This window comes from Zingiber officinale, chromosome 5A (genome assembly GCF_018446385.1).
Source record: "Zingiber officinale cultivar Zhangliang chromosome 5A, Zo_v1.1, whole genome shotgun sequence".
In the NCBI taxonomy this organism is placed as follows: domain Eukaryota; kingdom Viridiplantae; phylum Streptophyta; class Magnoliopsida; order Zingiberales; family Zingiberaceae; genus Zingiber; species Zingiber officinale.
Window position 1 is genome coordinate 113,801,444 of NC_055994.1, and position 72,089 is coordinate 113,873,532.

Here is a 72,089-nt window from a genome sequence, read left to right on the forward strand (position 1 = left end):
TCTTTGGCTGTCTCAGAGGCTGCCACATACTCAGCTTCCATGGTGGAGTCTGAAACGCATTTCTGCTTAACACTCCCCCATGCCATGGATCCACCTCTCAAAGTAAACACAAACCCCGAGGTTGACTTACTATTGTCCCTATCTGATTGGAAGTCCGAATCCGTGTAACCCACAGGGAGCAAATCATCTGCCTAGTAAATTAGCATATAATCTCTAGTCCTACTCAGGTACTTTAATATATACTTTACGGCAGTCCAATGTTCCTATCCTGGGTTACTTTGATATCTGCTAATCCATGCCCACGGCAAAACAGATATTCGGTCTCGTACATAGTATTACATATATTAAGCTTCCTACAGCCGAAGCATAAGGAACTGTCTTCATGTCCTCTATCTCCTTTGATGTCTTAGGAGACATCATTTTAGATAAAGGTACTCCATGCTGAAAATGTAAGAAACCTTTCTTGGAGTTTTGCATGCTAAAACGAGCACGAATTGTATCAATGTATGAAGCTTGGGATAAGCATAACATCTTTTTCTTGCGATCCCTAATTACTTTGATCCCAAGAATATGTCAGCATTATCCCAAGTCCTTCATATCGAATTGCTTGGACAACCATACCCTTACATCTGATAACATTTTGGCATTGTTGCCAATTAACAAAATGTCATCTACGTATAATACAAGAAATATTACCACATTTTCATCACCTTTCTTGTATACACAAGACTCATTTGGATAATGAATGAATCCATAAGAATGGATTACTTCATTAAACCAGATGTTCCAAGATCTCGAAGCTTGCTTCAATCCATAAATGGACCATTTGAGCTTACAAACAAGATCCTCTTTGCCCTTTGCAATGAACCCCTCTAGTTGCATCATATGAATATTTTCTTCAAGACTTCTATTAAGGAAAGATGTCTTGACATCCATTTGCCAAATCTCATAATCCATATGAGCGGCAATAGATAAAAGAATCTGGATAGACTTAAGCATGGCTACCGGTAAAAAGGTTTCCTCATAATCGATTCTCTCTTTCTGAGTATACCCTTTTGCAACAAGCCTTGCTTTGAAGGTTTCCACCTTCCTGTCCGTCCCTCTTTTTCTTTTGTAGACCCATTTATATCCAATGGCTTTTATACCATTTGGTGATTCTACGAGCTCCCAGACTTGATTAGAATAATTAGATTCTATTTCAGAGTTCATTACACTTTACCAAGATGCTTCATCTTTATCTTGGAGTGCCTCATCATATGTCCGGGGATCAGGTTCATGTTTACCAGGGGTCAGGTCTGAAGACTCTCCCAAAAACATGAATCTATCAGGTTGCCTAACAACCCTCCCACTACGACGAGACACTACTTGTAATTATGCATCATTTGTGACACGTGTTGCAGTTTCTTGTGGTATCTCATCTTGTACAGTTGGTACTAAATTAGACGTGTCTTCTCTAATTTCCTCAAAAACAATTTTACTCATGGGCTTGTAGTTTATTACATAGTCCTTTTCTAAAAATCGGACATTGGTGCTAACAATGACCTTCTGATCTTTTAGGACTATAAAATAAATCTTCTTTCGTTTCTCTAGGATAACTCACAAACAAGTGAACTTCTGTATGTGATTCCAACTTTATCAGTATCTCCCTTCAGCACATGTGCTAGACTACCCCAAATCTGAATATGTTTCAGACTAAGCTTACGCCTATTCCATAATTCTAGAGGAGTAGAGGGTACTGACTTTAGAAGGTACCAAATTCAGAATGTACACTGTCATTTTCAGAGCATATCCCTAAAATGAATTTGTTATATTGTAGGAGTTATTGAATTTAGAGTATACAAATTGTCAACCAATGTACCAGAACAGATAACTACTCTATTTTCTTTACCAAAAGAAATAGCATATCCATCCATAATTTTAGAAATTAAAATCAAATTCTTTCTAAAACTTGGTATATAAAGACAATTTCTCAAAATCAATATTTTATTCCTATCTAAAGATAGATAAACATCTCTCACTGTAATAGCTGCCACTTTCATAGCATTGCCCATGTAGACGGTAATCTCCCCTTCATGTAGTCATCGAGTTTCCTGAAACCCCTGCAATGAATTACAGACATGATCAGTGGCTCCCGTATCTACACACCAAGTATCGATAGATAATACCACTAAACATGTTTCAACAACTAATGAATAAGATACACCTTTATTGTTCTCATGCCTGTTAGCCCGATCAGGCATGCTAGGATAGTCCTTAAAAGACACGAATTTTAAGACAATGTCCAAGTTTCGTTTCTAATCAATGTAATTGGGACTAGTAAATTTATTCTCTTTCAATACAAGAGGATTGAAAGACATTTGAAATCCTAAGAATCACAATATATGGTCAAGACTTTAGAATTTAAAATAATATTGAGTCCTCAAACAATATTATTTAAATTCACCAACACCTCAAAACACCGTGAATTCTGTATGCCACGTTAGTGTGGACTGTGGACGTATATAAATTCAAATATTTATAAGAGGAGGGTTTTACCCATTAATTATCTTGTCAACCTAACTTTATGACAAATAAAATTACCTCAAACACCGTAAATTTTGTATGTCACGTTAGTGTGGACATATACAAATTCAAATATTTGTAAGAGGGGGGTTTACCCATAAATTTTATTATCTTGTCATCCCAACTTTATGACAAATAAAATTAACTCAAACACCGTGAATTATGTATGCCACGATAGTGTGGGCGTATACAAATTCAAACATTTATAAGAGGGGGTTTTATCCATTAATTTTATTATCTTGTCATCCTAACTTTATGACAAATAAAATTACCTCAAACACCGTGAATTATGTATGCCACGATAGTGTGGACGTATACAAATTCAAACATTTGTAAGAGGGGATTTTATCCATTAATTTTATTATCTTGTCAACCTAACTTTATGCCAAATTAATAGTTGATTTTTTTCAGTCACACAAATAATAACAGTGACTCCGATGGGGAGGATACTATTAAATGCGCCTAAGTGTATACCATTACTTGATACTTAGTCCATTAAATAGGATAGTGCCCCTTCAGATGGAGAAGATCACACAAACCTAAATAATTTCCTATAACCATCCATAAAGGAAGTTTGATCTAGTGATCCGCAAACAAACTCATCCAATATGGAGGAAGGCACTCAGAGCCAACGCGTAAGTTTGTTTGCATCACTTACAAACCAGTAATAGAGACCGTGGAATTTAAATAATTTCTCTCCCACTTAGTTATTTAGAGATGAGGAATTTTAACATACACACAAGCACAAGCACACATAGGATAAAAGGCAATAAATAAGAAAAATAATTTCCCAACTATTATGACCTCATCCAATGTTGTCCTCCGTATGGCACCAACCCTAGCTGCCGCCAAAGGGTTTACGTCGTTGCGTCCATTATGCTTCCTTTTCCACTGCACCTCTGGTCCTCCAATAGTACCACGCCTCGCAAGGATACAATCCGCAACAAAAATAAAATTTTACATTTATCGATCCTATATTCCACGAAGGAATGTACATGTAATCTAGATCGAACAAAATGTAAAATCCTAATAACTAATACAACTCCTGCTGTATTTTTGTTAGAGTGTATACTAAAAGCCTAGCTTTTGGTATAAACATTTATCTAGAAATAAGAATCACATTGGTCAAATGTCTACATTTATGATAAATGTAGTTGCTCAATTAATTTATATTGTAGATAACATGGTGTGTGGTGTCACACACAGAAGATCATGTTATCAGTTCCTTATAAATTATAAACAGTAGCTCACGACAAAGATGGAAAGGAACAAACCATTGGAAGGTCGTAGTGTAATTAGGTATTAGTTTATCTTAACTATATAATTACACTAGTACACTTAGAGTGTATTGAGTAGGACCATTTGAGGTCGTTCCTTTTATACTGACTTTATGAAGGAACAAAGGCCTCAGTTATTATGGAAGTGTGTGCTCTTAATCCTAATATAATAACAAACACATATATTTGATATTTATTTCTTTAATTTATCAATGGGTGAGATTTAGTTCGATAAATCAATAAGCCCGATAAGTTGGGAAATGATATCACTTATAGTGTGTGTTGTTGATTATAGAAGGAAACTGTGTCCTAGTGATCTAGGTTGAGAATGTCCCCAATAGGAGCTCATAAGGATTGTCATGTTAAACCCTGCAGGTGGACTTAGTCCGACATGACGATGAAGTTGAGTGGTACTACTTTTGGAGCTAGATATTAATTAAGTGAGTTGTCAGTAACTTACTTAATTAGTGGACATTTGTTATCTTAAACATAGGGAGACTAACACACTCATAATAAGGAGCCCAAAATGTAATTTGGGATTGGTGCGGTAGTTTAATAATAGTTATTTAGTGGAATGAATTATTATTGATGAAATTAAGTTGTGTGTTCGGGGCGAACACGGGATGCTTATTTTCATCGGGAGACCAAAACCAATTCCTCCTCTCGGTCCCTATCGTAGCCTCTAGTATATAGAGATTTATACCCACCGCATACCCATCTTCTTACCCATCCAATAGGGCCGGCCAAGCTAGCTTGGAACCCAAGCTAGGGCCGGCCAAGACCAAGTGGATGAGCCATGTAGGTGGCCGGCCAAAGCATGGGTCCCAAGCTTAGGTGGCCGGCCACTAGAATATTAAAGAGGATTTTAAATTTTAAGAAAACTTTCCTTTTTAACCATGTTTATGATTTAAAAGAGAGTTTAAAATTAAATATTCTCTTTTATAAGTTTCTACAAAAGATTAAGAAAAGATTTGATATCTTTCCTTATTTGTAGATTAAAAGATATTTTAATTTTTAGAGATAACTTTCTTTTTATCCACATGTTAAAAGAAAGATTTTAATTTATTAAATTTCCTTTTTATAAACCAATCATGAAGGGATAAAATTATTGGAGAAATTTTATAAATTTCTGGAAGCAAATAAGGAAGTTTTAATTGGTGTTTAAAATTTTATTTGCTTGGAAGTTTATTGTTGTGGCCGGCCATTGAAATTTGAAAAGAAAAAATTGTTTTAATTAAATAAATTTTCCTTTTCATTGGCAAAAGAATTAAGGAAGTTTTTATTAAATTTTTCTTATTTGCCAAGACCAAGGATTATAAAAGAGGGGGTAGAGGAGGCTTCAAGCTGAACGACTCTATTATTTTTCTCCCTCTTTTCTTCCTTGGGTGTGGCCGGCCCTTTCTTTCCTCTCCTCTCCTTTGTGTGGCCGAAACCTTCTCATGGTGGAGATAGCTTTGGTGGCCGGATCTAAGAAGGAGAAGAAGGAGAGAAAAGAAGCCTCTTTTCTAGCATCCCTTGGAGCATGGTGGTGGTGGCCGAACCTCTTCATCCTAGGAGAAGTTTTGATGGCCGAAACTTGCAAGGAAGAAGAAGGTGCTTGGTGGTTCTCATCTCGGAAGATCGTTGCCCACACAACGTCCGAGGTTAGAAGAGGAATACGGTAGAAGATCAAGAGGTCTTTCTAAAAGGTATAACTAGTAATTTTTCTTTCCGCATCATACTAGTTATTTTTGGAAATAATACCAAATACAAGAGGCATACGATTCTAGAGTTTCGAATTTGTTTTCGATATAGTGTTCTTTTGTTTTTCTTTTCCTTGTGATTTGATTGTTCTTTTCGGTTAACCTAAAGTTATTTTAGGAAATTAAATATTAGCTTCCATAAAAGGTTTTGTCTAGTCGGTGGTGGTTGCTCCCATATCCAAGAAGGCCATGTGCCTCGCCACGTCAGTACTGGGAACCAATTATGGAAATTAATATTTAATGGAATTAATAACTTAAGGTGATTTGGGTCGAACGTGTTAAGTTCCGCAGGAGACCCAAGTCAAAACCTAAAAGAACGAATAGATTAAGTTTTGGATCAAACGTGTTAAGTTCCGCAGACGATTCAAAATTTAATTTAAAAGAACACATGGTAGCTAGGAAAAGGTTCAGACCTTTGTACAAAATTTTTGTACAGTGGAACCTCTAGGTTTTCCGAGTAGCAACCAACAATTTTATAATTTCAATCATGCACATACATAAAATGCCCTCGATATGTCCGAGGGTCCAATCACACACAAAACACAAGAGGCGATAATAGTTGGATCTAGGATGCCTGCAACCATAGAGTTAATCTATTTGCACATCCTACTATTATCTTGCCCAAATTTATGTATGAAAAGTGCATAATTAAACTTAAAACCAAACACACAGAGGCAATAACCTAACTCTGATACCAATTGTTGGGATCGAAAAGAATTTAGATATATCCACAATGGCATGATATTATCCACTTTGGGCCTAAGCCCTCATGGCTTTGCTCTTGGGCTCTATCCAAAAGGCCTCATGCCAATGGAGATATCTTTCTCTTATAAATCCATGATCTTTCCCATGTGTTTTCAATGTGGGACTATGTTTGCAATCTTGCAACACCAACAGGATATTCCATTATTCTTATTATCCTAAGTTATCTGAGTCAGGGACCTTTTTGTTCTAAGCTCGAGTAGGCTCTATCTTTTTTGAAAAAATGTCATCCTCCAATAAGCACTGGAGGGAGCATTATTTTTTTATTCGTTTTCCCGATCGACCCAACTTCCTGACCAGCTGGCAGATGGAAGTGATGAAGCCTCCGCCACACAGTAGATATCGCAGCTGATTGGACTATCTCTAAGTAGCTTCCAGCCTGACCGGTTAGAAGTATATTATCCATCGATTGCTGTTGGAGAGTGTCTTATATGTGTTTGAGCTGAGCCCCATCCGAACACGGCTGCCTCCATCACCCTAGGTATGCTCTTTCTTTTCTCAATCTTTGAATCTAACTAATTTTACCTCCTTTTTTGCCGCTCAAATCATGTTGAGGGCACATCTAAACGACAAGAGCAAGCTCATCGAAGTGGAGATTAACACCATTGGCATTTCTGAGTTGCAGAGTCGTGGCCTACAGCCAATCGACCAATCCGATGATCCTACCGGCGAAGTGGGAGGGAGTCACATGGCGGCTAGTGAGGACAGAGCGAGTCACACAACGACTAGTGATGCGACGGCTACCACAGTTGACCTTCCACCTGATCGGCCTTTAATGTTACCGATCGCACTGCCCTCGGAGTCATCCACCTCAGGCAAGCCCATAATATAGCGACGCAAGAGGCACCGCAGGGAAGCTTCATCCCGTTCGGCCACCTCTGCATTGTAGACCCCCGCTTGTACTGGCTCGCATCCTTCCTCCGAGCAGGGTGGAACTTCATCACCCGCCTTTCCCCAGTAGGGGACCGTCACGATTCCTACTTCCCTATCATCTGATCGGACACCTTCGCTATCTGGGTTGCCATAGGGTACCGTATGCACCCCGCCCGTCACATATATGCTTCCACACTCTTCCTTGCCAGCCGCCTAGGTATCCATTATCTGGTCTTCCTTGTGCTCAAGTCCACAGGCCAAGCGACCTCCGAGCCTTTTGGTCTGAGCGGCCAGAGACATATAACGACCATTATCCACTTGCCAACTGATGAGTGGCACTACCCAGATGACGTCGAGCCCTGCTCCCCTGAACACCAGATTAGGATTCAAGGACAGCTTGCACAAGTTTGGTTCGATACTTGGGCTCGTGCGACGACCATTTCACTGGAGGAGCTCGCGGACGGCCATACCCAGAAGGCCACTAGGGTACGAATATTACCTTAGCTTTATGTTTACTTGCTTATTTCTCAATCAGCACTTACTAGCTTATTTTTTCTGTAGTTCTGGTTCAAGAGCATGACCATGTACCAAAGGCTGGCCTTTTTAGATCATGAAGTCCAACAGTTGCACACTTCGAGTGGTCCCTCCGAGGCCTCTTGGGCTCATTTTGAATAGTTGACTGCAGAGGTGACTCAATTGAAGGCCAACCTGGAAAGGAGCTCCAAGCAGCTCAGTACGGAGAGAAGCAAGAATGCCGAGCAGGCCTCACAACTTGAGCGACTTACTAAGAAGGCCAATTCCTTTGAGGTGAAGATCAACTCTGCCAACGCCAACAAGCTCCGATCCATCGAAGATTTGGATATCAAGAACAAAGAGGCTCGGGTTTTGGCCAAAATCTGAAGGAGGCGGAAGTCGCTCTTGTGACCGAACTGGAGAGCCGATCGAAGGAGGAAGTGGCTACTAAGCTTTAGCTTGATGCTAAGGATGTCGAGCTGACTTCTTTGAAGACCGAGTTAGAGGCATCCCAAGCGGCCTTCAGAGCTTACTAAGAGGAAGAGCCTTGCCGGTTTAAAGTTTTCAAATGCGATTATCTCCATTAGAACCCCTTCAACGACCGGTTCACGGATTGGGCGCTTCGCCTCTTTAACTTCGACTTCCATGAGGCTATCCGACATTTTAACCATCTTCTTATGCTATGTGAAAATTTTCTATGTATGAATCCTTACGCTTCCATTCGTCTATGTAATTATTCGCTGAGACATTTGATTGTTCATTTTAGCATATGCCAAACGACCTTTATGCCTTTGTAATTGAAAATCTCTTACTTGCCAATCGATAGTAGAATCAGTGTTATAGTAGTTGCTCGACTCTTTATTAACTTCATTCTCAAGTTTATAACCGCCACTCACCTTTGGTTGTTGACTCTGAGGTTTATAGTCGTCGCTCGACTCTTGATGACGTAGACTCAAGGGTTTATAGTCATTGCTTGACTGTTGATGTCGTCGACTCAAGGGTTTATAGTCGTCGTTCGATTGTTGATGGTGTAGGCTCAAGGGTTTATAGTCGCCGCTCAACTGTTGATGGCCTAGACTCAAGTGTTTATAATCGCCACTCAACTGTTGATGTCGCCGACTCAAGGGTTTATAGTTGTAGCTCGACTGTTGATTTAGTGACTCAAGGGTTTATAGTTGCCGCTCGACTGTTGATGTCGTCGACTCAAGGGTTCATAGTCGCTACTCGACTATTGATTTTGTCTACTTAAGGATTTATAATCACCACTCGACTGTTGATTTCGTCGACTCAAGGGTTTATAGTCGTCGCTCGACTGTTGATTTCATCAACTCAAGGGTTTATAGTTGTCGCTTGATTGTTGATTTTTTTCTCCAATAATTTCATAACAAGGGTTTATAGTTGTCACTCGACTTTTAACTTAGCCAATTGACTCAAGAGTCTGGGACACTTATAATTTTTTATTTATCGTTCCCCTGTAATTATAAGATATATGTTTATACAAGTGTATCTAAATTTAACCACGTACCTCTCACTCGACCCTATAGGGCTAGAGGTGGTTTACGCTCCAGTGCCGCTCAAGCTTTCTCCCATCTTCTTCCTACAAATAATAACTCCCGATCGGAGCTTTTGAATGACTTTGTAGGGTCCTTCTCATGAGGCTTCTAGCTTGGTGACATCGCCGACCCACTTCACTCTCTTCTAGACCAAGTTATCGACCTGGAATGACCTAGAGATTATCCTCCGATTATAGTTCTGCTTCATGCGCTGCCGGTATGCCATTAACCAAACCGTAGCCTTTTCTCTCACCTTATTTATCAAGTCGAGCTCCATGAGCCTCCAATCAGTATTTCAATTGTCATAAAGCTGCACCCAGTCAGACTCTACTCTAACTTCCACTAGAACAATTGCTTCACCCCTGTACACCAGGTGGAATAGGGTTATGTCGGTTGCCTCTCTTGGTATGGTGCGATGAGCCCATAATACGTTGGGGAGTTCATCGACCAGCTGCCTCCAACAAGGTCAAGCCGAGCCCGGAGTCCTCTTAGGATCTTCTTGTTGGTGACTTACGTCTAACCATTACTTTACGAATAAGCCACTGAGGTGAAAACTTGTGCAATGTCATAGCCTTCACATCATTCCTTGAGCCTTTGTCCTGCTAACTGTCTTTCATTGTCTGAGACGAGCTGACGAGGGATGCCAATCCGACACAGGATGTTTTGCCATATAAATTTGATAACTATATGCTCGATTATCTTGGCTAGTAGCTCGGCTTTCACCCACTTTGAGAAATAATCTACTGCGACGAGTAGAAATCTTTATTGACCAATTGTCATAGGAAAGGGTCCAACTATGTCCATGCCCCACTGGTCGAACGGGTAGGACACCGTGGATGCTTTCATCTCCTTGGTGGATCGATGCGGGATGTTTTGATACTTCTTACATGACAAGAAGGTGGCCACCATTCAAGCGGCGGCGTCTTGCAATGCGGGCCAAAAGTACCCCGCCAATAGGATTTTTGGGGCTAGTGATCTGTCGCCCGGATGACTGCCGCAAGAGCCTTAATAAACCTCTTGCAAGACGTACTCAATGTCCTCCATTCTGATGCACTTGAGCAGCGGCCTTGAGAAAACTCTTTTATACAACTGGTCTCCAATAAGAGTGAACCGCTCGACCCTCTTTTCCAACAAACGAGCTTCCTCCTGATCGGCTGGTGTGATGCCCGATCGGAGGAAATCTATCAGTGGTGTCCTCCAGTCGCTCGGGAAGGTTATTCTGTCCGTCTTGTCGATGTGTGATACCAGTGAGACTTGTTCGACCGGCTTATCAATGATGATCAGTGATAATGAACTGGATAACTTAGCTAGCTTATCAGAGCCTGGTTGTCCTACTGGGGGATCTTCTATATAACCACTTCTTGGAAACTTGCCTTAAACTTCTTAAAAATTTCGACGTATAGCTTGAGCTGGACGTTACTTATCTCGAACGTACCCAATAGTTGCTGAGCTTCCAATTGAGAATCTAAGTGGATGAGGACTCCTGTGGCTCCTATATATCGAGTTGCCTGTAAGCCATCTATCATGGCCTCATATTCGGGTTCATTGTTTGTATCACGATAATCCAGCCGTACAGACAATTGCATCATGCCCTCCCGTAGTGATATTAAGAGGATGCCAATCCCACTACCATACCGAGTGGATGAACCATCTACATATACCTTCTAAGTCATGTCCGGTTCGGTGTTCTAGACCTCGTTGATAAAATCAGCTAAGGCCTAGGCCTTGATCGCCATCCGCGGTTGGTATTGTATGTCAAACTCGCTCAGCTCGGTGGTCTATTTGATTAGCCATCAGGACGCTTTTGGATTAAGGAGAACTCTTTCCAGTGTGTTGTTGGTCATGACCACGATCCTATGTGAGAGAAAATATGGACAAAGTCTTCAAGGGCGAGTACTAGCGCGTACGTAAATTTTTTGAGACTGTTGTAGCGGGATTCTGCGTCTTTTAATATATGACTTAGAAAATACACTGCTATTGCTTAGAGCCGTTCTGCCACACCAACGCTGAGCCAACCTCTTCCTCCATGGATGAAAAATAAATCTAGAGTGGCTCGCCGATGTTGGGTTTTGCCAATACAGGTAGAGAGGTAAGGTACTCCTTAAGCTACTCCAGTGCCTTGTCGCACTCTACGTTCAACTGGAATTTCGTCGCACAACGTAGTACCTTGAAGAATGGGTGACTTTGGTCGGATAATTTGGATATAAATCTTGATAGTGCTGTGATCCGTCCGGTCAGCCGTTGGGCCTCCTTTAAGTTATAAGGCGAGGGCTTGTCCTGCAGGACCTTCACCTTGCTCGGATTCACCTTGATCCCCTGTTCGACGATGATATAGCCCAAGAAGTAGCCACTCCTTGCTTCAAATATGCACTTGTTCAGATTCAGCTTGATTCCATATGGCCTAAGAGTTCGACAGGTTTCTTATATATATGCACAAAGGTCAACGGCTCGGAGAGATTTTATCAAGATGCCATCGACATATACCTCCATGTTACAACCAATTTACCGTCAAAACACCTTGTTCATCAATCTTTACTAAGTGGCACTGGTGTTCTTCAGTCTAAATGACATGAGGTTGTAGCAGTAGGTCTCGTCAGTCATAATGAAACTGACCTTCTTTTGATCTTCACTGATGAACGACACTTGGTGGTAACCCTGGAAAGCATCAAGCATGTAGATTAGCTCATAACCCGCCGTGGAGTCCACCATTTGATTTATCCGGGTAGGGGATAGAAGTCTTTCGGGTCAGCTTTGTTTAGATTACGAAAGTCGATGCAGACTCGCCACTTGTTGCTTGGCTTGAAGACCAGTACGATGTTGGCCAACCAGCTTAGAAATTGTACCTCACGAATGTAACGAGCTTCCAGCAACTTTTCTCACTCCGCTCGAATAATCTGATTCTGGTCCAAGATGAAATCTCTCTTCCTCTGTTTCACTGGCCAAGCCTCCGATCAGACGTGAAGCTCGTGCTGAGCCACATTTGGCAAGATCTGAGAGCTCGTGTGTCATGAACACATCATGGTTTCACCTAAGGCAGGTGACCAACTCTGCCTTCTTCTCCTTTGTCAAGTCAGCAGCGACAAATGTAGTAGCTTTCGACTGACTGGGATAGATCTGAACCTCCTCCTTTTCATCATAGATCAGTGCAGGAAGTTCCTTTATGATGGTGTTCACTTCCAAACGCTAGATCTTCCGTGCGACCCTTGCCTCCAATTTGACCATCTTGACATAGCATCGCCGAGCAGACAACTGGTCACCTTTAACTTTCCCCATCTCATTAACCATCAAAAACTTTATTTTCTAGTAGAAAGTAGACACCACAGCTCGAAACTCATTAAGGGCCAATCGACCCAATATGACATTGTAGGCAGACGACACATCTACCACAATGAAATTTGTGGTCCTAGTCCTCTTGAGAGGTTTCTCTTCGAGCGATATGGCCAGCCAAGACTGGCCGATTGGTAATACTTCATTTCCTATGAACCGATGCAGCGGAGTTGTCATGGGCTGCAACTCGCTCCGATCGATATGCAGCTAGTCGGACGCCTTCTTAAATATTATATTCACCGAGTTACTTGTATCAACAAAACTTCAATAAATAGTATAGTTAGTTATTACCACCTAGATGATAAAAGTATTATCGTGAGGGATCTCTACTCCTTCTAGGTTTTTAGGGCTGAAACTGATCTCTAGTCTCTCAACCTTCTCTTTGCTGCATCCTACCGCATGTATCTCTAATCGCTAGGCATGCGACTTCCTTGCTTGGTTGGAATCACCGTTGGTTGGCCCACCGACGATCATTCCGATTTCACCTCGAGCGGTGTTGCTTCAGTTTTCCTCCTCCCGAGCAGAGGGTCTGTTTCACTCAGCAGAAGCTTGGGTGGGACTTGTGCTATTTCTCTGTTGAGGTTGACTATGGAGTTGTTCCTCCACTAGTCTGTCTTCCTCTCACCACCCGTCCAACTGGTGTCGATGTCGTCATTTGGGAGTCGATGAGCAATGACGGTATCCTAGAGGAGCCGGTCGGCTAGAAATCGACCTCAAGTCATAGTAGTCCCAAGTGTTGTGCGTCGTCGATTGATGGAACGAGTAAAACAATGACATCCAAGTCTTGCCTTTTGTATCTTTAGGTTAACCTGCTACTACATGCTATACGACATGTGTTCTTGGCTCCTGGTGTGACTGTGCCACTCCCAATTGGGGGCCTTTTGGTGGTTGATGATTGGTGGTCGGAAGTCATTCAGGGGGAGTATTATGCTCTGCACGCACTTCCCTCCTTCGTACCACTTAGGTTTCCTCCACGTTTATGTATTCGGTGGCATGCCTGAGCAAGTGGTCGAAGTCTTTTGGTGCACTCCGGATGAGTGAGCGGAAGAATTCCCCCTCGATAATCCCCTGGGAGAAGGCACTTACCAATATCTCTGAGGAGACCGATGGAATATCCATGGCCACCTGATTGAACCGCTTGATGTATGCTCTTAATACCTTCTTGGGCCCCTGTTTCACAGTGAACAGATTAACACTTGTCTTCTGGTAGCGGTGACTGCTAGCGAAGTGGTACAAAAACACCGCTCGGAAGTCTTTGAAGTTGTGAATTGATCTGATCGGTAATCGTCTAAACCATCATTGCGCCGATCCGGAGAGGGTGGCGAGGAAGGCTCAGCATTTCACTCTGTTAGTGTACTGATGGAATGTGGGCTTGTTATCAAACTTGGCTAGGTGGTCATCTGGATCGGTCATTCCATTGTATTCCCCGATCGTCAATGAGGTATAGTGTCGCGGCAACGGATCATCCAGAATCCCTTGAGAGAATTATCGGTTGATCCATTCGAGTGAATCATCATTTCTTGGTGCTTTTCCTTTCCGTGAATCCCGAACGGGTGCGTTGTCCGAAGAGGATCTTAGTTCTCTGTCTGCTTGCCCTTGTTCCTCTGATAGAGTCTAGAACAGTGCATGATGAAAGGGGATCAACGCATTGGGCGCGTCCTCATATGTGCTGATTAGCTTCTTATTCTGCCCCTGAACGGACACATGTTCCGTTTGATTTCTATATCCGGTCTGTTGCCTCGCTGCTAATGCTGCGGGCTCATGTACTTAGCACTCGGCTAGAGCCTGCTGTTGTTGTTGCTCCATCATTTTTGCTGCTCGGGCTTGTAGCAGCATATATAATTCCTCCTTTGTCAGTGTCACCGTTGTAAGTCATCCAACATCCTCTATTTCTATGTCTCAAATATAGGCTACCTTTCCACAGACGGTGCTAATATGATCCTGTCCAAAAATCATGAAGAAGGCTAGCTAGGGATGTTGCTTCTGGGTTGACCGTGTGTAGACTATTGGGATATGCCTGATACGGGTGCGTGTTAGAGCACGTTTTGTAAACATGCGCAACAAAAAAAATAAAATAATAATAATTTCTAATTATTAAATCACACACACCACATGTATATAAGGATACAATATGCCAAACATGATCGCATAATTAAAATTTTATAAAAAGTAAATTGACGCTAGGTATACCTTACGGATGACCTGCAACGAGAAGGGCATCAACCATAGTGACGTTGTCAAACCTTGCCTCTATTCATATCCACGCTAAGCTCCTCAAGACAACTCCTTGAGTACAAGCCTCTCCTTCAGAAGTTACTAGCCATGAGCGAAGAAGAGGGATTAAGAGGAAGAAGAAGAGAAGCACACAAGGGAGAGTTTTTCTCCCTTGTGGTGGTCATGGCAATAAGAGGGAGAGAGAGGAGAGGGAGAGAAGGATTTAGTTTCCAAAAGATAATCAACCAAATAATGAAACTTCTATCTAATTCTCTCCCAATTACATCTATATGTAATCTTCTTTAATGAGTTGGAATAGAAAGCTCAAATCCAACCCATTATCCTTAACAAAAAATTAGCCCATTAACCCTTTGGTTTGGTTCACAACTAAACCAAGTTAGTTCATAACTAATTCATGATTAAACCAAATATGGTTCAACCCTATCATAAGAGATGTAGCCTATCCACGCTTCCATTATGATAAATATTTCCAAATTTGTCTTATGTATGGTCAAACTAAATATTTATCTTTTGATCTAAGAATCCTATTCTTTAACTTGTTTTATGTCTTTTAGAGACTCATTAGTGTGTGTGACCCAATAGATTCCCGGTTCATCTTGATCGTCCATAATTAACTACTTAATTATATAATGATCATGAGTGACACCTAGTGGTACATCATGATCCCCAATTAGCTGAAAAATCATAGTTAATCTTTTAACTAATTTTAAACCCTTCAGCACCTACAGTGAGTCATGTCTTATTCCTTTCACTCGTCTTATATCCACTTGGTTCAGGACATGGTATATGTGTCTATCCCCACTAGATTGACTAAGTCACACTTAGCGCAAGTAATACTTTCTCATTCTACGGATTCAAATTACTCGTACATGTGTACAAGAGTCTCGCACTCTTAACATGTAATGCTTTGGCCAAAGATTTTTAGTAATAATCCAACGAGTGACCATAAGGTATATGTCTCGTCGCAAGAAACGGTGAATCCTCTGTAGGCTATCCAAACATCTTCGGACGATTTCGACTTATACCTAATCATCCCGAGTTCACACCTCAAGGAGGTGCTTGCTTAAGATGTCAAAGTATAAGTCTCCATGACCAAGATGACTTGTATACCTCAAGTTGAAGGAAACTTACACTCGAGTTGTGGTAAGAGTTTCACAGACATATCCATATATATAGATAACCATATAAAGTCTTACAGCGAGTCACTTCAATGAACTAGTTACCATAAGCAGTATCCACGTTTAACTCTCGACATCCCATTGTCTCCAGCTAGTAAGAAAATGACTGCTTGGTGAACCAAGGAGTATAACCTGTGCTAGTCTTACAAAATTGATGATGTCTGAATGCATCAATTTGATGACTAGGGAAATTTCAATACATTCATAATTACATATGCAGAGATAATCACTAGTTGTAATTCAATCACAATTTCTCTCATGTTATGAATTGTATTGCAGACATTTAGTAAATGAGCTTAAGACAATCAAATATATAATATGTACTCAAATAGTGAATCTATATTTAGTAAAAATTGTAAAGCGATTTCCTTAGGGCATTCCTCAAAATCTAACGTGTGTAGACTCCTCTCCACTGTACAACACAAGAAACATTAGTGTCGGGCCAGGGAAGGGGTCCCCGGCGTTGACCCTCTGACGCTCAAGTCAATCATCGGAATAGTGGAAAAAGGCAGAGCAACAGTGAAAGCAGCAAAACATAAGCGTGAATAGTGAATAATGCGTACCTTTACTGGTGCATGAACCCCCCTTATATAGTGCCCCAGTGGGCGACGTACACACTCCTCAAGGCGTGAGCACATTCTCCAAATTGTCCTATGAAAGGACATGTAAGAAAAGTGTCTCTGACACCATATCTTAACAGGGCATGTATAACCATGATTTTGATTCATACATGCATGATTTGATGTCTTTTTCATAGATGAAACTCATATTTACATTATTTTCATGCATTGCATTTATTGTTGGACTTAATTACAAATTATCTTATAATCATGGTATTTGATGCTAATATTTCAATATATTCTTTGTAGGCATCAAAAGAGTCATGGACCTGATCAGATCAAATCGAATTTGGGCTCAAATCTCGAGCTTAAATAAGGAGATCAAGCTTTAGAATAATCTTGGCCATTCATCCAAGATCGACGCAGATCTAAGCCATCCGTTGAAGATCCGTTCCATCCAACCTAATGAGGAGTAGATCAGGACCTTTCATGAAGATCAACACATTCAGATCAGATTTAAAGTGACTTTCCACCATTGATTAAGACCCGAAGTATTCTGGACCGTTGGATCATATATGAGTTGATTTAAATCACGTGAGAAGCTACATTGTTTGCTGAGCTTGGGTTTTTTTCCCTTCCTCGTGATTTTCTCCACTGTTCACCTTCATCCCCGAAGCTCCCGCTCCACTACCAGATTTGAGAATTGAACTTCTTCATCGATGGCGAACGTTGAGCTATCGCTGACCATCGTCTGAAGGATTAGAACGCATCAGGCAGAGTTTCTCTGATCGCTATCTTATACCTTGTGTTTTCCCAACTTGCTGCGGATTAGAGGGAGTTTTCTTCGATCCTTGGTTTCCATTTTCCACTGGAGACGACGGTGGAGTTTTCCTGGCATATCCAATTGCATTTCGATAGTCATTTCACCCGCGTCATCTTGAATCGATCAGATCAATTGATCAGGTGAGAAATTCCAGTTACAAGACTCTGATTCTTCGTGCGTTGTGTGTGTTAGTCGATCACGAGCTTGATGGGAGGTCTCCAGAAGCTGTCAGCGTCGACTAAACAAGCTAGGAATCTGGATTGTCTCCGGTGATGCTTGAAGGGAGGTCTCCAAGAGGACCTCTGTGTCACAACAGAGAGGGAAGAAGTTTGCTATTAGATCTGTGTGTGTGAGTGTGTGTGAACGTTTACTTTCTTTACTTATGTTTCCAATTGTGATTGCTCAGATCAGCAGATCTGATTTCTTACTTTGCAATTTTGTTTTTGTTTGAGTTTCTGCAATCCGAATCTTGTTATAGCTACTTAATTGTTTGTAATATGTTTTTCTTATTTAAACCAGTTAAAGCATGACTTAGATGTGAGATAAGTTGTATAGTTGAATCCTATTAGAATCTGCAACCTGAAGAATTACATTCATTAGTTTAATTTGGAAACAAATTCTTAATGGATATTTGACTTATTTGCATTGGCACTAGAAGGTTTAATTGTTGAATGAATCACTTGAGCTTTTTATTGTCTACCTCTGTTGAACATTGTTGATTATGGTTGTGAAATGAAGATTTAGTAATTGATTACTAGATTCAATGATGCATTTATAATCCGAACTTAATTGTTGTTAACTTGATGAGATGGAAGTGAATCATGTTTAGATGAGATAGATCTTTCTTTGATCCTATTCTTGATTTTATTAGTGCACCATTGAGAATTAGATAATTCAATTTGTAATGTGAATCAAATGGAAGTGTCAAATTCACCTTGTTGACGTAAGAATTTAAATTAAATCAATTCTAGAACTCATACACATTTATTGGTTATCCTTGGGAAAAAAATATGACTTGGGACTCCTTACTATAACTTTTATCTTTAGTTTCATTGGGTTCCAATCTTTATTAATTTTGAAGTGCACGTGACATGTGAAAATGGCAACATCAATATGCAAATCCCTGATAAGGTAGTAGAAGCTTCCGTCGTACGATTGCCTATTAATCATGCCCTGTTATTAGCGGCATTATCTCCTAAAGGGATATTAATAAATGCGAGAATGGTCCCACTGTTCGGCTGAGGGGGGGTAGCTGCTCGACCGTGACTCCTCCGCTCTATCGATCTCTGTTACTTTTCCCCGCAATGACTTAGTTTTGTAGATTGTCTCTGCCCGACCGGACAAGCACTCCGGTCGTCTTAGCATTTCTCCGGTCCACAATGAACATCCGATGTTCTTGCAGTAGTGCTCCTAGCTAGAGGGGTGATCCATTCAGACAAGCCACCTGGTCGATCGGATAATTTATGCCTGATTGGCGGTTGGAGTCCATTTCCGCTCAGCTATCTTTGGTGGGACCGTTGACCACCACTGACCATCGTTGACTACCTTAACTTTGACTTCCATATCAGTTGTCATCTCCGTCTTTGAACCACGCTTGGTGGGCCCCGTTTATCACCACATCATTAATGTTTTCAAGAATAGAACTCTTGATTTGAGAAGCTAACAAATATATCAATTCGTTCTGAATTTTGTGGCTAAGATAATGATGATGTATATTTCTTTCAATATGCTCCTTCATCACTGAGTCCCACTCAACACTCATCTTAATAGCAGCCATAAAATTTCCATTGTTATCATCATAAAGCTTCTCATTACTACCACGAAATGCTATATTTTGTTTAGCCAAAAATCTCATAAGTGAAATTAATCGGTGTAATACATACCTTCCTCCAACGCCCTTTTGCCTTCTTGATTTAATATTGAATAACATGATCAATTGTTGTACCCTTCATTAACCTGATACGCAACTCAGACCAACTAACATAATAATTGATATGCTCAAATACTTGTCTCATGTTCTTTAAGTCTACTACTAAGATACCCCTAATCATGTATCCCTCATTTGCTAGTTGACTTGGTTGAGGCCCCCTTTTAAACAACTTGCAACAAAAATAAAATGATTTATCAATTGCTTTTGAATAGACCAACCAATCTCTATGGTGTTTTTGACCATTTGTTAAAATCCGAGTATAAAAATATGAAGAGAATCGTTTATTTGATCTATCTTTGGAACATTTTCCTGTTAATACATCTCTTATAAGGTTCTTTTCCACTAATTGATCCTTCCACTTAATTGGGATCTAAATTCTTCCAATTTTTAGGATAAAAAAAGTCAAATGAAATCGATGAACTTGGGACACTTGGTTCTTCATTCACGAAATTAATAGCATCATCACTTTCAGAATAATTATTTTTAAAGTCTAAGTCATCACCACTTTTATTGCCTTCAATCTTATTCACATCTCCCTCTATATCATCTTCAATGACAAAGCCTTCATGCAATTCATTAGAATTGTTCAATTCTATGATAACAAATCTGTCGATTGCCCCTCTTTGAGACTCAATAAATTCTTCAACTCTTTTTTTTTACGCTTATCATGTCCTTATAGCCACTTCCTAGTATTAGACATTCTAATTTTCTACCAAAAAAAACAAATCAAGCTCTCGAATAATCACTTATTATAAACATTAGACAAGCATTTATTATAAAGTGCTCATTTTGCTTAAATGACGTTGAACTAGAATTAAAAATCATACATTAAAATTTCAAACTCATATTATTCAATTTTTTGTTATTTCAACCAAATCATTTATCTTATTTATTCACTTATAATTCTCATGAGGGTTTGAGTTCTCTTTTAGGGAACTATTGTCACGCCCCACAGGAGTCCCTGTCCGAAGAAATTTCGGCAGCATCTCCCCTATACGGCGGACAATCTGAAACTTCTACATAACACATATACCTCAGCCACAGGCGGCTGGAATTATAACAATAAATAAAAACAATTACCACGCAGTTTATATAGATATTCAGCCTCTGACTGTCACAACCACACAGTTAATAATAGTAATCACAAACAATAGTACTCTGACTCGAAATCCACCCTACTCAACTACACTCGTAAAGCTCAAATCCGACGAACTCACCTCTTCTGCCGTCCAGGCAGGCATGTAGTAGAATAAAATCCAAATCATACCAAAAGTCCATCAAACGGAAGGATTCCATACAATATCCATATGTAAAATCCAAAACAAGACTAAAACAAAGTCTGATAGAGAAAAGCTAAAATAAAATAACGACTCAAAATTAGCAGAGGACTAGCACTACGTGCTGTGGGAACCAGCGACTGGAACTGCTCCTGACAGCCTCAACCTGAAAATATATCAACAATGAAAGCGGGGTGAGTCCAACACTCAGCAGGTACAACTGATATGCATAATAAAACAAATAACAGACAACACTAATCATGCGTACAGTCTCCTGAATACGAGAAGGATAAATGCAACTGAAACGAAATCAGGAGATAACTGTACTAACCGGAATCAAAGTACAAAGGTAACAGGGTCGTCAGACCGAGGAAGTCATAATCCTGTATGCATGTCAATCATATGCATCCATATAAATGCAGCAAGTAAATGCAGCAATCACAAATAATAAATGCATATGGTGACCGTGCACTCTGACATCACTGCTCCTGATGAGCGACCAAGTGGACGGGATGCTGTCGGAGTACTCCTGTCCTCTGACCCCAAATCATAAATGGGGGAGCTCAATGCTCTCATCTCCCGGTATACGATGACGGGGAGGATTTCTCTGCCGGCTACCACGCTGAGTCATCTGACCAACGGAACCAAACAGAGTCCACCATCTGCCGGCTACCACGCTGCTACACTAAATGCCAACGGAGCCAAACAGAGCGGAACTGACTGCCGGCTACCACGCTGAGTCACCAGACCAACGGAGCCAAACAGCAGAACCGCCACACACCTGCCTGATATACCACTAATCCATGGGTGGTGGTGTGTGCAGTACATGTAACTGGCGATGCGCTCACAATAATGGAGCAGACAACCGCACAGCATGCAATCATGCAAGATGGTGCATGACTCTAAACATGGCAATATCATGAATAGCATAGCAAGATCCATACATAAATAAAAGGTGTACCACAAGTCAATGTATCAGATGGAAGGTACACAAACAGATAGGGTATCAAATAAACCCTAGGTCCTGAACATGATGTATCACATGGTTGGGTCACTACCGAAAGCATGTATGGTCAGATAAATAATAACATGCAGTGCATAATAAATAAACAAACAACATGTAACAGATCATGTAGTGACCAACCGAATCAAATGGAAAACACAATCATTGCTATATGTTAAACACTTTATTATGCATATCAAAAGACATAAGTCAAAGTACCCGCCTCCAATAGAAAGGTCCAATCCAAAATAGATCCCTCGTCGAGACACCGTCTCGAATCAAAGTCCTGCAGATAATGTGATATACAATTTAGCTAATTTTATAAACAACAACTAGCTAAATCCAACCCAACTTAATTAGGAAAAATCCTAATCGATCCATCATTAATTAATCCTAATTAATGATTAACTTGAATTAATCTCCTTAATCAATAATCCTCAATCAGCACAATCATTTCCTTTTGCTAATCAACTTACGATTAGCAATATGATCATATCTAATAAATCCAAGGATTAAATCTAATCCAACATAAATCAACGGTACTTAATTCATCACAACTACAATAGATTAAGCCTTCCATAATCACATTAGGTTAAGTTAAACATGAATCCATCATAACTTACCTAAATCCACAACTAACCAAGTAACTACATATTACAACATCTCCACATAATCCAATATAAATGCATATCCTCCAAATACTCATAGAAATACAACCTAAACTCCAAACATAGCTTACCTTAATCAACGACTGTGATTGTTGATCCACAGCAGGGAGTGTTGATACTGACAACAAGATGCCTACAGATGGAATAGCTGCCAAAACCAAGACCCTCCACCACCCAACCTCCTTGCTGGATACTTCACTGTTCGGATCAGATGAAATCAAGATTGACACTCAATCAAGCAATAATCCTAAACAACAAACGAAGCTTACCTCAATCCACAACTGCTGTGGCTACTGGAACAACAAAATAGAACCACAGTAAAGAGAAAAACTATGGCACAGTGGCTGGAGGCTAGGAGAGGGGTCGGCAGTGATGAACTAGGGCACAGGGACTGCGTTGGCTCGAGTGTCGCCGGCGCTGTCCCGTGCGGCGGCGGCGTTGTCGGGTGAAGAAGGCGCGGCCAAGAATTAGGGCACGGCGGTTGGGGGTCGGCGTCGACACGCAGAGGAGAAGAGAAGAAAGGGAGGCCCTCAGCAGTGTGCGGAGGTGGAGAGTCTAGGGCAGAGAGGGACGACGATTAGTGCTAGGGCTCAGGAGCGGCTCAGCCGACGTTGGCTAGCGCATCGCCGGCGCTAGGGCAGAAGGATGGCGGCGCTGCTCGGCCGGAAGAGAGAAAGAGACGGGGAAGAAGACGCTTGGCCGACGTTCGATCGGAGAGGAAGAGGTAACCCCGATGCTAGGAGGTTAGGGCACGGGTGAGTTCGGCGTAGGAGAAGAGGAATGGCACGCGGGGAATAAAAAAAAAATGAGGGAGAAAAGAAATAAGAAAGGAAAAGTATATAAATAAAAATAAACTTTTCCTCATTTAAATGGGTAGCCTAAACAGGCTTTTCCCGGCCCCATTTTTATCCCCGTTAACTCGTCCGTACGAGCTCTGAAAAATTCCTGAAAAATTTCCAAAAATTCTAGAAAATTCTCTTATCAATATTTGCCTATTTTTGGTATTTTACATTCTCCCCCACTAATAAAAATTTGGTCCCCAAATTTCGTTATCTACCATCAGCAAACACTAACAACAGGTAAAGCGTATAAATGCTGAACGGTAAATTAAATCACATACATCATGGGAAAAGATGGGGGTATCGAGCTCGGATAGTATCCTCGAGCTCCCAAGTAGCCTCCTCATCCGAATGATGCTGTCATCCGACTTTAACCAGCCGAATCGTCTTGTTCCGCAACTGACGCTCTTTCCGATCCAAAATCCATACCGGAACCTCCTCGTAGGTCACGTCAGGTTGTACAGGAACTGAGATATCTGTCAGCACATGTGCCGGGTCAGGTACGTATCTCCTCAGCATAGATACGTGGAATGAACTCCTACCAGGGACGGTGGTGGTGCCAACCGGTAACCTACCGCTCCAATTCTTTCCAAGATCTGGAAAGATCCAATGTATCGCGGAGCTAACTTATCTCTGAAGTCAAATCTCTTCACCCCTTTCGTGGGTGAAACTTGCAGAAATACATGGTCGCCAATAGAGAATGCTAGGGGTCTGCGTCTCCGATCAACATAACACTTCTGGCGATCCTGTGCCTCTAACATCTTCGGTCTGATAGTATGGACCAACTCTGCCACACGCTGAGCTCTATGAGGTCCCAACAACTGGGCCTCTCGGATTCTCGTCCTGATCAACGACTGAGCAATCCATGGTAACCAGAGCACCCTGCTCTATCTGTCCTTACCCCTCAAGGCCCAAATCGGAGGAACCTTAAATCAAATCTGTGACCACAACTCGGTGGCAAGCTAAAATCCCTCCGGACTTCCTGCTAAGCGCATCGACAACCATATTAGCTCTCCCCGAGTGATAGCCAATGGTACAATCATAATCCTTTAGAAACTCCATCCATCTCCTCTGTCGGAGATTAAGTTCCTTCTAAGTAAACAGATATTTGAGACTCTTATGGTCAGTGAGAATCTCAAATGTAACGCCATATAAATAATGTCGCTAAATCTTCATGGCAAAAATAATGACGACTTGCTCCAGATCATGTACAGGGTAGTTCTTCTCATGATCCTTCAACCGACGAGAAGCATAGGAGACTACCATATCGTGCTGCATCAGAACAGCGCTCAAACCCTTAATAGATGCATCGGTGGAGAGGACATATCCGTCCTCTCCAGAAGGTAAAAATTCAAAATCGGAGCCGACACTAGTCTCCACTTCAGCTCCTAGAAGCTGGTCTTGTCATGCTCAGTCCAAGTGAACTTCACGCCTTTCCAGGTCAGGCGTGTCAGTGACATAGCTATCCGAGAGAAACCCTCAACGTATCTTCGGAAATATCGAGCCAAACAAAGGAAGTTGCGAGCATCTTCTATAGACTCCGTCTACTCCCAACGGTAACAACCTCGATCTCCTGTGGAACCACGGTATACTCCTACTGGTGACCGTGTGTCTCAAACATCTCACAGAAGACAACCAAAATACGCACTACTGATCTTCACATCTAGATGTTTCCATCGAAACATCTCTAGAACTATGCAAAGATGATGTGCGTGACTCACCGTGGATCCGAAATAGATCACAACATCATCAACAAAGACAATGAAAACCGATCCAAACATCCTGGGAATACCAAAATCATCAAGTCTCTGAAAGCATCTAAGGCTTCCCAAACCCTAATGGAAAAATCATGACTCATAATGTCCGTATCACAGACGTTTCTAACCATAAGATCCCTGACAATACGTCTGTAATATAATCACCAACAATACAAATCACCAAAGAATAGATCCACCAGTGTGAGAGCAACGCTCCATCACAAGAAATACCACATATGTGGGAGCAACGCTCTACCACAAACAATCCGTAATATGTGGGAGCAACGCTCCACCACAACAATCCAAAATATGTAAGAACAACGCTATATCACAAACCAACAATAATATGTGGGAGCTCCGCTCCACCACAAACGATCCATAAATGTCCAAGGCACATAACTATCCAACTAGAGACTGCAGGAGATCACTCAACCACATATCACTGTGGACAGCCAAAGGTATAACAATCCAGCAATCAATCAAACTCATCGTCAAATCTATCAACATCGTAGTGAGTCACCCACTGATAAAAATATGGGTTGATAGGGTAATCCAACAAATAACATAATGCAGACACTCTACATCCTGCATTCAACATAAGTAGAATCATGCTGCTACCAACAATACACCTGGCACACTTGCTCACACAACATATGTATGATCAACATAATCCTCCAATTATTATACACCAAACACACACACACAGGTATAAATCAGTGTGATACCTCCAACAATACCTACCGAACCTGTGTGCATATATCAATATAGGTATAATCGACAATACACCTCAAACAACCTCACATGGCATATATACACCTATGCCAAGAGTATAATCAACGTAATACTTCCAACAAAGTATACTAAACCCAGGTGCACTCAAAATCAAACATAATAAAAAAAAATACCTCAGATACCACATCAAACCCATATGTACATATGACGACACAGATTAAATCAACAAGATACCTCCAATAATTAAGCATAAGTACCAAGTAGGAAAATAACAATCATAGACAATCCAAAATAAAGCAGCCTAATCATCAGAAAACAACAATATATCACAATATCTTATCTAACAATATCCATTGCGAGCCTGAAGAGGTTGGAACACCTAACGGCAATAGAAGACTAAGTGCTCCACTTGAAACTTTACTTCAGTGCTCGGTTCTGCTCAGCAGTAGAATTCAATAATTCTATTCCTTTTCTACTCCTGCTTTGTTCTTCTAAGGTGCAATAACTACATCAATTGTCAACTAGATAGCAACTCTTGTGCCAGCTAATCAAAACCAAATTTGGTAGGTCAATGTATAACCTTAGTGTCCCAATTTATCCAATTGTTGTATTGAATTACTTATCCTATTCCTTATCTCCACTTCTATTGATGTGAAGTGCAGTATCAAACTCAGCGTATTAATCCAGGTGAAATTCAAATGCAATTTCTCTGTATGAGACATAATTATTGCAATTAGGACTTAGAAAATTCTCAACTTTTAACAACCCAAGACATTGACCCTCATTTTATAAAGAGAATCCAATTTAGTCATCCACGTCCAATTGCTTCAAAATGAAATGGGCAATGTTTCCATCTCCAAGCTTGGTCTATTCCACTTATATGCAAATTATTGGAAGTCAACAATACTACAATGGTAGCTAAGGTTTAATAAGATACAACATCACCAAGACTACATGATTACATTATTATCTATGGTGAACATTTATCTTTAATCAATAAGTCAAATTTCAAATCTGCATAACTCATCCTCAAACATAACCTTGACTAATTCTTTAGGCACAACAATTAACACGCCAATCCAAGGTTCTTTTAATATTCACCTTAGTCTCAATTAGTTCTTCTTATAAAATAGTCATCCAACATGATCATTTTAAATATGTCATGTATAATTGTTTTGGTCTTTCTATATAACCTACCCTTTATACTCCAAATCCAGATGATTCAAGTTGTCCATCTATAGAATCTATCAAACATGTTCATGTAATGTCAACTTATGCTCTCACATTATACCATTTAGAGCCTACTACACTCAATCATCGAAGCACAGTAGTGAAATATAGACGAGCATGAGATATATATAATTCATGTTTTTGCTACAATTATTTAGCAAAGTGGAGTACATATACGAAAATTGAAAACACCAAAAAAAAATAGCTTCAACCAACTCAACACTTTAGGAAAACCAATCATTTAGGATATTCCAATTCTTTTGGACAACAATGTAATAAATTAATAAACTTGTAATAAGGTTCTTTTAAAAGTCCCTTTGAATCAATGTTTATCAATTATCTATTGATGAAGTTAACTAAGATAAAATGGTATATTACTGGTTAGGTCAACATGAAGATATAGATACTATCCACTACCCAGCTAATAATAGCAGAGGCTGGTATGTGCCTCAATCTGCTAACCAACTAGTAGTAACAGAAGCTAAACCTACTGGTGTATGATATGAAAAATCACCAGAAACTATAATCCTTGATCTCTATTAAGGTCAACCATGCTCAATGGCTAACCCATCACATGTAATATGTGTTACAACAACCAGACAGGTACTAAATAAAGAATGCTAATACATGTCATAAACTATAAAATTACACATCATACCTATATGCCGTCTGGAGATGTTCCATCGTTGTCCAGTCCCCAACTTCTAACCTCAAAATTCCGAACATGAAAATCGTCGGAAATCCATATAAATCCGAAACGGAAATCCGAAACATAAACATAATGGAATTCCATGCTAATCCATAATCAACACCCAGTTTGACACGCAAACTTGGGTTAACCCAAAAATCCAGAACACCAAAAACAGGTAACATAACCCGCTCTAATACCAATAAATTGGTATCAGTTAAATCTCAAAAAAAAAATCCGTAACACGAAAAACAACAAATATCGCCAAACTTTGACGATCTGATACCATATAAATTGGTATCAGATTATCCCGAAAATCCAAAATACGAAAACAACGGTCGTAAAACTTAAGCTCTGATACCACTAAATTGTCACGCCCTAGAGGAGTCTCTGTCCGAAGAAATTTCGACAGCATCTCCCCTGTACGACGGACAATCTGAAACTTCTACATAACACATATACCTCAGCCACAGGCGGCTGGAATTATAACAATAAATAAAAACAATCACCACGCAGTTTATATAGATATTCAGCCTCTGGATGTCACAACCACGCAGTTAATAATAGTAATCACAAACAATAGTACTCTGACTCGAAATCCACCCTACTCAACTACACTCGTAAAGCTCAAATCCGACGAACTCACCTCTTCTGCCGTCCAGGCAGGCATGTAGTAGAATAAAATCCAAATCATACCAAAAGTCCATCAAACGGAAGGATTCCATACAATATCCATATGTAAAATCCAAAACAAGACTAAAACAAAGTCTGATAGAGAAAAGCTAAAATAAAATAACAACTCAAAACTAGCAGAGGACTAGCACTACGTGCTGTGGGAACCAGCGACTGGAACTGCTCCTGACAGCCTCAACCTGAAAATATATCAACAATGGAAGCGGGGTGAGTCCAACACTCAGCAGGTACAACTGATATGCATAATAAAACAAATAACAGACAACACTAATCATGCGTACAGTCTCCTGAATACGAGAAGGATAAATGCAACTGAAACGAAATCAGGAGATAACTGTACTAACCGGAATCAAAGTACAAAGGTAACAGGGTCGTCAGACCGAGGAAGTCATAATCCTGTATGCATGTCAATCATATGCATCCATATAAATGCAGCAAGTAAATGCAGCAATCACAAATAATAAATGCATATGGTGACCGTGCACTCTGACATCACTGCTCCTGATGAGCGACCAAGTGGACGGGATGCTGTCGGAGTACTCCTGTCCTTTGACCCCAAATCATAAATGGGGGAGCTCAATGCTCTCATCTCCCGGTACACGATGACGAGGAGGATATCTCTGCCGGCTACCACGCTGAGTCAACTGACCAAAGGAGCCAAACAGAGTCCACCATCTGCCGGCTACCACGTTGCTACACTAAATGCCAACGGAGCCAAACAGAGCGGAACTGACTGCCGGCTACCACGCTGAGTCACCTAACCAACGGAGCCAAACAGCAGAACCGCCACACACCTGCCCGATATACCACTAATCCATGGGTGGTGGTGTGTGCAATACATGTAACTGGCGATGCGCTCACAATAATGGAGCAGACAACCGCACAGCATGCAATCATGCAAGATGATGCATGACTCTAAACATGGCAATATCATGAATAGCATAGCAAGATCCATACATAAATAAAAGGTGTACCACAAGTCAATGTATCAGATGGAAGGTACACAAACAGATAGGGTATCAAATAAACCCTAGGTCCTGAACATGATGTATCACATGGTTGGGTCACTACCGAAAGCATGTATGGTCAGATAAATAATAACATGCAGTGCATAATAAATAAACAAACAACATGTAACAGATCATGTAGTGACCAACCGAATCAAATGGAAAACACAATCATTGCTATATGTTAAACACTTTATTATGCATATCAAAAGACATAAGTCAAAGTACCCGCCTCCAATAGAAAGGTCCAATCCAAAATAGATCCCTCGTCGAGACACCGTCTCGAATCAAAGTCCTGCAGATAATGTGATATACAATTTAGCTAATTTTATAAACAACAACTAGCTAAATCCAACCCAACTTAATTAGGAAAAATCCTAATCGATCCATCATTAATTAATCCTAATTAATGATTAACTTGAATTAATCTCCTTAATCAATAATCCTCAATCAGCACAATCATTTCCTTTCGCTAATCAACTTACGATTAGCAATATGATCATATCTAATAAATCCAAGGATTAAATCTAATCCAACATAAATCAACGGTACTTAATTCATCACAACTACAATAGATTAAGCCTTCCATAATCACATTAGGTTAAGTTAAACATGAATCCATCATAACTTACCTAAATCCACAACTAACCAAGTAACTACATATTACAACATCTCCACATAATCCAATATAAATGCATATCCTCCAAATACTCATAGAAATACAACCTAAACTCCAAACATAGCTTACCTTAATCAACGACTGTGATTGTTGATCCACAGCAGGGAGTGTTGATACTGACAACAAGATGCCTACAGATGGAATAGCTGTCGAAACCAAGACCCTCCACCACCCAACCTCCTTGCTGGATACTTCACTGTTCGGATCATATGAAATCAAGATTGACACTCAATCAAGCAATAATCCTAAACAACAAACGAAGCTTACCTCAATCCACAACTGCTGTGGCTACTGGAACAACAAAATAGAACCACAGTAAAGAGAAAAACTATGGCACAGTGGCTGGAGGCTAGGAGAGGGGTCGACAGTGATGAACTAGGGCACAGGGACGACGTCGCTGGAGTCAGGGCAGAGGCTAGAGTCGGGTCCTCGACTGCGTTGGCTCGAGTGTCGCCGGCGCTGTCTAGTGCGGCGACGGCGCTGTCGGGTGAAGAAGGCGCGGCCAAGAATTAGGGCACGGCGGTTGGGGGTCGACGTCGACACGCAGAGGAGAAGAGAAGAAAGGGAGGCCCTCAGCAGTGTGCGGAGGTGGAGAGTCTAGGGCAGAGAGGGACGACGGTCAGCGCTAGGGCTCAGGAGCGGCTCGGCTGACGTTGGCTAGCGCATCGCCGGCGCTAGGGCAGAAGGATGGCAGCGCTGCTCGACCGGAAGAGAGAAAGAGACGGGGAAGAAGAAGCTTGGCCGACGTTCGATCGGAGAGGAAGAGGTAACCGCCGGCGCTAGGAGGTTAGGGCATGGGTGAGTTCGGCGGAGGAGAAGAGGAATGGCACGCGGGGAATAAAAAAAAATGAGGGAGAAAAGAAATAAGAAAGGAAAAGTATATAAATAAAAATCAACTTTTCCTCACTTAAATGGGTAGCCTAAACAGGCTTTTTCCGGTCCCGTTTTTATCCCCGTTAACTTGTCCGTACGAGCTCTGAAAAATTCCTGAAAAATTTCCAAAAATTCCAGAAAATTTCCTTATCAATATTTGCCTATTTTCGGTATTTTACAACTATCCTAAGTTCTCATGAGAATTTGGGTTATTCAAAACTGCATAATATAGTTAAGTTTTCTGATAAAGCATGGAGATGAGTGTATATAAAGGATGATGAAATGTTTATTAAGTCAATTTCCCATGAAAATATACAACATCTAGAAAATAAAATGATTATTGTAGAATTACATCTAACTAAATGCAGTGAATACCAATGAATGCATAATGACAAGGATATAAAAAATGTCATTGAGCTACCATTTCAAAGTGGAGCAACAATCCGATTCATAAACCATGACATTTTTTTGGATTTAATGGTAAGTTATCCTTTTTATTGTAACCTTAAACTTTTACCACAAGGTTTGCACATCTACAATGTGTCAAATAGTGAGGCTTCATGAAGGTTTGTTAGTTGCTATGAATGAATGTTCTTAATGATAGTAAAAAAGTATATGATCAAAATGAATTTCATCAAAATATTGGATTAGTAACCAACTGTATTACTGTGTCTATGTAATATATCTTGTAATACCTAAATTACATATTCATGGATAATCTATATTTGCTCGTTTTCCCTATAATGACACAATGCCTATCCTTTAATTACCCATCTTAATTTCTAGAAATCCAAAAACCGCATATTTAAGAGAAAAAAAAACTTTAATTTGATGCTAAAACTGACAATCAATGGAAAATATAATCCAACTAAACATACTTAAGCAAAACAATAGATGCATAAGTAGAAATGGAAACCTGATACACTGATCCAATACTATGATAACGACCACGAAGGTCAGAGGTGATTGTGAATTTGTGATGATGGTGCTCGAGATTACTAGGGTTCGTGACTTCGAGCGATCGACTCGTTGTCTATACCCAATAAAGCCATTCGACCCTTCGGCATCGACGTTAACGTAGGTGTCAACGTCAGCATCAGCATCAGCATCAACATCAACATCACATCAGCATGGGCAAAAGGTTCAAAGAGTAAAAAGTGGAAGATTAGATTAATCATTTAGAAAAATAGAAGATGGTGGAGGAAAGAGATGTCCTGTTCTTATACGTGTTTGGCTTTTATTTTTGGTACTTTTAAAAAAATCATAATATTTTGTGATTTATAACTAGATCAGTTTTTAATTAAATTTTTTCATACAGGATTATTTGTTAATACTATTAAAAAAATCTTAAAACTTTAAAATAAAATAAAAAAATAGAATCCACCCAGAGATGGCGCCCTCTGCGCCGGCCCCACGCTGAGGGCCGGCACTGCTAGAATATTATCCTTCATGGCCATTATTTGCGTTCACCCATCATTTAATGATTTGGTTGGCTGCAGAAAAGGTGTATCCAAGTCATCGCTTTACAAAGTATGCATTGGTAATGAAAGGTTGTAGATCAGTACACCACAATATTGAACTCATTGAAAGTTGCCAGGTTGTAATGGTAAGGATGTTCAATTATTTTTTTAGGTATTTACTATGAGACTTATAACTAAGTACCCAATTTATCTTAATGACTGTGAAAATCTTTTATAAAACTTAGCCCATCATTCAAACTTAATATTACCTAGCCTGTTGCATTGGGTTAGACAAGAGATTCATTTCTTGGTCAATCGTTGTGGTTAGGCCAGAATTTTTTCTTTAATAATTGATATTTATTTAGATATGATAATTTAATATATAAATTGATGGTGAAATAATTTGTTGTCCCTGATAATTTATTTAGAGTTGTCAATGGCTTATTCCTCTTTATAATGTTTATTTATAATAAATACTTAATTTTGATAGATTTTAAAGATATCGTATAAATCTGATGTAATATTTTTAACAAACTATTTTTAAAATCCTGTAATTTTAAAAACTATTTTTAAAATATCGTATAAAAATCTGATGTAATATGTATTAATTACTATTTTTATCGTATAAATCTCTATAAAGATATCGTATAAATTTATATATTTTAATCTTTTTAACAAACTATTAAAGAAGTAATTTTGTGATATTTTTAGTGATTAGTAATAAAATGTGAAGATTTTATGAGATAAAAAAGGCAAAAATCCCCCTATGAATTTTTTTTTCACAAATTAAAACCCCAAGTAAAAGGGCTTCTTCCCATAGGCATAAACCCTAACCTAACTGCGATATGTAGTGCGCGTGGCGCCAACTAGCCCTCTACAGGTACCTTCACCCGTCCGTAGAGCGCGCCGGTGCTGGTCCCCGCTCCTTCAGCGATGAAATCTTCTCGCGCCTATTCAATCAGCGTATTGTTTGCATCAATGGCCCTATCTCCGACGACACGGCTTCTTTCGTCATCGCCCAGCTTCTATTCCTCCAGAGCGAATCCTCCCATGATCCCATCCGCCTCCGCATTAACTCCTTTGGGGGTACCATCACTGCCGGCCTCGCTATTTATGATACCGTGCGGTACATCAGCAGTAGCACCCCTATCTCCACTCTCTGTATAGGCCAGGCCACCTCCATAGGCTCGCTACTCCTTGCGGCTGGCACCCCTGGAAAGCGCAGCGCCCTCCCCCATTCCCGTATCATGATCCACCAGCCAACTGGTGAGCCCTTCAACAAGGCCACGCGCATTGCCATGCATGCCAAGGAGATTCTCAAACTCCGTGAGTGCGTCAACAAGATCTATAGCTACCACACGGGGCAAACTATCCGGCAAATCGAGCAGTGCATGGATCGTGACATGTAGGCCAAGGAATTCGGACTGATCGACAGGGTAATTGTGCCCAAGCCTTCCAAACCAAGAGACCTCAAACGAAGAACTAAAAGTAGTAACGATGATGGAAATGGGGGCAAGGAACAGAAATGATGGTTCTAGCATATGGCTGGGCACTTTTCCTCTTGTTCTCCGGGCTTAATTATCTCGTAAATCCTGTCTTTTTTATTCCAGTCGTGTGTGGAAAAATATTAGCATAGACATGTCAAAATTAACTTTTTAGCTGCATTGTTACTTACGTAGTAAGTTGAATTCTTTTGAAAATACACTAGATTCGTAAATTTCAAAGTTTTTATGTGAGTATTGATTCTTCATTATGTTTTGATATGGTTTCTCTAAGAACTTAACACAATTTTTACTGTTAGTTCCATAACAAAATATGATCTTCAGTATTCAGAATTGCTCATAGTTCTATTTTTTTTTTTAATCATGGACATTATTTATACTTTTTTTTTCTGTTGGATTTTACATGATCTAATCTTCCCCAAGATTCTTCTTATTTTAATTCTAGCTAGAAAAATATGGGTATGAAAAATAGTCTGACAGAAACCAGTTCAAAACTGCTATTCAATTCAAAGGATTTGTGTGATATACTTAACAGTATAGTACCGGACTAAGGTCAAGCTTCTTTGTAGCTTCCCTTCCATAAACCAACCAACATGTAATCATAGAAAATGGATAGAAAGTCACAGGGAGGACCTTTCCACTTCAAGTCACTCCGAACCCTATCAAATTAGGCCAATATTGCTCTGAGACCCTGACTCTTTAACACCTAATCATTGTCATTTTCAAATGTAATGGCATGCAATCTCTATTGCAGTTACTAGTCTAAAGAACTGGTGACAGTTAATTTTAACATAGAAATTGAGTAGCTTGGAATGTTTCTGTTGACTATTTGTTGTTTCAGCTTCAACGGAATGCTTGTCACGTGTAGATCAACTTATGTTACGAAAAATTTCACCAGTTATCTATCTATAATATCAATTTTGTCATGTATGCCAATGAGTAGGCCCATTTTTCGATGGCTAATGCAAATTTAGGAAATCAAGGGAATGTCATCCCTACGCTGTTTTGGGTGGGGAATCGCCTAGTTCCTGTGCCGTTTTAGATAACAATTTTGATTGTTGGATCAACTTGGTGCAGTTTTTTGCACAGATTTTCAGATTTGATTTGGGTATAATATGATGTTGGGAGTTGGATGAAATGCTGATCTTGGTAGCAGTCTTATATATGTTCATGATTCTTTATCTTGGAATGGATGAGTAATTGAGGTTGTTCAACCTTGCTACGAGAAACTGCAGTATATGTTGATCCTGTGTAGTTGTAACTTTTGTTTCTCTCTTACCGGGTTGTAATTGTAACAAGAATGTTGTGTCAGGAAAGTTGCACTTTTTTCTTCGTAGCTCCTGGAATTTGCTTAGATTCTAGAACAATTTCTTGGTATTGTTACGGCCCGAGGTGGAAAGAACAAAAGGCAAGTGTCGGAGGTTGGCGAGGTCCCTGCGCAACCCTGTATGACCTTCTCAGCATTTGATATTCTTAACAAACTTGCATTGCCTATTTCTTGGTCATTCGTAGGGGGTGAGCTGAGTAGGGGTCTAGGCTGCGTGGGTGGTGCAGGCCGTACTAGTGGTGGATGCGGCACAGGGGGTGCTAAACACATGGGCGGTGTCTGCTACGTGGGCAGAGTGGGCTGTAGGACTGGGGCGCGGGGCGCCGACGGAACATGTGGGGATGGAAGATCTATAATCTTGATGGATCTTGATGGCGGTCAATAGCTCTGGCCCCTAGCTGATCTTGTCTGGCTTTTTGGGCTTTTTCCATCATAATGTACCATATAAAACTCTCCCTTACGTGCAAAGCGCGTGCACGCGCCAACGCACAAAGAAGCCCCAAAAGCCCTAACCTCTTGAACTCTCCTCGCTCCAGCGTCGCCTCCCTCCGGCTACCTCCACCGTCCCGCTGCCTCCCTCTGACGTTGTCATCCTCTAGCGTCGTCTCCGTCCCTCTGCCTCCCTCCAACATTGCCGACCTCCAACGCCGCCTCTGCACAAAAGCCCTAGCCTCTCGACATCCAGCATTGCCTCCGCACAAAAGCCCTAGCCTCTCGACATCTAGTGTCGCCTCCCTCTCCTGCTGCCTCCCTCATCGCCTGCGGCCTCCCTCCAGTGTCGTCTCCCTCCCACGACCTCCCTCCAGGATCGCCGATCTCCAGCGTCGCCGACCTCCAGCGTCGCCTCCCTCCCCCTCGTCGCCTACGACCTCCCTCTAGCGCCATCTCCCTCCCGCGACCGACCTCCAGCGCCATCCCTCCAGCATCGTGGACCTCCATCAACCTCCCTCTACCTCCCTTCCGTGACCTCCAACGGCCTCTAGCGACCTCAAATTCGATTCCAACGACCTCCGTCCTTAGCACTGTGTGGAAGAAAGTAAGAACATTTTCGATTGTTGCTGAAAAACTTCTCATTTTTTTTGTGCTGCTGACCCTTCTCAGAAAGGTAATCGTTTGAACTATAGTTTATTTAGTTCAAGGTATTACAGTTCATGGTACATGCCCCTTTGATTTGCTATTTTTTATAAGTTGAACATGAAGAAATTTAGTTCATAGGATGTTTTTGCAACGGTTGGTACATACCCTATCACATTTAGCTCGTAAAAATTCTCATGCACTATAAATTCAATCTTGATACAGAAACTTAAGAAAAAAGGAATTGCTCAGCAGTTCTTTATAAGAGTTCAAAAATAAGACGTTCTTGAGGATTTTTGATAGGAATGGTTAATTATCTTGCATCAGGATTTTTCATCAGTAAAGAGAGTTCTATCAAATGATTTGGGTGATTATGAGTTATTGAGTTTAACACTTGAACTTGAAGGCCATTGTTAGCTTTTTTTCGTCGAAAATTACATACCTTAATCTAATTTATGTCTTTTTCGCATATTGATATGATTCAGATATAAGAAAAAAAAAATCATGGCATCTCGCTCTTCATCGGCATCATCTTTCACTTGACGACGTATGAACGTTGAGCAATGTGAAGCTCCCCATATATTATGTAAATGTGAGTTATGAGCTATTCTTCAAACATCATGGACATAATATAGTCCAGGAAGGCGATTTTTTTCATGTCCAAAATATAGAATAAGTTTTTGTTATATCAACATGATATTATGAGTTTTTTAATTATTGAGTTTGATTAAGTTGATTTGAAATTCAGCAAAGGGGATGTGATTTCTTCTTATGGTATGACCCAGAACCGTCAGAGAGAAGTAAGACAATTATTAATACGTTGAAGAAGAATAATAACAAATTAAAGTTGGAAATTAGTGAATTGAAGAAATGTACTAGTTACCCTGGTAGAGTTGAATACAAGGATGTGCTGGATGATGGGAACAACAATCATGTAATAATACAGTTAGTGATGAAATATGTTCATTGAATAGAGAATTTAGAGTTGCTATCGTTGTAGTTGTATGTACTTGGATTGTGATGATGAGTATGTGGTTGATGTAACTTATTTTTTGATATAATTTGATATTGTGATGTAATTCTAAATGGCGTGACGCTTATGTGACGCTTGTGACATTGTATTCGACTGACCGACACATACATGGATTCAAGTATCTGACAGTAGTTAATCATTTTTATCATCTAACTTATGTTTTGCTAACATTTGATGGTATTGAAATATGATGACTATTTTTTCCAAAAGAACTTTCTGACAGAGTGTTAGATTATGATGAGAAAGTTCGAAAAAAAGTTGTTGCTGTAGTTTATGATGCAGCTTGTCATTCTTTCAAAGTAATTCCAATGGAGATAACTAGTTTTGTGGCTGAGCGTCTGCGAGATCAATCTATTTGTATTCCATTTCTTTTAATGCTTATTTACTGATTTTTTATGTCGATTTCCTGATTTGAACTCTTGTTTTATAATCATCCGTTAGTTGATGGTAAAGAAGTATACAATGGAGAGGCTTGTTGATCTACATCAATTGTATTGCTTGAAGAGCTATGATGGTTCAACAAATTTGGATGATTGCAAATGGATACTAGGGAAGATATCGAAATGTTTGTATGACCGAGATTTTAGGCAAGTAGAACAGAAATAGTTTAAAACTCCGAGAGTGTCCTTTATTTCACATGGAAGTTGCTATGGTTTCTTCCTATCTATTAACCACCTGCCCATGCATGCTTAGACTTTCTGCACAAGGTTGCTCGCAATCAGGCTGGCATGTTCTCAAACTGCAATAAATAGGAGTTCATAGTCAAACCTTTTTGGAACCTTAAGGTTCCAAAAAAAGAAAAAACCCCTAATCCAAGAGACAGATACCAGATACTTCTACATTTCATGCTGTAACCTGCAATCCAAGAGGTAGCCTCCCAAAGGACGATTAAATCAAAGGATGATAGAGAAGGTAGCCTCCCAAAGAACCATCTGTTCTAGCAACAACTCCCTATTCATTTAATCAAAATTCTGCAGGTTGTTTGTCCAACCAAGCAGCTCAAAACATCAACAACTCCCTATTCATTTAATCAAAATTCTCGGAAGTGGACAAATACATCAACTTTGGGTGACAAAAAAGTTACAAATATTAATATAATCCTCCAATTAATGTAAATAGATAATCATATAGCAAAACCAACCGAATGCCAGCCATACACCAAATCTCATCCACTTATCACCATAAAATAATATCATCACAAGATCAAATACACAATCCACATCAATACATTCACACTAAAATCCTGACAACCAAACCAAATCTTTACAAACAAATCAACATGAACTTTAGTGTTAAACTAAAGAAGTAAACTCAAACTAGCTCCACCACGATTTTGATTCTTCATCCATAAGTTTTCACAAAATCCAACCTATCAAAAATCTCCAGCTTCCAAATTTTACAAAAACCTACAAAATGCACAATACTTGAAATTATAGCATTATATACACACTTTAATCACCAAACCGAAGGAAAAAAGCCACTATACCTTTTGTACATTATTCTAGGTAATTTGTCGAAAAATAACCAAGATGAGATGGTTGATGTACCTATGACATAATAGTAAAACATTATCAAGTGTATACTTAACTGTAAACAATAGCATCAGTGAACGCAATTCAGGCCATCTAATGAAAGATTGTGAACTTGTACTAAAAATAAATACCTGAGAAAGTTGTGATGTCAATAATGGTGGGAATTGATTTTCAGTCATACTAACACTATCAACAGAGCTACCAATTGTTGGCACAAAATTTATAGGCTAAAACAAAAAAATAAGATACAGTTTTAGATAGTTATGTAGGGGAGTGATCGGTGACCAGTTAGAAGGGGGATTGGATAGCTAGGTCACCCCCAATTCACTTTCTTCTCTTCAAGGTGTTAGTGTATAGTGGAATATACTAAACAAAAACAATAAGAACAAGCAAGAAAGCACAAACGCTAACACAAATCCTTTACGTGGTTCGAAGATTTCTTGTTCATACTCCACGGCATGTCCTTGAGGTGGACGAGCCATTGATCCTTCAGTGGATCAATCCCCGGCAATCTCCGGCAATCTTCGGCTAGCTCTTACTCCTTCTCGGTGGAGTACAATCTCTCACAAAGCTCTCTTCCTCTTACAAGATGAAGACTTAGATTAGGAGGAAGAGAATGACTTGGAAGCTTTGGACAATTGCTAAGGAGTTATTCACCATGCACGAGTAACCTCCTTCAAGCCCCAAAGCTTCCCTTAAATAAGAAGAGAGAGTTGATCATCATATCAACTCATCTCAGCACCAGTCGACTGGCAAAACTATCAGTCGACTGGTGCTACCGTTGGAGGTAGCTAACGACTACTTTGCAGCACCAATGGTCTGTCAACGGTCATTTATCAGTCGACTGCTAAAACTAGTAGTCGACTGGTAGATGTTTGCTGAGCGAATAGAATGTTTCTGTTCTCAGCCAGTCGAATGCTAAAACTAGCAGTCGACTGGTGCAGTCGACTACTAAAACATGCAGTCGACTGGTGCAGTTGATTGCTAAAAGTTGCAACCAACTGGACTGCACCATGTTACACACTCACACTCATCATCTTCGGAGTCACCCTTGAAGTCCTCTTCCTCGGCCTTCATCCCTCAGATGCACCCGAGCCCGCGGCTCCTCTCCGTGCCATCCTTCACGTTACCTTGAAGTCTGCTTCCCTTGGCTCCACTCCGTTGCTCCTCGTCCGACGGCCCCTTGGATGTCTTCCACACCATCCTTTACCGACTCAAGGATCCGAGCCCTAGGATGAACTTCCCAAGCTTAGCTGCACCAAGCTTCTCATGTGTGTTTCACCAAGTCCTGCAAGACTCAAACACACATATCAAACACATATGAAAGCATAACTTAAACTCTTTGACACACACATCCAAACCATGATTGTACGGATCAAGCATAGGTCGATTGCACCAACAATCTCCCCCTTTTTGATGTATGACAATATGTTTAAGCTAGGCATAAATAACGACATGAAAATTAAGAGCAATATGTAAACATGAAGCATAATACCCAAGCTCCCCCTTAACATATGCTCTCAACCTTAATTTTCAAGTTTGCACAGAAGTAGGTTTCTAACTTAACCCTTCTCATTTCTCCCCCTTTGACACCATCAAAAATTATACCAAACATGTACATATATCAAGGTATATGTGGACTTAAAATTAACCAAAACCAGCTCTTGAAGGTGCTAAAAAAGAGCCACTAGTCGACTGCTAACTGTCGCAGTCGACTGACACAAACCCAAATCGATTTTCAGCATTCTGAGGCCAACTTTAGAAATGCATAAAAAAATTTAAAAAAATTCAAAAAATCATGAAATTTTGAACACATATTTATTATAATATTCTTTAACAAGAAAAAAAAATATGTTTTTATGAAAATTCATCATATTTTTGAAGTTTTGATAAAAACTCAAACACTTTGAAAAACACTCAAGTTTGTATCAAATTAAACCCTAGTTTTGAATTCATATGTTTTAAAATAACTATCCACTGTAAATAAAACATAGAATTATTTTCAAAACATTTGAAATGCTCAACTATGATCTATGGGCAAGATGTTCATTAATTAAACATTTTCTTTCCTCATAGTTGGCCTATGATCGCTAAAAATTGATACATTTCATAACTCATCAAAATGTCATAAGCATAAGTGAATTATTTGTATCATCCTATCATCTCACATTTATGGTTAGAAAATAATGAAAATCATTGTGAGATAAAGGCAACCTCTACTTAGCTCTTTTGATCATGAATTTCTATCAAGGCTAAGTGTTCCCCCTTAAGATCTCAAGTCAACTATTTTTCAAGGATTTGAATTATGATTTATATGGTTGACTTGACCTAAAATCCTCTAACCCTTGAGGATTGATTTTGGCACCCAATAAAAATTCTTTCTAATTGGGTTAACCAAATATTCCTTGGGGATCCATTTTCTATCTATGGTCTTGGTTTTTGATTGCCCCCTAGCAAGTAGACAATAGTAGGTTTTTTCATTGTTGGGTTCATTGTATCCTAACCCATTTTTTTTAAAACTTGCCCTTTGTCTCCCAATGATCATATTTAGGATTTTAGAGCCAATTTCAAATTTCCTAAGAGCATTGGTAAGGTATTCTACCTTTTCCCTTAATTTCCTATTTTCTTCTTCTAAACATGAATCATTTGAAGAATTAGAAGAAGCATGCATATTGTTGTCCTTAGAGCACATGAATTCTAATTTTTCCTCGAGCATTCTAATATCATGTTTCAAAGACTTGTTTTTCCTTTTAGCCTTGAACAAATCATCATTTGTACTTGAAATAATTTTAATTAAAATATGGGGAGGAAGGTTATGTACCTCACTTATCGAGAAGTCTGAATCCGAAGTTTGACCTCCCCCTTCACTTGAGCTCCCCTCTTCATCTTCACTTGAGCTCCTTCCTTCTTCTTGTTCGGATGAGGTGGAGGCTACATCATCAATTCCCATTAGAGCAAAATTGACTACATGGTGCTCTTCTTCCTCCAATGATGATGCATCATCCCATGTAACCTTTAGATTTTTGACTTTCTTCCCCTTTTCTTTTGTCTTTTTCTCTTCCTTCTTCTTTCCTTCCTTCTTTTTCAAGAGAGGACAATCATCTCTTATGTGTTCTTCTCCTTGGCGGTTGTAGCAAATGATCCTCCTTGTTCTACTTTTGCTTCTTGAGCTTTTCCTAGCATGAGATTTGTTAGTTGAAAATTTTTTAAATGCTCTTCTCATTTTTCTTACCATATACGCCTCTTGGTCGCTATCCATTGAAGTGCTTGATTCTTCGGAATCAGAAGATGATGGAGATGGAGCTTTCTTCTTCTTCCCCTTTCCCTTGTTTGCCACAAGGGCTACTCTTTTTGATCTTTCTCCATCTAGCCCTTCAACTCGTGTCTCATGAAGCTCCATAGTTGAGAAGAATTCATCTAGCAAGCTCTTCTCTAGATCCTTTGAAATGTAGAATGAATCTACAATGGAGCTCCATGTTGAGGTTCTTGGGAAAACATTGATGGCTTTCATTATGATGTCCCAATTTGTAAGTGTCTCACCTACACTTGTTAGTCCATTTAAAATTTCCTTAATTCTAGAATGTAAAATTGATACCTTTTCCCCTTTTTCAAGCTTGATATTGGTGAGTTGAGTTTGAAGGAGGTCTCTTCTTGCCAATTTCGCTTCTGATGTCCTTTCATGAAGCTCCACTAGCTTTCCCCATAACTCCTTGGCGCTTGAGTAGGTTCCACCCCTTGTTACTTCTTGTTGGGGAAGGACATTTAGTAGATGATGTATGACTTTAGAATTCGCTAAATGTTCTTCCCTTTGCTTCTTACTCCACCTTGTTTTCTCAAGTATCTTATTGTCTTGATCCCTAGGCACTTCGAAACCATTTTCCATGATTAACATAATGTCAAAATCGGTTTCAAAAAATACCTCCATTCTCTTCTTCCACCAAGAGAAGTCTCCTTCGAATTTGGGTGGATGAATGTTTGAGCCGGCCATTTTGATGAAGTGCTCTTCTCGGCGATTAGTCCGTTGAAGGGCGTCCTCGCTCTAATACCACTTGTAGGGGAGTGATCGGTGGCCGGCTAGAAGGGGAGTTGGATAGCTAGGTCACCCCCAATTCACTTTCTTCTCTTCAAGGTGTTAGTGCATAGTGGAATATACTAAACAAAAACAATAAGAACAAGCAAGAAAGTACAAACGCTAACACAAATCCTTTACGTGGTTCGAAGATTTCTTGCTCATACTCCACGACGTGTCCTTGAGGTGGACGAGCCATTGATCCTTCAATGGATCAATCCCCAGCAATCTCCGGCTAGCTCTTACTCCTTCTCGGTGGAGTACAACCTCTCACAAAGCTCTCTTCCTCTTACAAGATGAAGACTTAGATTAGGAGGAAGAGAATGACTTGGAAGCTTTGGACAATTGCTAAGGAGTTATTCACCATGCATGAGTAACCTCCTTCAAGCCCCAAAGCTTCCCTTAAATAAGAAGAGAGAGTTGATCATCATATCAACTCATCTCGGCACCAGTCGACTGACAAAACTATCAGTCGACTGATGCTATCGTTGGAGGTAGCCAACGACTACTTGCAGCACCAATGGTCTGCCAACGGTCATTTATCAGTCGACTGCTAAAACTAGCAGTCGACTGGTAGATTGTTGCTGAGCGAACAGAATGTTTCTGTTCTCAGCCAGTCGACTGCTAAAACTAGCAGTCGACTGGTACAGTTGACTGGTGCAGTTGATTGCTAAAAGTTGCAACCAACTGGACTGCACCTTGTTACACACTCACACTCATCCTCTTCCGAGTCACCCTTGAAGTCCTCTTCCTCGACCTTCATCCCTCAGATGCACCCGAGCCCGCGGCTCCTCTCCGTGCCATCCTTCACGTTACCTTGAAGTCTGCTTCCCTTGGCTCCACTCCGTTGCTCCTCGTCCGACGGCCCCTTGGATGTCTTCCACACCATCCTTTACCGACTCAAGGATCCGAGCCCTAGGATGAACTTCCCAAGCTTAGCTGCACCAAGCTTCTCATGTGTGTTTCACCAAGTCTTGCAAGACTCAAACACACATATCAAACACATATGAAAGCCTAACTTAAACTCTTTGACACACACATCAAAACCATGATCGTACCGATCAAGCATAGGTCGATTGCACCAACAAGTTATAACATAAATTTTCTTAGATTAACACAAGTCAAACAAATACCAACTTGCTGATTGATCCTGTCACATTGTACGATGGTCATGCTGGAAATAATTTAATCTACACCCTGTGTATACAAGAAAAAAAAAGACTGATTTAAGTTGTTCAAATTTAACAACAAATAATACCAAATAAATAAAAATTTGGAAGTTATGGAGTAGAAACTATTACAATCGTTGAAGCTTGATTTGTTTTACTCGATGCTTTTCTTTTCCTTGAAATCTTCTCTAACCCACCTTTCAACCTTTTACCTGAAACTGTTTTCTTCTTGGCTTTAATTCCTTTCACTCCAGTAGAGTTCCCTTCACCATAATCAAATTCCCAAGATTCTTGGCTCACTTTTGATTGTTGGATATTAGATTCATTAATTTGTAACTTATCATCCACCATTTTACACAAGTTCAACCTAACATCTTTAACAACCTTGTAAGTGTCATCTCTTTCTACTGCCTTGGTAACTAACTGAACATTCAACCCATACAAATCTTTGGATCGCATGTTTTGAAGTACTTTTGGATCCAAACTAGCATTGCAGGCCATTGAATCATTAACTCCAAAATATCCAATTTTTGCTTTTCTTGTCCACCTTTTCAGTACATACTGACTTGGGATCTTCATGTTATTATTCCACATAAATATTTTCAGAATATGAGAACATAAAATTTCAGCAAATTCATATTTTTTGCAACTACACTCAATTTTTTCAGACTTCTTATCAAGTGTAACTATATGATGGGTTCTCGTTTTATGAGGAGTCACTTTATATTTTATAAATGTATCAACATCCTCACAAATTTCAAGACTAGAATCATGAGATAAGCACCACTCTTGTTAAAAACACTTGTATACCTCAGGAGTATAAATTTTACTAGCATACTTTAAAATCTTAATTGGAAACATTAAATATGGAACAGTTATACTTGATCCGAAATCATCTTTTAATTTCTCATATCGACGATCATGAAAGAGTCTTTGGAAGTGATTGAAGAAGTCTAAAAACTTTGTATTTATAAGTGACATATTTTTTCACAATACTATTCATGCTCTCACTTCTTTGGGTTATAGTCATATCTGCACAAAACATTTGTCATCCATATACTAAAGACCATTTTTTCCTTTATGTTGTACATGCGTCTTAACCAATCATTGTCTTCAAGTGCATACTTGGCCAACATCATGTTCCATGCTGAAATAAAATCTTCCTCTTCATCAAAAGCATATACACATGAGGCAAAATCTTTAGCAAAGTCTCTAAACTGAGAAAAAACTCCACTCAAATATATGGCGGCATTTTGATAAATGTGCCAAATGCACAAACGATGATGTGTTTCAGGCCATCTAGAAGCTAATGCCTTTGTCATTGCTGCATCTTGATCTGTAAGAATAGTAGTTGGTTTTTTCTCACCCATAACTTTAGTTAATGTATTAAACAACCACTCAAAAGTCAAACTAGTTTCATCATATAATAAAGCAGCACCAAAAAGTATCAATTGTTTATGATGATTAACACCCACGAACAAGGCAATTGGCTGACCTTCATTATTTTTTTCGTAAGTTGTGTCAAAGCAAACAACATCTCCAAAATTAGCATAATCGGCTCTCATCTTAGTATCAGACCAAAAAATATTAGTAATCAAATCATCTTTATCAACTTGAATAGCATAAAAAAAATTATGATCATCAAACTGCATTTTCTGCAAATACTCCAATACTTGTCCAATACCTGTATCCCCAACTCTCATATTTATTGTTCTTTTGAATTGCAAGTAATTTTTATAATCCTCAGGAATAAATCCTAAATTCTCCCTCCCACCTACTTGTCTCACCATATGATCATGAGATGCTTTTGGGGGGATTCCCACATCACTTGCAATCTTAATTTATTTCGCTGCAGAAAAAGATATATTTCTATGACTTCTATAGAGGTGAGTTTTGTTTGGACTTGAGAGATAATGATTATGCTCTTTAACAAATTGCACCACAGTAAACTTGCTTTTTTCCGATTACTAATCTTCATTTTAGCCTCACAACCAAACCTAGTTTCATAGCGACTTGCTTTGACATAAAAATCTCGTTTGTCTTTTCCTTTTTTGCCTTGGGCATAACAATAAAAAAATTCTATTGAGTAATTTATGATGGATCGAAAGCGCTAGAGGGGGGGGGGGGGGGGAATAGCGCTCGTGGCTATTTTTAGCGATTTAAAACACAGATTAGAAACGCAACGGAAAGTAAATGCAAACACAAAAGACACAAGTGTTTTATTTCGTTCGGAGTCTATCTCGACTCCTACTCGAAGGCCCGCGGTCCTTGACCGCTTTCGGTGGGCAACAACTATAAATTCGGAATTATTACAAGTTAGAAGCAATTACCGTTAAGTGCAAATAAGAAAGTTTTACCAACGAACAATAAATTAGAAGGGCGATGGAGTTTCAGTTCGTTGTTGCAGCAGAGCGTCGTTGAAGCGTAAGGAGCACACAAGAGCACAAAACTTCTGTTCGGAATTCGATGTCCTGAACTGCACCTCGAGGCCTCTTTTTATAGCTCTACAAGGTCTGATCCAGATCCCCAAGTCTCGGGATCAGATTTGACCCGAAGCGGATCGGTCGACCGATCCTCACGTTCGGTCGACCGATCAGATGATCTCCACCGCATCTAATCCGTCCATCCGTCGCTCTGCTTCGATCTGGTCAAACTTTATCCCTGGGTTCGGTTGACCGATCCTAAGGTTCGGTCGACCGATCAGTCTCCTCTGACCCGTACACCTCGGCTTGATCCCGTCGACACCTATCCCAGGTTCGGTCGACCGATCCCGAGGTCCGGTCGATCGATCCCTGGTCGAACCTGGTCCAACTTCTGGAGATCTGATCTGGTAGCTTGGAGGTTTGGTCGACCGATCCCAAGGTTTGGTCGACCGATCTCGGTCAGTACTAACCCTGCACAAAAGTATTAGTTTCCTGCAAAACAGAGTTAGAACATAAACGATAATATATAAACAAATGTATTGACAGCCTTCGGACTGTCCGGGTCTGACTTCGGGTTTCTGACCGAAAACCCTAGGTCGACCCGACGCCTACTGTTCCCTCTACGGGGAACGCGTCCTCACCTACTCCACTCAGGAGATTTTACCTTTTGCTAGTTTGATCTCCAGATCGACTGGACTTTTGCTCAGCGTTCGATGCTTCCGGTCTTCATGCTGGATGTTCGGTCCTCGACCCATCCAGACTTCTACCCGGTTCGCGACACCAGGATTTTAACCTAGGGTTACCACCCCCTAGGATTTTTGCTCGAAGCGCCGACCCGCCAAGGCTTCCCGCATAGGGTCACCACCCCCTATGGCCTAGGGTTACTGCCCCCTAGGGTTTTCCTTTTGCCTAACCGCAGCTAGGACTTTTCTCCACCTAGGGTTACCACCCCCTAGGACCTAGGGTTACCACCCCCTAGGACCTAGGGTTACCACCCCCTAGGGTTTTCACCTTGCCTAACTGCAGCTAGGACTTTCCTGAAACACTTAGTCATACACATTAGATAACAATTAAACTTAACTTTGAATCCCTTTGTCATTATCAAAACTAAGGTTCTATCGTCGGATACTTCCCGCACCAACAATTTACCCGATTTATCATTGTGGATTTTACATCTCCTTACGCCAAATTTAACTTTTTTAGCATATGCCAAATAAAATTGATATGCATCTTCTTCTATATCAAATTCCAACCCCATTTGTGGTATATCCAATTCTGTTTCAATGTTTAAGCCTATAAAATCAAACAAACAAAGAAAAATGTATAAAAAGTAAAATTCGATATATTAAGCCGATAAAATCAAACAAGCCAATATGAATCTTATTACCTTCATCAATAACATCAAAGTCACCTTCCCGACTAGCTTCATTTTCTTCAAAATTCAAATGAAGATAACTCGTAGATTCACCCTCCATGATAATTACTTTGATCTAGCGGAAAAAAACACAATAAATTTAAGTCTAAAAAAAAATAGAGACAAAAGAAGCATCTAAAAACAATAATTTTATGTAAAATTTTTGTATGCCCAACTTCTCTATAAACAACGATAAAAGAAACATCTAAAAACAATAATTTTATATCAAATTTCAAGTAACAATACTCAAATTGTATATACAAAATCAAATTTAAATCTAGACAATTTAGGTAAAATAGAATTATTGCTGTTGCTACTAAATAATGTTCCAAGTAAACAAAATTTAGGTTTGCAACTAACTGATATGAGAAGTTTTCAACCACCATTACCTAATCCAGGGAGGGAGGCGGCTGGAGGTGAGGGAAGTCGCTGGAGGCCACGAGAGGGACGTGGATGGAGGTTGTTGGAGGCAGCGAGAGGGAGACCACTGGAGGTTGCAGAGGTCGCTGGAGGTTGTGGGAGGGAGGTCGCGGGAGGGGGCCTCTGGAGGTCATCGCGGACGCTGGAGGTCGCGAAGGTCACTGGAGGCCACAGGAGGGAGGTCACCACGAGCGCTGGAGGTCGCGGGAGGGGAGCTGCTTGAGGGAGGCGCGAGAGGGAGGTTGTCGCGGGTGCTAGAGGTCGACAATGTTAGAGTGAGGCAGTGGGAGGGAGACGACACTGGAGGGCGACAACGTTGGAGGGAGGTAGCGGGACTGTGGAGGTAGCCAGAAGGAGGAGATGCTGGAGGGAGGAGAGTTCGAGAGGCTAGGGCTTTTGGGGCTGCTTTGTGCGTTGGTGTGTGCACGCGCTTTGCACGTGAGGGAGAGTTTTATATGGGATATGTGGTCCAGGGATGGACCGGGAATTTTGGGTCCAGAAGATCCGCCCACCTCTGCACAAGTGAACAACTCATCATAGTCTTTGGCGGTTAGCTTCTTGGCTACAACCCTCCCCAATAATTGTCTGATGGGGCCAACTTGTCTAACCGGGCCGATAGGCCTCAACCGAATGTGAGATGTGGAGGCTATTTCTTTTGAAATTTGCACTGAGGGTTCAACCATCGAGACAACTTCTATAGAGACTACTGCTCCTTCTGGGATGAGCATGGCTCGACCACACCCAAAGTTCTCATCAATTTGGGCATTGATGAACTATGATAATTACCTCCACGGGGTGGGCCTCCTATGGTCTCCACTCCTATTAGGAGAGGCGAGCATCTCTAATCTTTAGGTCCTTCCCTCTACGTCTGCAATTGTTCTCTTAGTATTCATCATCCTCACGCCTTGTTGTTGCTTTCTCACAAACAACGTCAAAATGACGTGGTCAAAATCTACCTCCCCATGACTCCGGACCTACTATTCTCCCATGCCACTTAAGTTGGGTTCCCACCTATATGTTAGGATCGATGGTCACGGCTAGAGAGGGGGGTGTGAATAGCCGACCCCAAATCTCGTTCGTTTCGTTCTACAAATCAAGGTTAGCGCAGCGGAAATAAAAACAACGAAACAAAGACAAGAAATCAAACCTCAATACGCGTCGATGTAACGAGGTTCGGAGATGAAACTCCTACTCCTCGGCGTGTCCGTAAGGTGGACGAAGCCTATCAATCCGTCGGTGGATGAGTCCCCGGAAACCCGGCTAATAATCACTCCTTCTGGGTGGAGAAACCTCGCCACAATGTCTTGCAACAGCAAGATGAACAGGAGTACAAGAATACAGCAAGAAACTAAGTACAATACACAAATGTAATAACCCTAGCTTGCCTTCTTGTCGACTGGTTGAAGCAGCAACTTCACGAGACGCCTACAACAGCAGGAACCCAGTCGAAGAAGCTCACACGAAGCTTCGGAACTCAGCAAAGCTCAAGAGCACACCAGCAGCTCAGTAGAAAGAAGAGGAAGAAGAGGAAAGAGCAGTAGCTCCTCAATCCCTTTTATAACCTGCGAAGAAGACACAGAAGAAACTAGCCGTTGCTACGCAACGGCTAGGATGTGGACCGATCAGGCTTCATCCTGATCGGTCCACAAGGGTCCTGATCGGTCACAAGACCGATCAGGCCCTTCCCTGATCGGTCCCATGACCGATCAGGCCCTTTCCCTCCTTCTGATCGTCTCCTTCTGATCGATCACTGATCGGTCTGCTGACCGATCAGATAAGCAACAGAATGCTTCTGTTTGGTTACTGATCGGTCACCAGACCGATCAGATAACCCAGCGTATCACTGGATCGGTCACCAGACCGATCCAGGTTTAGAGCTCCCAGCCCTAAACCCTACTTGGTCCTGAGAACGAGCTACCGAGCCCTCTCTGACTTCGTCCGGTCCAGAAAACGAGCTACCGAGCCCTCTCCGACTTCGCATGCCAAGCTTCCATACTTGGACTTTTCCCGTGCCAAGTCTCCATACTTGGGCTTTTCACGTGCCAAGCTCCCTGCTTGGACTTTTCCGTGCCAAGTCTCCATACTGGACTTTACCCGTGCCAAGTCTCCATACTTAGACTTTTCACCAGATGTCTGGTCAACCTTGACCCATCTGGATTCCCCTTGCCTAGCTTCACTCACCAGGACTTCCAAACTGCCTAGCTTCACTCACTAGGTCTTTCCCCTGCCTGGCTTCACTCACCAGGTCTTTCCCAATTGCCTAGCTTCACTCACCAGGACTTTCTCCAACTGCCTGGCTTCACTCACCAGGACTTTCACTTTCACCTAGCTTCACTCACTAGGATTTTCACCTGGCTTCACTCACCAGGATTTCCACTGCCTCACTCCCAGGACTTCCAGTCAAGCCCGGTCAACCTTGACCTACTTGACTCTGCTTCACTCACCAGGACTTTCCGAACTGCCTGGTTTCACTCACCAGGACTTTCCGAACTGCCTAACATCCCAGTTAGGACTTCCCAGTCAAGTATCCAGTCAACCTTGACCTACTTGACTCTTCTTCATCCAACATGATCAGACCCTGATCAGTATCTCTCCATATGGACAACTGCACCTGCATTGTCCATGTCTACATGTCTTTCTGTATTGTCAAACATCGAAACCATGACCAAGGTTTATGCTTGGTCAACTAGGTCAACCTTGACCTACTGAAAATTGCACCAACAATCTCCCCCTTTTTTGATGTTTGACAATACCTTTAAGTTAGGCTAATCCAATAGCCTCAACTTTCTTCATGCCACTAGGTAATGAAGCATAAGTTACAACCTTACATTCTCCTTCTAAGAGGGCAACCTCCTTCTTAGATAATAAAGGCCTAACTTAAACCCTTCATTCTCCCCCTATTGGCACACATCAACAAACTCTCCCCCTGAAGAGTAAGTTATCGTTGTTCACAACTTCACTCGTTGTGATCAACAAACTCTCCCACTAACACCAATGTTCTTCCTTGAACATTCTCTAGACATTCTCCATTCTCCCCCTTTTTGACACACATCAAAAAGAGCGAATCAAGGTCAAGAGTTTCTTTCTAATGAAAGTCCCATACCTTTCATTGAAACCCTTAATTTCCCCCTTGATACTAATGTCAATAATCAACTTAGTGATTATCCCATATCACTCATCCTCAAAAATTTCAACGAGTAAAAACTCCCCCTAAAAGTCAACTCCCCTTGACTAATAGGTAAAACTCCCCCTAAAGGTCAACTCCCCCTTGACCATTGCACCAACAATGTCTTGGAGAGTTCCAAACCTTTAGAAACCTAAAACACCAATTCCATAGCTGCAATTTCAGACAAACAGTCGAAAAAAACAGCATTGGCACGCCCTGATCGGTCACCAGACTGATCAGGCTCCCTCTGGATCGGTCCAGTGACCGATCCAGGCTCCCCTGGACCGATCAGAAACCCTTCTGATCGGTCCACAAACCTGATAAAGGTCTGATAAGTTCTGATTTCTCTCCACGAAATTCAGAAACCTCTAGAAAATTACAGAAAATTCCAAAAATTATGAAATTTTGAGGATACACTCCTCATAACATATACTATCATGGAAAAATAGTTTTCTGTGAAAATGACTTCCATTTTCAAATCTTGATACAAAGTTCAAAAACTTTGAAATAGCTCAAAGTTAATTCAACTTTGTGTCAACTTTCTTAATGATGAATGCTATCACTAGAAAAGCTTCATCAAGGTTTTTCAAATCAATTTTGAAATGATTTTAAACCATTTAATTTAGGACCACAATCTTAGGGCTAAATGTACATGACTTGTACACAAACTTTCCCTATGATCCCCCAATTTCGAATTAGGCTCATCTAAGGTACAAGAGCTATGCACCTTGATCCTAACTCATAATCCTAATATCTCACACACATCTAAGGTGTATCAAACACATTCAAGTCAATTTTGATGTGAGATATGGGTCTAGGTTATCTTAACTAGGTTCTCATGCATTTTCTAACACCAATTCGATCTCCATATCAAATTGTGTTTTAGTCCTTAAATCAATTTCATTGATTATAAATGCAAGAGATGATGACATGACATATAATGATATCATAAATAAAAACATGTGCCAATGTCATGATGTCATGACATAAAGTGTGAAACTTAAATAAAACATGACATTTAAACTAACCTAAGCATTATCATGACATTTTAAATGATCATAAAATAAATATGATGTCATGACATGGCATATGACAAGCAATATATGGCAAATAACATGTAAAGGTATAGAAAATACCTAACTCTAGCCTTAGTTGCCATTTTTGATGATTTTGATCATTTTGCCATAGGTTCTATATTCCTAAGTGTAATAGACCTAAAATCATATACCAAAGATTTTTAGATCACTATGTGCCAACTAGATTAACTCTAGAAAACTCCTCAAATTTGATTGGCACATTCTAATCACCTTAGGAATAATTTTTCATTTCATTTTCAAGGCTTGATCATACCTTGAAAATTCCTAAAGTGCCACCTTTTGCCATGATTAGGTTAACTACCTATTCAAATAAGGTTGGTACACCCTAACTCATCTAGCGTGATGAAATCACGCTCCTAGGAACCCAATACCTATTGGAGCTCATTGGGTTCACTAAATATTCACTAGGGATGACTTCCCTAGCAACCCTTCTAATGACCCTCCTAGGCTTTGAAGCCTTGGTCATTTGGGACTCATCAAGATCAACTCTAGGGGTGACTCCCCTTGTGACCTTGGTGATGGGCTTGACCACTTGGGACTTAGGTTTGTGACCTAAACCTTTCATGTCCTTGGGCTTTGGTTTTTGCCCCTTAGACCCTATATTTGACTTTTTCAAATTTTTAAGGGTCTTTTCTAAAGTGTCAAGTCTTGACCTCAAGACTTGATTCTCCTTTTCTAATACCTCAAGTTTTAATTTGTCATTGTTCTTTGAGGTACTCCTAGGCATATGTCTAGTAGTTTTGGGATTCCTATCTAGGTTTCCCTTAACCTTAGATGAGTTAATCCTAGGGTTGACATTTCTAGAGTTGTCCTTATTCAAGCTAACATGTTTAGCACCTAAGCACATATATTGATTCCTATAATTAACATGCTTATCATTATTGACAATAGCAACAAAACTACTAGCATGTTTCTTATTATGATTGCAAGAATGAGCCCTAAATGTTACCTTAGGGTTTGCCTTAGTTCCCCCTATCGATGTGCTCGGTCTCTTGTCCTTGTGAGATTGCCTCCCCCTCGGACATTGGCTCCTATAGTGTCCCCTTCGCTTGCATTGAAAGCACACCACGTGCTCCTTGCCCTTGCGTATCGGGACTCCGGCTTCCTTGACCTTTGGAGCCGGTGGAGTCTTCCTAACCCTCTTTGGACACTTACTCTTGTAGTGCCCAAGCTCCCTACACTCAAAACACATTATGTGTAATTTGCTTGAAATTAAAGTGCTTGAGTTACCTAGGGTTGAGGATGAATGTAGACTCTCTCCTCCATCCCTTCTGGAGGTAGATGATTCTTCTTTTTGCTCCAATCTTGAAGAAGTGCTCTCCTCCTCTTCTTCCTTAGATGTTGAGTAACCCTCAACTTCTAATTTCTCTCCTCCATGGTGTGAGCTACTTAGCTCACTTGACTCCTCTTCATGGCTTGAAGTGGAGCTCTCCTCATGGAACTTGGCCAAGTTGTTCCACAACTCCTTGGCATTGTTATAACCACCTATCTTACATAGAATGTCATTCGGTAATGAGAATTCAAATATTTTCATTACCTCATCATTAATCGTGGATTGGTGGATTTGCTCCTTCGTCCACTTCTTCTTCTCTAATGGTTTTCCTTCCTTATCCATCGGAGGCTTAAAACCTAATTGAACACAAGTCCAATTTTCAAAGTTAGTCATAAGAAAATACCTCATTCTTACCTTCCAATACGCGAAGTCGTCGCGGTCGTAGGTGATGTCTTCTCCGAGTTGATCCATCTCTAGCTTGTGCTCCCCCGGGTGTTGATCCAACGAAGAGCGACCTCGCTCTGATACCACTTGTTAGGATCGATGGTCACAGCTAGAGAGGGGGGTGTGAATAGCCGACCCCAAATCTCGTTCGTTTCGTTCTACAAATCAAGGTTAGCGCAGCGGAAATAAAAACAACGAAACAAAGACAAGAAATCAAACCTCAATACGCGTCGACGTAACGAGGTTCGGAGATGAAACTCCTACTCCTCGGCGTGTCCGTAAGGTGGACGAAGCCTATCAATCCGTCGGTGGATGAGTCCCCGGAAACCCGGCTAATAATCACTCCTTCTGGGTGGAGAAACCTCGCCACAATGTCTTGCAACAGCAAGATGAACAGGAGTACAAGAATACAGCAAGAAACTAAGTACAATACACAAATGTAATAACCCTAGCTTGCCTTCTTGTCGACTGGTTGAAGCAGCAACTTCACGAGACGCCTACAACAGCAGGAACCCAGTCGAAGAAGCTCACACGAAGCTTCGGAACTCAGCAAAGCTCAAGAGCACACCAGTAGCTCAGTAGAAAGAAGAGGAAGAAGAGGAAAGAACAGTAGCTCCTCAATCCCTTTTATAACCTGCGAAGAAGACACAGAAGAAACTAGTCGTTGCTACGCAACGGCTAGGATGTGGACCGATCAGGCTTCATCCTGATCGGTCCACAAGGGTCCTGATCGGTCACAAGACCGATCAGGCCCTTCCCTGATCGGTCCCATGACCGATCAGGCCCTTTCCCTCCTTCTGATAGTCTCCTTCTGATCGATCACTGATCGGTCTGCTGACCGATCAGATAAGCAACAGAATGCTTCTGTTTGGTTACTGATCAGTCACCAGACCGATCAGATAACCCAGCGTATCACTGGATCGGTCACCAGACCGATCCAGGTTTAGAGCTCCCAGCCCTAAACCCTACTTGGTCCTGAGAACGAGCTACCGAGCCCTCTCTGACTTCGTCCGGTCCAGAGAACGAGCTATCGAGCCCTCTCCGACTTCGCATGCCAAGCTTCCATACTTGGACTTTTCCCGTGCCAAGTCTCCATACTTGGGCTTTTCACGTGCCAAGCTCCCTGCTTGGACTTTTCCGTGCCAAGTCTCCATACTGGACTTTACCCGTGCCAAGTCTCCATACTTGGACTTTTCACCAGATGTCTGGTCAACCTTGACCCATCTGGATTCCCCTTGCCTGGCTTCACTCACCAGGACTTCCAAACTCCCTAGCTTCACTCACTAGGTCTTTCCCCTGCCTGGCTTCACTCACCAGGTCTTTCCCAATTGCCTAGCTTCACTCACCAGGACTTTCTCCAACTGCCTGGCTTCACTCACCAGGACTTTCACTTTCACCTAGCTTCACTCACTAGGATTTTCACCTGGCTTCACTCACCAGGATTTCCCGACTGCCTGGCTTCACTCACCAGGACTTTCCGAACTGCCTGGCTTCACTCACCAGGACTTTCCGAACTGCCTGACTTCACTCACCAGGATTTTCCGAACTGCCTAACATCCCAGTTGGGACTTCCCAGTCAAGTATCCGGTCAACCTTGACCTACTTGACTCTTCTTCATCCAACCTGATCAGACCCTGACCAGTATCTCTCCGCATGGACAACTGCACCTGCATTATCCATGTCTACATGTCTTCTTGTATTGTCAAACATCGAAACCATGACCAAGGTTTACGCTTGGTCAACTAGGTCAACCTTGACCTACTGGAAATTGCACCAACACTATAGAGCTCCTTCTGTTCTACACCTGAACTAGCCTCCAACAACAATCCATCGCAGCTATGCAAACCTCATATATGCAAGATCAACATCAATCAGTGAGGGTCGACGCTGACTTTACCCCTTTGATGCTTAAGTCAGCATAATGTTGAAAGTATATGGTTTGCCTCCTCCAAGAGAAGGATTCGAACTAGAAAGAAAGATGCATTCCACTAGGGAAAAAGATTTAGGAAGCTGTGAAAATAAAATAAGTGTCTTCCATTGGGGAGGGATTTTTGTTGGATCGAGATCGAGCTAGAGGGGGGGAGGGTGAATAACGCTTGTGACTTTTACTTCGGGTTGTAATCAAAAAACTTGATGAGAGTTAAACAGCTGAATAAATTAAAGACAAACACACAAAATGACCCAAGTATTTTTACTTGGTTTGGAGCCTTGGGCGACTCCTACTCTAAGGCCCATGCTCATTGAGCATTTACTTTGGGCAATTCACTATCAAATCGCAAAATACATATTAAGTATTACAAAACTGAAATAATAAAGTTATACCGACAACAGAATTTAGAGAAAATGAAGCTCCGGGTTGTCGGGGACTTGTCGTAGCTTAGTCGGGGCGTCTCGTTAGCAGCACGTTGTAGTAGGATCGCTTGAGAATTGTTGTTCTAAGGCTGCTATTCGAGACCCCTTATAAAGCCTGCTGGAGGCGCCTCAAACCCCTTCCAAGGCGCCTCCATGCTGCCGAGTCAGCCGTGTGGATCATCGCTGAAAACTTCTCTTCTGATCCACTAGAAGGCGCCTCCATGCCAGTCCAAGGCGCCTCCAGCTCAGTCCGAGGTGCCTCCAGCTCTGCCGCGCCCAAGCTCTACTCCTTTGCACCCGAGGCGCCTCCAAGCTCCATGGAGGCGCCTCAGACACTGTTCATCCGAGGGAAAACCTTGTTCTCTCATACCTGCAAGACATGTTAATCCAAAAACACAAACATATCCTACAAAACAAGGTTAGCACATAACAAACATAATAGATGAAATGTTTGACAGCCTTCAGGTTGTCCGGTTCTGACTTCAGATTTCCAACCGAAAACCCTAGGTCGAACCGACGCCTACTATTTCCTCTTCCGAGGAACGCGTCCTCACCTACTCCACTCAGGAGAACATATTTGTTTGCCAGTTCGGTCTTCCGGACCGACTGGACTTTCTGCTTAGGGTTACCACCCTCTAGGACCTAGGGTTACCACCCTCTAGGGTTTTTCTCCACTTAGGGTTACCACCCTCTAGGACTTAAGGTTATCCCCCTTAGGATTTCTCCTCCACCTACGGTTACCACCTCCTAGGACGTAGGGTTATCACCTCTTAAAGTTTTTCTCCACCTAGGGTTACCTCCCCCTAGGACCTAAGGTTACCCCCTTAGGATTTCTCCTCCACCTAGGGTTACCACCCCCCTAGGATTTTTCTCCTTGCCTAACTGCAGTTAGGACTTTCCTGTAAACTTGTTTAGGCTCATTAGATAACAATTAAACCTAACTTTGAATCTCTTTTGCCATTATCAAAACTAAGATTTGATCGTCGGATACTTCCCACACCAACAATTTTGACTAAGGGAAAGAAGAAGAAGATGAATACTAGTTAAGTTGGTCAACCACTACTTTGGCTCATAGAATTCGAATCTGGTCCCCCTTTCAACCACCACTCATTGGCTTATATAACTTTGAGTTGCGCTACCACATCAATTCCCATGTCAGTTGTTACTTCCATTGTGTATTGATCAAGTGATGAGAGGGAGGTGTGTGCCTAACACACCTTGTTGTGTATCAGAGGAATGACCATCCATTGTTGTGCTAAGAGATGGTCCTGCACAGAGGATCTACTATTGGGTTGATTTTTGACGGTCACAAGCTTTCACATCGCTTGATGAGACACCTCACTTCTTAATATTCCCACAACCTTCTATCAGTGCCTTGATCCAAGTACAGTTGGTAGGAAAGTTTGAGTAGATTAATCCAAGAGGTTGAAATATAGAGAAGACATTCACAAGAGGGAGGTTCTTGTAACCTAGGGGGCAAAGCCACCTAATAGACTGTTAGTCGTAGAGGTGTTAGTGAGAATGATAGAGTTGAGTAACCGGAAGGATGAAAATCCATGGGAGACATCCATAGGTAAGGAAATTCTTATAGTTTAGGATAGTCGGAGTCCAAGAGAGACTTTCACAAGGAAGGAGGTTCTCACAGCCTGGGTTAGTCGGGTCCAAGGACATACTTCCTCGGGCAAAGAGGTTCTTATAGCTTGGGATAGTCAGCGCTCAGACGAGACTTTCACGGGCAGGGAGATTCTCATAGCCTAGTAGATGGACTGATGATGTTCCCTAACGGGGATGCTCCTATGTCGTGCTACTTGACTAGGGATGTACCCAAAGGGGTTGTTCCGAAGCCATTGTTTTTCAAGCTAGGGAGGCTTGAATTTTTTTGGAGATATACCCAAAGAGGTTGTTATCAAACTGCTATTTCTCAAGTTTGGGAGGCTTGAGTCTTTCCATGGATGTTCCTAAAGGGGCCATTCCCAAGCTGCTACCTCTCAAGCCAGAGAGGCTTGAGTCTTTCATAGGTATGTTCGCCTAGGTTGTATCTCTACGTCACATCGCTAGTAGTCTAGCATAGACTTGCACAAGCATGACTACTATGGATGATCAAGATGGGGTTTGCAAGACACATACTTGGAAAAGAAAGATATATCTGATTTAGGGTTGAAAATTTGAATTTAATCTATCAGCCTTTTTTTTGGGTTTGATTTGGTTCTGTAATTTTTCAACTATAGATATAAACAAGATGGTTATGGCGCAACAGATTTCACTAATTGTCCAAGAATAGCATTAAGGACCTGGAGGGACATATTATGATGGCATTAGCAATACTTGGTGTTCATGTCACTTACGATTGTAGTCTTGAATACGAACCAAAGGAAGTAGTAGTTGTTAGACAAACTTCCACAATGAAGTTTACTCATCGGTGATTACATGTATAGTTGCTTGAATTGAAATCTGCTTCAAAAATCAATTTTAGACCTATTAAAATGATCTGAGCTAGTAATCTCAGGCTGCCAAATAGTGAAAGAAAAATTGATTGGGATGACTGAGCTGCCTGGTCGAGATGCCTTGACCGAGATGTCAAGGACGAGATGTCTTAGCCGAAATGTAGAGGCCGAGCTACCGAATGAAAGAGATTTCGAGGCCTGTGATAACTGCAGTTTCCTTAAAATAGATTCATCACATCCGATTGTGCTTTGAGAGGTTACATTGGATGTCTATTTTCCAGAATACAATGGGCAAAATCGCATAGACAACCAAGCATTAGTTGTTCGTGGTGTGCTGAGAGACTACCAAAATGCTACATGGGTAGAGTTGTCTTGTGAGTGCACAGTAAAGATAAAGAAACGAGAGAACGAAGGTGGAAGAGTTTCTTTTGCTATTACTCTCAGTCTTGCGTGCACGACCTTCGCAAGTTAAATGTCAGACCGGACGGAGTAATATTTGCCCAAGTAAAGCAACTAATATTTTACCATGTGAATCAATTTGCTACTATTTAAGTGTTATAAATGATATATCAATCACCGATTAGTGGATAATATGTAACGGGCCGAGTGAAGTTGTCTCTATCTATCTCTTTATTTCCATTCATATATCTCTTTATTTCCATTCATATTTCCAACCGTAGTGTCAATCCTTTGAAAAAACTGCTATAATTTTCTAGACTTAGGCAAAAACATCAGCTTTGCTCTAATCCATGCTAGGCAAAAACATCAGCAACGGTTACTTAAATATTCTGTTATTTCATAAAGAACTCTAGCTGGCGGTTCATTCGTTCACCTTTGAATCCAAAGGATCCTTTTCTTAACTGGTTTCCTTTTGAGTAATGTTTTTCTACGTTGTTTGTTCGATCACATTGGATCTACTAATTTGCCAACCAAAGTTGAAAAAAGAGCTCCCAGCAAATTATATTTCACACCAATTCTGTTCATATCTGGGGACGCCAATTGGAATATTTCTATTTTTTTATTGTAGGGATTGATTCATGCACGTGCTCTGATTGAGCGAGGAAGGGCTACGAGTGGCATGGTATAAAGTCTAGAAGAGCTAAGCAAGGCACAAACTAAGCAAGGAATGATTAGATTCTACGCCACCATACAACATTGATTCTATTTGCCAAACAAAGTGAAGCTCTGTTGATGTGCCATGGGCTCTTTTTGAGCTCATGAATGAAAGATTTGACTCAAACAAGGAATTAATCAACAAATATGCTCATTCTTTAAGTTTGCAATTTGAGATATTTAATGCAAAATAATGACTTTAGTGTGAGATTTGACTAAAAGGGGTGGGGGGAGGGCGACAAAGTTGCATTTAATTTAGGTAGGTAGATTATTGGAAGAAACACTAATTATAGCGGATATGTTTAATTGCACTGATATTATTCTCCAACATTGTTGTCGATTTGTTGATTATTTTAATATTTAAATTTAGATTTGATTCATGAAAGATGATAAATTTATTAATTGACATGTCTAAAATATTTGATAGTTATTAACAAGTGAATTGTAATTTGACATATGCGAAAAGAAGAATTTTATAAACACCCTTTGCTAGCCTAGCTCATTCATCTGATTGATGAGTCCCCTAATAACTTTTCTCATTACAATCTAGCTCTTTACTTGTGTCATTCTTCTAAAAATCATCAATTGTTTGTTTCCCGTCTCATGTTGATGATTCCTTTAGTACATAAATCCTTTGATTCATTTGTTCATAAAGTTCCCATCAAGTGCTTAAATATTTTTTTTCTTGTTGGATCCACTTTATTACTTATCCTCATCATTTCCATTTGAAAAATGCGTAATCTGAAGACACGGTCACATATTTCCCGATTAACTAGCTATCACACAGGTTTAATATAATACATGAATATGTATAAATTAGGGCTCTTGGATTTTTCCTTATAAAAAATTAATTTAATTTTTTATATTAGATATTAAATTGACAAGAACAGATACTATATTTAATGATCGAAATGAAGAAAAAGGATTCCTAGCATCACCGATTTCACATTACCATTTTGATCATTAAGATTCTATCAAAATAATTTTTTACAAAATATTTTGATGACAACTAAAACGCAAGAGCATAAATGAAATTTAAAGAGATGTCTTGGCCACTAGCACTAATGACTATTAGTCATCCGTAATTTATCTCTTTTATGTTGATCTAAGGATGGGTTGACGGATAAATGAAATTCAAAGAGTGCTTGGTTTTACAAAGTCATTGTGGCTACTAGAAAATCATTAGTATCAAAAAGTGAAGGCCTCAACGGATTCCTAGCACCCTGAAATTGTTGCCACCAAAGAACTTTCTTTGTGACATTCAAGGAGAAGAAAGAAGTTGCCCCCAGTGTAGACACTGTCCATCGTAGCAGTAAGGCCCCAACAACATCTTTCACACATCTTGGGTTTAAATCTCAGGACTACAAAGAATTCATCATTGTGTTCGAACCACTGGTACAACTGAGCCCTAGGCTGATCTGGATGAAAACCGCCCACCTCCAGGAAAAGTCGACCTGTAAAGTATGGATATCTCGGCTATTACAAAAAAGACATTTCAATAAAGGGTCAATTACAAAGTTAAGTACAGTACTTGCAAGGAGCTTAGGCATAACATATGATTTTATATGGTGCATGTAGTTAACAAATCTTGTGCAGCTAATTATGATTTAAAGGACAATAGCTTTTCTGTTGTTGTAATGGTCAGTCTGCTAACGTGTAACTATTTTGCAGAGTCTCTTTGCTAGATTATAAAATTAGACAATATATTCTGGATAAATCAGAATGCAAGCTTTTTTCTTACTAATAGATGCTCTTCTTTTTTCATTCATTCTTTCTCGTCAACAAAAAGTTAGTGAATAACGCAATACAAATATAATAAAACATACAAATACAACAACACAAACAGGCTCTATATATTAGTGGACCACTCCCTCAAATCCTTTATTTTCTTCTTTTTGAAACTCTTTTAGAGGTGAAAAAAACCCGTTACAATACCTATTGATTACAACAACAACACATACAAAAGAATACAATGTAAAAAATACTCTTATTTGAGTGTTGCTTGCTTTAGCTGCTCTTTCATGCTTTTGGAATTTTGACCAGCATCTTCCATCAAATTCAAAAGGCTCTCAAAACCTGCTTGTAAAACTTTCAAGCTCTCCTCCATCAGTTGATAGGCAACTTGCTGTTCTAGAAATTTTCCATCAGTTGATTGGTAACGCACATCTTGTCAATGGATTGTTGTTGCAAATCTTTTTATCAACAACTATTTTCTTTCTACGTTAATCAATTGGTAACCATCTCTAGTTGACCGGTGGTGTACCAATCGACTAGTCACTTGAACAGTTTATTTTATTCATTTTCTTCCGACTGAGTCGATTGAAACATATATTAGTTGATTGAAACTCAAACTCCAACCACTCTAGGTTGAATCTGCGTCTGTGAGCGAAAAGTTTCCTTAAATTATGCTTCTATCAAGGAACTCTTGATGTATATTGTTGTTGTCGAGGAGCTCTGAAATCCTTCAATAAATCAAAGAATGAATCCAAGGTGCATGCACTCGCTTTCTTTAAGAAACTATTTACTCTCACCATGGTGATACACTTGGACTAAGCAAATATTCCTATAAAATAGGATGGATTCCTTAATAATATTGTTTCCAAAGTGCACGCTTGAAAATGTTAGTGTGTGCACTTATGTGCCAAGACACTCCTTATGTATTTTGTGGATAATTATTTAATAAAGGCAAGAATTTATCATTAATTATTTACTTTTCTGTACGTATATGATTAATGATAAAGTCCCACAGATTAATGGGTAGATTAATCTGAAAACAGTCCTTGATCGGATAGATATCTAGAGGGGACATGGATATCTAGATCAACGCTGAGTATGACTAGGTCGAGATAGACCGGAGGGATGGATATCCAAGTTGTACTTGGGGGTGCCTTGAGTTTAGAGGTACACTGGACACGACCCGCTCAAGAGGAGACCACATATTAAGCATCATTGGTTATTCCTCTTATGAACGAGTGTAACTAATCTTTTGACTTGAGACCTTTATTTATTCTATGCGTGGAGTTATGTGCTTTGACGCCGTTAAAAGCAGTCTTTAATCGGATTGTGATTAATACGGTAGTTGGGTGTATGACAAAACATAGAGAGAATAGTGTTGAGTCAATAGAGGATTCATCGCTCTCTTGGATTAGGAGTTAACATCCTGGCCGCTTGATAGAGATATTAGTGACTCAAAATCCATGGCCATGGGAGGAATAATTTATCATTCAAGAGGAGTCTATTATATCTTGAAAATCAAGTAAAACAATTAATTTGGTAATGATGCATAATGTATCGAATTAATTGGGATGTAGGCTTTAGATGAAGAGATTGAATTACACAGTAATCGGTTCATAGTGGTTTACAGTTTATGACTGATATTAATTTTATCACATTGGGTGGCTAAAAACTGTTGCTAGACGGTTACCTTAGTCTGTGTATGGATTTACACTACCTTCGTGTATAAAACCTAGAGGGTCGCACGCATAGCACGTAGACATGAACAAGAGTATCGGAAGCTAGTCGAGATCAAGATCAAATATGGATTTATTTGATACAAAGCAGAGAGAATTCGAATAGCCATAATCATGATGATTAATGGAAAATTCGAAGAGTCATCATAATGATAATTAATGAAGAATTTGAAGAGTTATCATAATGAAGGTTATAAATGAAGAATTTATAGAGCCTATAACTCTTCATCTTCCTTATTAATGAAGATCATAAATGATGAATTAATTGAAAGCTTAACTCTTCGTATTCTTTGGAAGCTATAAATAGCCATCCTCGGAAAGAATCAAAAATAAGGATTTTCATTCTCACCATTTCTCCTTCGTCAACGTCTTCTTCCACCGGAAGAGATCGGTAGTGCTTCCAAGACTTTGTCGATCCAAGTGGCTAGCACCTAACGGATCGTGTCAAGTTCGTGATCTAGTGCGCGTGGATACCGCTAGAGGAGTCACACGTGGGGCTCTTATCTGTCTTATTTGTCCGTGATATTATTCACACCTATCGAGGACTTGAGGTATGTTTTATATAATTTTGTGCAAAACTATATGTACTACGAAAGATCCATGATTCAATATATGTCTTCCGCCGCGCTCCGATCCCAACAGTGGTATCAGAGCAAATTCGTGGTCGGATCATATAGTACGAAACCGATTCTTCAAAATTTATTTGAAGGAATCAGTGTTTCGAGAGATTTCGAAGAAATCTTAATTTCTTTATTTTAAGTTATATGCCGTAATATTTCATGATAGAAATGAATTTTGTCTAAAAACTTGTGAAGTAATGCATGTTGTAATTTAGATATAAAATTCCTTGTGGCATAAGTAGATTAATGTGTTAAAATCTCCGAGACCTATTGTCTTAAAAGACTATAAGGATTAATGGAGATAAATCTCGTAATAAGATTGTGCAAACGCACAAGAAGTTAATCATGGTGAGACATTTTAATAATTATAAAATCCCTTAAATATATTAAAGTCAAGATTTGTTAAATGCCCTCCACTAATAACTATGATGATAGTTAGAGTTTTTACATAAAGTCGGTACAGCTCAGCTGTGGGCTTATGTCAAAACATCTATAATTTATTATAATTATTAGTGGATCGACTTAACTCAAATTCGTTGACTTGTTTAGCTCAGCTAAGGTTAACTGATTTGAGGGGCAAGTGTTGAGAATATAAGGCTCGACAAGAATATACCGAAAATCACATAGATTTGTGATTGGCAAGTTAAGGCCTACTTGATGAATATAGCATGTAGGTACAGCTCAGCTGTGTGCATTCTATATGATTCAGGGTTTTGGTCCTATTAGGAATTGCTACCAACTAATTCCCGATTCTGACAGTGAGGGCTGTTGGACTTGAATAAAATAATAGGAGTTATAAAAGACCTTTATTAAATAATTCCACAAATACTAAAACTTTGCTTTAAATTTTAGATGGCAAACACAAGTACCTTATCTCTGCGAAGCATTCTCGAGAAAGAGAATATCCTCCTCGGTTCCAACTACCTAGATTGGTATAGGAAACTTAAAATCGTCTTAAGACATGAGAGAAAAATTTATGTGCTTGAAGACGAACCACTGAAAGAGCCTACACCCGATGCTTCAGAGGAAGATCAGTCATATTATTCTCAGTATATGGAAGATGCACTGGATATGCAATGCATCATGCTGTCTTCTATGTCTCCCGAGTTACAGAGACAGCATGAGAACATGAGTGCTAAGGAGATTGATCAGCACTTGCGTGAGCTCTTCCAAGAGAGTGCGAGAGTAGAGAGGTATGAAACCTCTCGAGCACTGTTTCGTACCATGCTGGAGGAAGGAAACCAAGTTGGGCCTTATGTACTCAAGATGATCGGGTACATAGAGAGGCTCGAGAGCTTAGGTTCCAAGTTAGACCAGGACTTGGCTGTTGACCTAGTCTTATCGTCACTACCTCCATCATTTTCTCAGTTTGTGTTGAACTTCAACATGAACAGCATGGACAAGAGTTTGACTGATTTGATGGTAATGTTGAAAACTGCTGAGAAGGATATGAAGGTAAATCCTTCACTGCATGCAATGATGGTCAGAAAGACCAACAAGCGTCCAAGCACCGGGAAATTCAATCCCAAGGCTAATACAGTGAAGAATCCTAAATATCAAGCTCAGAAGAAGCTTAAGAAAGGGATGCAGGTACCCCAATCTGATAAGAAGGAGGCAATATGCTTCCATTGTGGCAAGAAAGGTCACTGGAAGAAAAACTGCTATATTTTCATGAAGAAGAATGCCAGTGGAGCGGATGCTTCAGGTATCTTTATGATAGAGTGCAATCTTTCTGTTTCTTCATCATGGGTCATAGATTCTGGAAGTAGTTCTCATATTTGTGCGAACATGCAGGGTCTAAGTGACTGCAGACGGTTGTCCAAGGGCGAAATGGACCTACGAGTAGCTAATGGAGCGAGAGTTGCTGCGTTAGCTATAGGAACATATTCAATAAATTTGCCTAGTGGACTTGTTTTGAATTTAGAAAACTGTTATTTTGTTCCTAGTTTCTCAAAGAATATCATTTCGGTGTCAAGTTTAGACACCAAGGGATTTGTATTTCAATTCAAGGACAAGTTATGTTCCTTTTATTTGAATAATGTATACTATGGGAATGGTTCATTGAATAATGGTCTTTATGTTCTTAATTTAGATGAACCGATCTATTGTATTGAAAGTAAGAAACAGAAATTACATGACTCAAACTTAACGTATCTCTGGCACTGTAGACTTGGTCATATAACCCAGAAACGCATCGCTAGATTACTCAATAATGGGTATTTGGACTCTTTTGAATTAGAGCCCATAGATACATGCGAAGCGTGTTTACAAGGAAAAATGACCAAGAAGCCATTCACCAAGATAGGTGAACGGGCAAAGGAACCACTAGAACTCATACATAGTGATGTTTGTGGACTATTGCAAGTTCAAGCTAGAGGAGCGTATACTTACTTCGTGACTTTTACTGACGATTTAAGTAGATATGGATATGTCTACTTAATGAGACATAAGTCTGAAACTCTAGACAAGTTTAAGGAGTTCAAGAATGAGGTAGAAAATCAACTTGGTAAGAAGATTAAGGCCCTTCGGAGTGATCGAGGTGGCGAGTATCTAAGCTAAGAGTTCATTGATTACCTAAAAGAGTGTGGGATAATTTCCCAACTTACACCTCCTAGGACGCCAGAGTGGAATGGTGTTTCGGAAAGGAGAAATCGCACACTCATGGATATGGTTAGATCAATGATGAGTCATGCAAGTCTTCCAATGTTATTTTAGGGCTATGCCTTAGAAACAACAGCATACACACTTAACCGAGTTCCTACTAAGACAGTAGATAAGACTCCTTATGAGTTTTGGTTTGGAAAGAAACCAAATTTGTCTTATCTAAAGATATGGGGTTGTGATGCTTATGTGAAGAATGAAAATTCTAATAAGCTTGCAGCAAGATCCATAAAATGTATATTTGTAGGTTATCCCAAAGCTACAATGGGATATTATTTTTATCTCCCAAGTGAGCACAAAGCTATTGTTGCTCGGTATGCTACTTTCTTGGAAAAGGAATTTATTTCTAAAGAAAATAGTGGGAGTAAACTAAGTCTTGTCACAAGCACAAGTGTCTCCTTCATCCGGGACTGCTCAAGAAACGCGAGATCAACGTAAGTCTACAAGAATACATCGAGAGCCAAACAGATATGGTTGGCTGGTAACCTAAGATGAGGAAGTGCTACTCATCGAAGATGATGAACCGTCGACTTACGAGGAAGCAGTTGCTTCAAATGATTCTGAGAAATGGCTGGAAGCCATGAAATCTGAAATGGACTCCATGTACACCAACCAAGTTTGGGAGTTGGTAGATGTGCCAGTTGGGGTAAAACCCATAGGGTGCAAATGGATCTTCAAGAAAAAGATTGACATGGATGGGAACATAAGTACCTATAAAGCTAGGCTTGTGGCAAAGGGTTTCAATCAACGTCATGGAATTGACTATGATGAAACATTTTCGCCCGTTGCAATGCTTAAGTCCATTAGAATTTTGCTAGCTATAGCAGCTTACAAGGACTACGAGATTTGGTAAATGGATGTTAAAACTGCTTTCCTAAATGGAAGGTTACAGGAGGAAGTATATATGGTACAACCTCCCGGTTTTAGAAAATCCGAGAATGCCAATAAAGTATGTAAGCTCAAGAAGTCCATTTATGGACTAAAGCAAGCATCTCGTTGTTGGAATCTGCGATTTGACGAAGCCATTAAAGATTTTTCTTTCGTCAAGAATCCAGAAGAACCTTGCGTTTACAAGAAGGTTAGTGGGAGTAAGGTTACATTCCTAGTGTTGTACGTTGATGATATAATTCTTATAGGCAATGACATCCCTAGCCTAGAATCTACCAAGACTTGGTTGGGAGAGTGTTTCTCAATGAAAGATCTTGGAGATGCAACCTATGTCTTAGGTATTAGAATATACCGAGATAGACAAAGCAGGTTACTAGGGTTAAGTCAAGGTGTATACATTGATAAAATGCTGAATAGATTCGGTATGCAGGACTCCAAAAGAGGATATTTACCAGTATCACATGGTGTGCATCTTTCCAAAGCTATGTGTCCAAGAACACAAGAGGAAAGAAGTAGAATGGACAAGATACCTTATGCTTCGGCTATAGGGTCCATAATGTATGCTATGATATGCACTCGACCAGATGTCTTGTATGCATTTAGCATGACGAGTAGATATCAATCAGATCCTGGAGAGGGTCATTAGACTGCGGTAAAGACTATCCTCAAGTATCTTAGAAGAACAAAGAACATGTTCTTAATTTTTGGAGGAGACGAGGAATTAGTCGTCAGAGGATATACTGACGCAAGTTTTCAAACAGACCAGGATGATCTGAAGTGGCAACAAGGATATGTGTTTTGTCTGAATGGTGCAGCTGTTTGCTGGAGGAGTTCCAAGCAGGAGACAGTTGTAGATTCAACAGCTGAGTCCGAGTATATAGCAGCTTCAGAGGCAGCAAAGGAAGCTATATGGATCAAGAACTTCATAGCGGAGCTTGAAGTGGTTCCTAGCATTGTTGATCCAGTTGTGCTATACTGTGATAATAATGCGGTCATAGCACAGGCAAAGGAGCCAAGGTCTCACCAACGATCCAAGCATGTACTAAGGAAGTATCACCTCCTTAGGGAGATTGTTCATAGGGGTGATGTGTTGGTTAGCAGAGTAGATACCAGCGAGAATATCACAGACCCACTCACAAAGGCCTTACCTCTACAGAAACATGAGACCCATGTGAGGAGCCTAGGACTGAGAGTCCGTAGTGTTTGGCAATAGTGCAAGTGGGAGATTGTTAGTGTGTGCACTTATGTGCCAAGACACTCCTTATGTATTTTGTGGATAATTATTTAATAAAGGCAAGAATTTATCATTAATTATTTACTTTTCTGTACGTATATGATTAATGATAAAGTCCCACAGATTAATGGGTAGATTAATCTGAAAACAGTCCTTGATCGGATAGATATCTAGAGGGGACATGGATATCTAGATCAACGCTGAGTATGACTAGGTCGAGATAGACCGGAGGGATGGATATCCAAGTTGTACTTGGGGGTGCCTTGAGTTTAGAGGTACACTGGACACGACCCGCTCAAGAGGAGACCACATATTAAGCATCATTGGTTATTCCTCTTATGAACGAGTGTAACTAATCTTTTGACTTGAGACCTTCATTTATTCTATGCGTGGAGTTATGTGTTTTGACGCCGTTAAAAGCAGTCTTTAATCGGATTGTGATTAATACGGTAGTTGGGTGTATGATAAAACATAGAAAGAATAGTGTTGAGTCAATAGAGGATTCATCGCTCTCTTGGATTAGGAGTTAACATCCTGGCCGCTTGATAGAGATATTAGTGACTCAAAATCCATGGCCATGGGAGGAATAATTTATCATTCAAGAGGAGTCTATTATATCTTGAAAATCAAGTAAAACAATTAATTTGGTAATGATGCATAATGTATCAAATTAATTGGGATGTAGGCTTTAGATGAAGAGATTGAATTACACAGTAATCGGTTCATAGTGGTTTACAGTTTATGACTGATATTAATTTTATCACGTTGGGTGGCTAAAAACTGTTGCTAGATGGTTATCTTAGTCTGTGTATGGATTTACACTGCCTTCGTGTATAAAACCTAGAGGGTCGCACGCATAGCACGTAGACATGAACAAGAGTATCGGAAGCTAGTCGAGATCAAGATCAAATATGAATTTATTTGATACAAAGAAGAGAGAATTCGAATAGCCATAATCATGATGATTAATGGAAAATTCGAAGAGTCATCATAATGAAAATTAATGAAGAATTTGAAGAGTTATCATAATGAAGGTTATAAATGAAGAATTTATAGAGCCTATAACTCTTCATCTTCCTTATTAATGAAGATCATAAATGATGAATTAATTGAAAGCTTAACTCTTCGTATTCATTGGAAGTTATAAATAGCCATCCTCGGAAAGAATCAAAAATAAGGATTTTCATTCTCACCATTTCTCCTTCGTCAACGTCTTCTTCCACCGGAAGAGATCGGTAGTGCTTCCAAGACTTTGTCGATCCAAGTGGCTAGCACCTAACGGATCGTGTCAAGTTCATGATCTAGTGCGCGTGGATACCGCTAGAGGAGTCACACGTGGGGCTCTTATCTGTCTTATTTGTCCGTAATATTATTCACACCTATCGAGGACTTGAGGTATGTTTATATAATTTTGTGCAAAACTCTATGTACCACGAAAGATCCATGATTCAATATATGTCTTCCGCTGCGCTCCGATCCCAACAGAAAATACCTTGGATTTATTCAGGCTTGATGATTGAATGTTTGTATATTATTTCTACAGTATAACAATATTCAAACAATGCTTTGAAGGCAAGAAGTTTTAAGAGAAAAGGCTTTTATTTGAAAATGTTATGTCGATGTTAGTTTGTTTGAGCATAATGGAGTTTTATAAAGTTCAAATCATACTATACTTTATGATAGGATATGTCTTTTGGATCATGATCGTTCTTTCAAATATCATAAAAGACATCCAATATATGAAAGGACACTCGAGATAACTGTCGCATAATTGTATAATGGTAATAAGAAGGAACATACATAATTGTTTTGTTTCCTTCAATTTTGATTTCCCGTCCGATCCCTTCAAAACCTAGTTCCTTTCATTCTTTTCCATTCTAGTTCCTTTCAATCACTCAAGGCTCGACTCTCGACTGCCATTTGAACTTAGTAGCCACACTCGAGCTCGGGCAGCACATTCTGACTCAACTTTAGAACTATCACACAGACACTCAAGAAAGCATTCGAGTCGTTCGAATGTTGTGGCTCTCGACTTCCCTTTTAGACTCGAGCAAGTATTCGGACCGTTCAGACAATGCTCGACTTCCCATTTGAACTCGGAAAAGCATTTTTGTCACTTGGACTATACTTGGCTTCCCTTCCATTTATATGGAAACTACCAACAATGTCTTGCCAAGAGATTCCACATCTCTAGAATTCCCTTATTTGTTGAGTAAAAATCGACCTTGACATACTAAATTATCTTTGTCTAGTATCTAATTGACTTCAACCTATCAAGACTTCATATGCCTAAAGACTCATTGCCTTCGAGATTTCTAATGCCTAGAAACTAATTCTCCAGGAGTTTAACTAGTGTTTATGTCATCCAACCTTGACTCACTAGGTTTTCCATTTACCAGCCTAAGGTCAAACTTAACTAGCTAGAATTTCAATTTGGCCATCTTTAGGTCAACCTTTACTTGCCATAATCATCCAAGATTTCATTTTGACTAATGCTCACTCCATTTCAACCTTGCTTGACATTCAATCAACTTTAACCTTCTAGGACTTTATCACTTGTCAGATATTTATTACTTGTTTAGACTTCATCACATGCTAAACATTCAATCTTCTATGACATACTTGGATTTTCAACTGTCAAACATCCAGCCATTTGTGACTTACCTGCACTTCCTCCACATGCCTAATATTCAATTCTCCTTGATCCGTTAGAACTTCCATAACTACCAAAACCTATTGGACTTCTTTGAATGCTAACACCCTATTAGACTTTCCATCCTGGCGAAATCCTTAGTTGACCTTGACCAATTTAGACTTGATCCAATATCAAGTATCCAACTAAACATGACCTACTTGACATATCCAAACAACAAGCATACTGCTCGAATATTGAATACAATCTTGGTTTATTAGGATTAAGCATATTACTTCAATATTTCTATAGCTTTTCTTTAGACACTCTCAAAGGGGGCATAGCAAATAAATCCCCCTAGAGATTCTTCACAAGTTGTGGTGCATGTGGGAATATTCCTCTCTGCCTTGTTAGGAAGAGCGACCATCTTCTATTCATTCCTTTTGGCCTTTTGAGTCTTTTCTACATAAATGTATTTCTCAACTTGACTT

At 40.2% G+C, this 72,089-nt stretch overlaps 1 protein-coding gene across 1 annotated transcript; it reads left to right on the top strand.

Moving 5' to 3' along the window:
• The first annotated feature begins 30,238 nt into the window (after positions 1–30,238).
• LOC121979910 (ATP-dependent Clp protease proteolytic subunit-like) lies at positions 30,239–33,894 on the top strand. The gene is made up of 3 exons (XM_042531887.1): positions 30,239–30,395; positions 32,281–32,387; positions 33,093–33,894. The coding sequence occupies exons 1-3, from the start codon at positions 30,239–30,241 to the stop codon at positions 33,648–33,650; spliced, it is 822 nt and encodes a 273-aa protein (XP_042387821.1). The 3' UTR covers positions 33,651–33,894.
• The last annotated feature ends 38,195 nt before the right edge of the window (positions 33,895–72,089 follow it).

Bases quoted from the DNA above. Each gene is read 5' to 3' on its own strand.
- LOC121979910 (XM_042531887.1), top strand. From the start codon at position 30,239: ATGGCACAGTGGCTGGAGGCTAGGAGAGGGGTCGACAGTGATGAACTA. The intron at 30,396-32,280 runs GTGAAGAAGGCG...GGTTGGCTGCAG, and splicing joins TGCGGCGACGGCGCTGTCGG to AAAAGGTGTATCCAAGTCAT. The intron at 32,388-33,092 runs GTAAGGATGTTC...TGCGATATGTAG, and splicing joins AAAGTTGCCAGGTTGTAATG to TGCGCGTGGCGCCAACTAGC.